General features: G+C 35.3%; 4 protein-coding genes and 1 pseudogene across 4 annotated transcripts; 3 read left to right on the top strand and 2 right to left on the bottom strand.

Moving 5' to 3' along the window:
- Positions 1-13,432: 13,432 nt before the first annotated feature.
- Positions 13,433-14,052, bottom strand: LOC132624611 (protein MAIN-LIKE 1-like). The gene is made up of 2 exons (XM_060339365.1): positions 13,528-14,052; positions 13,433-13,438 (listed from the first exon to the last, which is right to left on the bottom strand). The coding sequence occupies exons 1-2, from the start codon at positions 14,050-14,052 to the stop codon at positions 13,433-13,435; spliced, it is 531 nt and encodes a 176-aa protein (XP_060195348.1).
- A 5,101-nt stretch (positions 14,053-19,153) lies between these two features.
- LOC132624160 (alpha-farnesene synthase-like) lies at positions 19,154-22,889 on the top strand (annotated as a pseudogene).
- Positions 22,890-35,508: 12,619 nt separating this feature from the next.
- LOC132622383 (uncharacterized) lies at positions 35,509-43,713 on the top strand. Its single transcript, XM_060336990.1, has 6 exons — positions 35,509-35,803; positions 36,487-37,648; positions 37,718-37,902; positions 42,360-42,396; positions 42,639-42,703; positions 42,787-43,713. The coding sequence occupies exons 1-6, from the start codon at positions 35,715-35,717 to the stop codon at positions 43,262-43,264; spliced, it is 2,016 nt and encodes a 671-aa protein (XP_060192973.1). The 5' UTR covers positions 35,509-35,714; the 3' UTR covers positions 43,265-43,713.
- Positions 43,714-44,243: 530 nt separating this feature from the next.
- Positions 44,244-45,433, bottom strand: LOC132622384 (uncharacterized). Its single transcript, XM_060336992.1, has 2 exons — positions 44,990-45,433; positions 44,244-44,458 (listed from the first exon to the last, which is right to left on the bottom strand). The coding sequence occupies exons 1-2, from the start codon at positions 45,286-45,288 to the stop codon at positions 44,398-44,400; spliced, it is 360 nt and encodes a 119-aa protein (XP_060192975.1). The 5' UTR covers positions 45,289-45,433; the 3' UTR covers positions 44,244-44,397.
- Positions 45,434-48,272: 2,839 nt separating this feature from the next.
- LOC132623270 (BTB/POZ domain-containing protein At3g22104-like) lies at positions 48,273-50,712 on the top strand. The gene is made up of 3 exons (XM_060338004.1): positions 48,273-48,651; positions 48,902-50,002; positions 50,334-50,712. Exons 1-3 carry the CDS (start codon positions 48,589-48,591, stop codon positions 50,523-50,525), a joined length of 1,356 nt encoding a protein of 451 aa, XP_060193987.1. The 5' UTR covers positions 48,273-48,588; the 3' UTR covers positions 50,526-50,712.
- The last annotated feature ends 10,362 nt before the right edge of the window (positions 50,713-61,074 follow it).

Genomic DNA, 61,074 nt, shown 5'->3' with positions numbered 1-61,074 from the left:
TTCACGGAGATGGAGCCGTTAAGTGCTATAGCATAGTATTTTACTGCGTTATAAAAGCGGTTAAAAAAAAATCTATAACGCAGTAAAATATTGCGTTATAGAAACAGTACCCAAAAAAAAAAAAAATATATATATATATATATATATAACGCAGTAAAATACTGCGTTATATAAACAGTACAAAAAAAATTGGCCAACTTTATTTTTTGCAACACTTAGTATTATTTTCCATACTTTGACCAATGATTAGTCGTGTGTCAAGACTCCGAAACGTCAATATTTTGTATAGAACCTGATATTTTTTTTCTGCGTACAATAATGTAGGCTCAATACATCAAGGATACGTAAACGTTCGGATCGTCATTTTAGGGGTTGAAAAGGTGCCCGAAATAAGTTTTATTTGAAAAAACTTAGTGTTTTTTTCATACTTTGACCAATGATTAGTCGTGTGTCAAGACTCCAAAATATCAATATTTTATATAGAACCTGATATTTTTTCTGTGTACAATAATGTAGGCTCAATACATCAAAGATACGTAGACGTTCGGATAGTCATTTTAGGGGTTGAAAAGGTATCCGAAGTAAGCTTTGTTTGGAAAAAAACTTAGTGTTTTTTCCATACTTTAACCAATGATTAGTCGTGTGTCAAGACTCCGAAACGTCAATATTTTATATAGAACCTCATATTTTTTCTGCGTACAATAATGTAGGCTCAATACATCAAGGATACGTAGACATTCGGATAGTCATTTTAGGGGTTGAAAAGGTACTCGAAGTAAGTTTTGTTTGAAAACTTTAGCGTGTTTTATTTTTTAAGATTTTGATTTAAGCGTGTTATTTTTTAATCAAGACATAACTTTATTTTGAATATAAATATAATTCTAAAAAATATAGGGACAAAAACTAGTTGTAAAGTCGTCGAACTTTAGATGGTCATATCTTTGCGCTCGGACGTCCGTTTTACACGTTTTTTTTTTAACTTGCGTATTTTTTAGAGATCTATGCGGACAAACCGCCATAAGGCTGTTTGGCCGAGCCGATTTTTAAAAAAAATACTTTTTATCCCATTCAATTTCAATTTTCCTCCAAATTGGCCTGAAATTTTCAGTTTTATTTACTTATAAGATGATGATACGCAATAAATTTCAACGTAAAATTTCTGGGGTAATGTAACTGTGAATGTCAATTTCACTTCTGCGGTTTCAATTTTTGAAAATAAAGCTGAATAATTTTCTCGACATATAAAGTTGATTAAAATAACCTTACAGTCAAACACTAAGTTTTTTCAAACAAAATTTACTTCGGGCACCTTTTCAACCTCTAAAATGACGATTCGAACGTCTATGTATCCTTTATGTATTGGGCCAATATTATTGTACGCAGAAAAAAAAATCAAGTTCTATATAAAATATTGACGTGTCGGAGTTTTGACACACGACTAATCATTGGTCAAAGTATGAAAAAAACACTAAATTTTTTCAAACAAAACTTACTTCGGGCACCTTTTCAACCCCTAAAATGACGATCCGAACGTTTACGTATCCTTGATGTATTGAGCCTACATTATTGTACGCAGAAAAAAAATCAGGTTCTATATAAAATATTGACATTTCGGAGTCTTGACACACGACTAATCATTGGTCAAAGTATGAAAAATAACACTAAGGGCCTGTTTGGAAAGCCACCCAGGTAATTGGAATTGGGTGTAATTAAGTGTAATTACACAGTTTGGCCTGTTTGTTTGACCAGGTAATTACACAGTTTGGCCTGTTTGTTTGACCAGGTAATTACACAGTTAGGTAGGAATTGAGTGTAATTGAGAGTGTGTAATTACACTCTCCAATTCTCAAGGGATGGCTGAGAATTGGGTGTAATTACACCCTGTAATTACAGGGTTACTTTTTAGTCTATTTCTTTTTTATTTTATTTTAATTTCTTTTCTTTTTTAATTTATTTTTTATTTCAATTATTTAATTTCTTTTTTTATTTTATTTTAATTTCTTTTCTTTTCTAATTTATTTTTTATTTCTATTATTTAATTTCTTTTTTATTTTTACTTTTTAATTATTTGTATGTTTAAAATATATTTTTCTTTTTATAGAATTAATATTTAATTTCCTTTCTTCTCATTTCCAACCTTTACTTCTTGTGGTTCCATGTAATTGCTCTTTTTTTTTTTTGTTTTTGTTTTATTCATTAACCGTGTTAATATTCTAATTTTTTAAACTAAATGAGTCATTAACAAATTTGGCATATAATAAGTAATGTTATTAAAGTAGAATTTCATTGTGAATTAGGTCATAGACTTATATTTTTCCTTTCTTTTGAATTATAGGAGTATTTACTTATGTTACATTGAAACTTACTTATGTAACGTTGCAATTTGACATAAGAGTATTATGTTAAAAAAAAAACTTTTGAATTTTGAATATAGGTTATATTTTCAATTTTAATAATATTTGTTTTAGTACGATTGGCTTGTTATTTTCACATTGCATGTTATTTATTTTTCACTTACAGTTGATAGAATTATTGTCAAACATTTGAATAGTGTTATGACATTATATTTATAAATATTCTTGTTTTGTCAAACATCCAATCCCATGATGTTCTCACAAAAAAGGTATGCTTTTAAGTTTTATAATCAATTAAAATATTATTAATTTTGAAATTATATATCAATTATTTTTTACAATATTAGTTACAAACATATGATTAGTAATTAAAATATTTTCAATAAACAATGTATTATTAAATAACTAATTTAATATCATTTATAAAGGCACATATTTTTTAAATATTAATTTTAAACTTTTTATAATTAAATTTTATTTTTAAATTAAACTAAATGTGTAATTACACTTGTGTAACCAAACAACACGCTTGTAATTACATTATGATAAATAAACAGGTCATAGTAATTATAATGATGTGTAATTACTAGGCTGTGTAATTACTAGGGTAGTAATTTGTCACGACCCAACTAGAGTCGTGACGAGTACCCGATACTTGTACCGAGCACCCCTTATCTATCATTTTACCTTTACTTCTCAGCAGACCGTAGGAACTGTGCCATGTATATATATATATTTTAAACATTACTGAATATTAACATTAGTAGCATCATCGTAAACATAGACTAGTAAACTTTGCTATCACGTCATACGGCGACGCGAACATACCACAATACAACACATCTACTGTACATATCTGTCTACGAGCCTCTAGACATAGTACACATATACATATAAAGGGCCGAGTACTGCCGAGCCCGAATATATACACAAAATAGTACCAAGGAACTGGGGCTCCGGAACAACTGGAACGCTGTCAGGTACTGCTGGTAGGGCTTCTAGGAACCGAATCCGCCTGTCTGTTGACCTGCGCGGCATGAAACGCAGCGTCCACGAGAAGGGACGTCAGTACGAATAGTGTACCGAGTATGTAAGGCATGAATAGTAACATACGGAAAATATAAAGCAAGGATAACGACATAGAAGAATAATAGCACATGTCCTGAGGTAGAAACATAACCTGTACGTATAGGTGCCCTTGGGCAGATGTCATGTATGCTTAGCTTTCCTTTGAAAATCTTTTCTTGATCATATATATATATATAAATAGAACATGTCATATTGCCGAGGCGTCGGCAGCCGATCCATTTAACCATAAATATACACATCCCGCGTCCGGGACGATATCATGTCAAATAATGGCAACTGATCAGGTGGATATGCGTATATAACGCTCTGCCCTCATTCCCATCTTCCCCGTATACATATGCATACATCATGTACATATATCAGCGTCTATAGCGCCCTGGCTCTTTTATTATATACATATACGTGTATCATGTACATATATCAGCGTCTATAGCGCCCTGGCTCTTTTATCATATACATATACGTGTATCATGTACATATATCAGCGTCTATAGCGCCCTGGCTCTTTTATCATATACATATACGTGTATCATGCATACAACACGCTCGAGAGCCCAAGAAAACCATATCCACGTCGGAGTGACGTAAGGTCGGTAGCCTCCGATTACATTATGGAATAACCATGATCGTTATGTCTCACCTTGAAGAAACTAATGTTGTGAGGCAAGACTATCAATGAAGAAGAGCATTAAGAGAAAACATGGGACAAGATCGTAAAACTCATAAAACATTACTTCATGTACTTTAGAGTCTTTAGAAAATAGAGTCATGACAAAGGAATAGGGTTAGACTCAAGAACTAGTCCATTATTCTCGTATTCATATTGAATCCTTCACTTAAGACTTTTAGACATACAATCATTCTCGCCATACTTGTCATAGGCATATTCTCTTCCTTACTTCATCGTTATCATTATCGTCATAGAAATATTCTCATCAGAATAGCTACATTACTTGTCGTTTGATAAGCGGTATAAGGATCAAAAGTTTCCTTTGGATTCTACTTCAAAATAGGTTAAATGGAACAATAAGGAAAAACAACCGGGAACCATGGGCCCACCTCGGGTCAAATGAGGCGGCGTACCCAAATTTACGTTCATTACCTTTCATGACGTCACTTAGGAGGGTTTTAGGGTAGTCGGGTCCCCTTTATATAAGTTCTAGATGTTTAGGAAGTTTTCTGACATTTCGCGCAACTTTTAGTTCAATTCTACTAAACGAAAAAGGGAAAACTTTAGGTGCTGGTTCCGGAGAATAGAATTGTCCCCGCGGCTCGTATCCGACTTATTACGTCTAAGACATGCCATAGAAAGAAGGGTGAAGCCTTGCATACCTCTTTCCGTTCCTTATGCTATTCCAAATTCACGTTGGAAATCCGTCAAAATCTGCAGATTGGTCACATTTACCAAAACTTTCATTAGGGTATTTAGAGTTGAAATCTTAAGATAACACTTGGCTACCGAAATTTCGGCAGCACTTCCTCTGTAAATATACCATCCTCAACATTCAACTTAGCCAACTTCTAATCAATCACAATCCGGGAATTCAAACCCGGTCAAACTATCAACATAAACTCAACAACCACACTAGCGATTCACATATTCAATTCAAGATGCATTATAACAATTTGATCAATTTACTACTCCCTTCCCACCTTCCAACTTCAATGAGAACAATACAACCTCATAATATATATATTCCAACAACACCATACTAATAGCGTTACATGCCATCCATGCAAGAATCATCATTTTCAATTTACACAATCTTCCAACTACCAACACTTTACCAAGCTTATCAAATCTTTATTTGCAATATAAAATCCGCAACACAACAACTAAAATACTAAATAAAACTTGCTCACTATTCCTTCACAATTCAACCCATATACACGGCTATACACACCATATACACGGCCAAACATCATGCACACACACACGGCTTCAAACCTCAATAAAATCATTCAACTTCCATTATTAACATAGCATTCATTACAACCATAACTATCCACTAGATAAAATAATTGGCACCTAATTTCTACACACACACACACATATATTACACCTCACGGCCTCCACCCCCACTTCCCTATTCTTCACAAATTTCACTCATTTTTGTACACTACAACATGCATAAACATCCATAAAACATAAAGAGAGGATTAAACCTTACCCATTTCCTTGTTTCTTCACTTGACTACAACTTCCAACTTGTAAGTATTTGTGTTGTTCTTGGTCTAATAACCACTCCAACTTGGTGAGGACCCTTTAAGGAATTGTTTGGCTAGGAGAAAATAATTTTTGACAAAAAATTTCCTAGATTTTTGTTGGGGTTAGAGGTGGCCGAATGCCCCTATTTATTTTCTCCTCCTTCTTTGTTCTTGGAGCTTCTTGAAATCTCTAGGGAAATAATGAATAAGATGACTAATTAAGTCATCTTATGGACTTATAAAATTTGTGCTCATATGGGCTTTGGCCCACTTACTATAGATGGCCCAAATGGCCCCTTTTCCTCCAAGCCCATATTTTTTTGTGCATTTCATGAAAAATTATTTTTCCACATTCCAAATTTGCCCTTCGCCTTTCTCCATATTTCCACGAGTCATACCGCGAATTCCCTCTATGCTCTTGACCTTTCTCATTATTTCCACTTCTAAATTTTTCACAAGCAACTCGTATGCTTAACAAAATAAAAGTAAGGCCTTGCTTGTCGTCTTCCCGCGATTGTCTTGAATTATCCGATTGTACCAAATGCGGGATATAACATCCTCCCCCTCTTTAGAACATTCGTCCTCGAATGTTAAACTGGCCTGATAGTGTAGTATAACGTTTCGGGGAGGTCTCCCTGTAGCTATCTTATACGTTGCTTAACATATTCATTTTTGGAGCTTGGGTTGCCTTTATGTCATAGGTCAATTGAGTTGGCTTCGAACGCTGGCCCTGCGTTAATAAGTCCCCCTTTATTGGACCTTGAATCGTCATAATCCATTTTAGGTCTAACACGCTCTCCCCCCCCCCCCTTTATTTAGGGGTCCACGCACGCCTATGCCCTTTTAATAATCGTCGTCTTCCACGGTCTCTTACAATTGTAATTCCTTCTTTGCAGAGTTTGTCGCGTCTATTCCCTTGCCAGATATGTTCCCGTATATCACCATATCAGGGTTTGATAACCCTACCTAGTGCGAATTCCATATCGGTCTTAACCAGTGACATCTGTACTTATGTCCTTCCCTACACCTCTTGGATCCCATCCGACTAGTATTTTCTATATGTCACAACTTCATTTCTGGGACTTAACATTCACAATTTATACATTACATGCTTATGTATACTTATCACCATCTCACTCACAACCCCCTTCAAACGCCAATCAATCCTTCTTTAGTCCTGAAGCTCTGTCGTGCTTCCTCCCATTCCGCTAGTCTAGTCCATCTCGGCCTACTCGACTTCTATAGGGTTTCTAACCACTTTACACACTCCAATTTACTCTAGGCTGCCTAATTTCGCACTCGTCTCTTATTCCCACATTTATGAAATTTTCAGCATATTTCCCAGGGGGTCACCCATCTTGACATTGCTCTTACTCTAGCGCGCTTAACCTCGAAACCTTAATGCATTTCAGTATCTTAGCGTTAGTATTTTCGCCTCCACTCCCTCGCACTACTTATATCACATAATATGGGATGAGTTGGGGTCTTAGCAGTTTTCAAAACGCCCGCGTAACACGTCTTTTCTCTTAATTTCAGTTCTAACCTCCGCAATCCCTAGTATTCGTCTCTTTTTTTTTCTTTTTACCTGCGTATATGGCTACTTTTGTCCTAAATTTCCGAATTCTTAATATGTTCAGCAACAAAAGGGATGGTATAGGATAAAATAGAATCCGGATCAATTAACACACACATATCATAGAAAATGCCGAAAGAGTACCTGTGGCCGCGTCTGCGGAAGGCTCAGGGTCCTGTCGTCCTGTCAATGCATATAGGCGATGCGAAGGACCGGCGGAACTAGGCGCCCCTCCTCTACCTCGGCAGCGGCCCACTGGAGCTTGGGAAGTCTGTCCAGGAGGACGTACGGTCGATGATGAACCAACCGCGGACCCGGCGGGCTGGGCTTGGTCTCCCTCATTCCTTAATGGGCAGTCACGCATCAAATGGCCAACCCGCCCACAAGTATAACAAGCACCTGTACCTGCGTGACACTCTCCAGAGTGTGGCCTACCACATCGAGCACACCGTGGCGGGGGTGGCATCATCCTACTAGAATCAGCTCTATACTGGGATCCTGAAGCTCTAGTACCCTGATCTGGTCCCGAGTAGGCAGAGCGGTCAAATCTCCTATCCGCAAATCGAGGTGGTGCACTGGCCACTGATTGGCCGGAATACCTAGATTGCTCCTGTGCCTGCCCCCCTCTATACTCGCTTCTAGTCCCAGAAGATCTGCCCCTTTTTCTAGAACCCCTATTTGGATAACGCTCCTCTCTCCGTGACTGATACTGTTCCTCCAGATTTTCCAGTCCATTCACAAACCGGTGTACGTGATCTCCCCTATCAGCTATCATGGCTGGGGCATACCTGGCTAATGAGTTAAAACGAAGACTGTATTCACGAACGCTCATATTTCCCTGTCTAAGGTTCAAGAACATATCAGCTCGAGCCCGTCGAACCTCTGGCGGTAAGAAATGTCGCAGAAATGCTTCAGTGAACTCCTGCCAGACCGGAGGAGGTGCATTTTCTCCCCTCGAGGATATCCAACTTCTATACCACAAAACTGCTACGTCCCACAACCTGTATGAGGCCAATTCCACTGATTCTGTTTCTGAAGCATGTATTATCCTCAGTGTCCTCAGCATCTCATCTATGAAACTCTACGGGTCTTCCTCTGGTTTCGACCCATAGAACTCCGGGGGTTTTAGGGTGATAAAGTCACGGGCTCTTGCACTTACCGCCCTGTCTCCCAGGTCTACATCTTGCCGCTGAGCCTGTGCGGCAACTAGCTGGGTCAATAACTGGATGGCCTCGGCCATCTGCTGGCCCGGAGCTGCTGGCGGTGGAACTGGAGGTGCGGGGGCTGGAGCTGGAACTCTTTCCTGCTCTGCTGGTACATGGGGAGCAGGAAAAGTCTGAGGGGGAGCTTCATTATGAGATTCTCATTCTTCTAGTTCCCGTTCAACTCTTCTTCCAGCCACCGTCTCGCCCTTCTGGGCCGCCCTAGCTTTCTTCTTCGGCGGCATTACTGAAACCATAACACAGGATTAGGAAAAGAATATGGTAACCTGATAGCATAGCTCTATCGCACGATCTTGAGTACAAAGAAGGTCATATTTCCTAAATGCCCTGTAGCCTCCTGTTTATAAGTGTGGCGCGCTACACACCCATAAACAAGAGTCTACTGGACCCGGCTCGTAGACAAACCCCTAGGACCGAACTGCTCTGATACCACTTCTGTCACGACCCAACTAGGGCCGTGATGAGTACCCGATACTTGTACCGAGCACCCCTTATCTATCATTTTACCTTTACATCTCAGCAGACCGTAGGAACTGTGCCATGTATATATATATATATATATATATATTTTTTTTTTTTTAAACATTACTGAATATTAACATTAGTAGCATCATCGTAAACATAGACTAGTAAACTTTGTTATCACGTCATACGGCGACGCGAACATACCACAATACAACACATCTACTGTACATATCTGTCTACGAGCCTCTAGACATAGTACACATATACATAGAAAGGGCCGAGTACTGCCGAGCCCGAATATATACACAAAATAGTACCAAGGAACTGGGGCTCCGGAACAACTGGAGCACTGTCAGGTACTGCTGGTAGGGCTTCTAGAAACCGAATCCGCCTGTCTGCTGACCTGCGCGGCATGAAACGCAGCGTCCACGAGAAGGGACGTCAGTACGAATAGTGTACCGAGTATGTAAGGCATGAATAATAACATACGGAAAATATAAAGCAAGGATAACGACATAGAAGAATAATAGCACATGTCCTGAGGTAGAAACATAACCTGTACGTATAGGTGCCCTTGGGCAGATGTCATGTATGCTTAGCTTTCCTTTGAAAATCTTTTCTTGATCATATATATATAAAAGTAGAACATGTCATATTGCCGAGGCGTCGGCAGCCGATCCATTTAACCATAAATATACACATCCCGCGTCCGGGACGATATCATGTCAAATAATGCCAACTGATCAGGTGGATATGCGTATATAACGCTCTGCCCCCATTCTCATCTTCCCCGTATACATATGCATACATCATGTACATATATCAGCGTCTATAGCGCCCTGGCTCTTTTATTATATACATATACGTGTATCATGTACATATATCAGCGTCTATAGCGCCCTGGCTCTTTTATCATATACATATACGTGTATCATGTACATATATCAGCGTCTATAGCGCCCTGGCTTTTTTATCATATACATATACGTGTATCATGCATACAACACGCTCGAGAGCCCAAGAAAACCATATCCACGTCGGAGTGACGTAAGGTCGGTAGCCTCCGATTACATTATGGAATAACCATGATCGTTATGTCTCACCTTGAAGGAACTAATGTTGTGAGGCAAGACTATCAATGAAGAAGAGCATTAAAAGAAAACATGGGACAAGATCGTAAAACTCATAAAACATTACTTCATGTACTTTAGAGTCTTTAGAAAATAGAGTCACGACAAAGGAATAGGGTTAGACTCAAGAACTAGTCCATTATTCTCGTATTCATATTGAATCCTTCACTTAAGACTTTTAGACATACAATCATTCTCGTCATACTTGTCATAGGCATATTCTCTTCCTTACTTCATCGTTATCATTATCGTCATAGAAATATTCTCATTAGAATAGCTACATTACTTGTCGTTTGATAAGCGGTATAAGGATCAAAAGTTTCCTTTGGATTCTACTTCAAAATAGGTTAAATGGAACAATAAGGAAAAAAAACCGGGAACCATGGGCCCACCTCGGGTCAAATGAGGCGGCGTACCCAAATTTACGTTCATTACCTTTCATGACGTCACTTAGGAGGGTTTTAGGGTAGTCGGGTCCCCTTTATACAAGTTCTAGATGTTTAGGAAGTTTTCTGACATTTCGCGCAACTTTTAGTTCAATTCTACTGAACGAAAAAGGGAAAACTTTAGGTGCTGGTTCCGGAGAATAGAATTGTCCCCGCGGCTCGTATCCGACTTATTACGTCTAAGACATGCCATAGAAAGAAGGGTGAAGCCTTACATACCTCTTTCCGATCCTTATGCTATTCCAAATTCACGTTGCAAATCCGTCAAAATCTGCAAATTGGTCACATTTACCAAAACTTTCATTAGGATATTTAGAGTTGAAATCTTAAGGTAACACTTGGCTACCGAAATTTCGGCAGCACTTCCTCTGTAAATATACCATCCTCAACATTCAACTTAGCCAACTTCTAATCAATCACAATCCGGGAATTCAAACCCGGTCAAACTATCAACATAAACTCAACAACCACACTAGCGATTCACATATTCAATTCAAGATACATTATAACAATTTGATCAATTTGCTACTCCCTTCCCACCTTCCAACTTCAATGAGAACAATACAACCTCATAATATATATATTCCAACAACACCATACTAATAGCGTTACATGCCATCCATGCAAGAATCATCATTTTCAATTTACACAATCTTCCAACTACCAACACTTTACCAAGCTTATCAAATCTTTATTTGCAATATAAAATCCGCAACACAACAACTAAAATACTAAATAAAACTTGCTCACTATTCCTTCACAATTCAACCCATATACACGGCTATACACACCATATACACGGCCAAACATCATGCACACACACACGGCTTCAAACCTCAATAAAATCATTCAACTTCCATTATTAACATAGCATTCATTACAACCATAACTATCCACTAGATAAAATAATTGGCACCTAATTTCTACACACACACACACATATATTACACCTCACGGCCTCCACCCCCACTTCCCTATTCTTCACAAATTTCACTCATTTTTGTACACTACAACATGCATAAACATCCATAAAACATAAAGAGAGGATTAAACCTTACCCCTTTCCTTGTTTCTCCACTTGACTACAACTTCCAACTTGTAAGTATTTGTGTTGTTCTTGCTCTAATAACCACTCCAACTTGGTGAGGACCCTTTAAGGAATTGTTTGGCTAGGAGAAAATAAATTTTGGCAAAAATTTTCCTAGATTTTTGTTGGGGTTAGAGGTGGCCGAATGCCCCTATTTATTTTCTCCTCCTTCTTTGTTCTTGGAGCTTCTTGAAATCTCTAGGGAAATAATGAATAAGATGACTAATTAAGTCATCTTATGGACTTATAAATTTTGTGCTCATATGGGCTTTGGCCCACTTACTATAGATGGCCCAAATGGCCCTTTTTCCTCCAAGCCCATATTTTTTTGTGCACTTCATGAAAAATTATTTTTCCACATTCCAAATTTGCCCTTCGCCTTTCTCCATATTTCCACGAGTCATACCGCGAATTCCCTCTATGATCTTGACCTTTCTCAATATTTTCACTTCTAAATTTTTCACAAGCAACTCGTATGTTAACAAAATAAAAGTAAGGCCTTGCTTGTCGTCTTCCCGCGATTGTCTTGAATTATCCGATTGTACCAAATGCGGGGGATATAACATCCTCCCCCCTTTACAACATTCGTCCTCGAATGTTAAACTGGCCTGATAGTGTAGTATAACGTTTCGGGGAGGTCTCCCTGTAGCTATCTTATACGTTGCTTAACATATTCATTTTTGGAGCTTGGGTTGCCTTTATGTCATAGGTCAATTGAGTTGGCTTCGAACGCTGGCCCTGCGTTAATAAGTCCCCCTTTATTGGACCTTGAATCGTCATAATCCATTTTAGGTCTAACACGCTCTCCCCCCCCCCCCCCCCCCCTTTATTTAGGGGTCCACGCACGCCTATGCCCTTTTAATAATCGTCGTCTTCCACGGTCTCTTACAATTGTAATTCCTTCTTTGCAGAGTTTTCGCGTCTATTCCCTTGCCAGATATGTTCCCGTATATCACCATATCAGGGTTTGATAACCCTACCTAGTGCGAATTCCATATCGGTCTTAACCAGTGACATATGTACTTATGTCCTTCCCTACACCTCTTGGATCCCATCCGACTAGTATTTTCTATATGTCACAACTTCATTTCTGGGACTTAACATTCACAATTTATACATTACATGCTTATGTATACTTATCACCATCTCACTCACAACCCCCTTCAAACGCCAATCAATCCTTCTTTAGTCCTGAAGCTCTGTCGTGCTTCCTCCCATTCCGCTAGTCTAGTCCATCTCGGCCTACTCGACTTCTATAGGGTTTCTAACCACTTTACACACTCCAATTTACTCTAGGCTGCCTAATTTCGCACTCGTCTCTTATTCCCACATTTATGAAATTTTCAGCATATTTCCCAGGGGGTCACCCATCTTGACATTGCTCTTACTCTAGCACGCTTAACCTCGAAACCTTAATGCATTTCAGTATCTTAGCGTTAGTATTTTCGCCTCCACTCCCTCGCACTACTTATATCACATAATATGGGATGAGTTGGGGTCTTAGCAGTTTTCAAAACGCCCGCGTAACACGTCTTTTCTCTTAATTTTAGTTCTAACCTTCGCAATCCCTAGTATTCGTCTCTTTTTTTTTTCTTTTTACCTGCGTATATGGCTACTTTTATCCTAAATTTCCGAATTCTTAATATGTTCAGCAACAAAAGGGACGGTATAGGATAAAATAGAATCCGGATCAATTAACACACACATATCATAGAAAATGCCGAAAGAGTACCTGTGGCCACGTCTGCGGAAGGCTCAGGGTCCTGTCGTCCTGTCAATGCATATAGGCGATGCGGAGGACCGGCGGCTAGAAGCGAGTATAGAGGGGGGCAGGCACAGGAGCAATCTAATCCACACTCATATCTGTCATAGTCATCAAAAAAATTATTTATCAGTCGTCGTTTCGAAAAAATATATTTAGTGTTTTAGCTACACACACTTAAATATATTACCTGAAGAAGAGGGCTAAATGCAGCGACCTCAAGCCTCTCGCCCATAGAGGCTCGATCAAATCCTCTGTACATGTAAGCCATGACAGCTGCGCCCCAACTATAACATCCCAGCTGGTCTAGGTCCTCAATAAAAAGTAGATACCTAATGCTCATATCCGCACCCGAAGTGTTCGGGAGCGTGATGCCCCCGAATATGATGAGAAGATATAAGCGAGCAGGTTGGTCAACATCAGCCTGATGCGACGCCTCGTCAATCAGACCCTGCAGATCTATGAGGCGCAAGTTAGCATGGAGGGAGGACCGCAACAACCGACTCCGTCCACCCATATCCCTCTGCAGAGGCTCGAAACCAGTGAGCCTAGCCAACTTCTGGCGATACGGCAGCATCTCCGGAGGCTCCACTCTATACAATGCCTGTCCATCAATCTGTAGACCATAAATCACCTCGACATCCTGCAGGGTGATGGTAGCCTCGCCAGTGCGGAGATGAAATGTATGGGTCTCCGGTCGCCAGCGCTCAATCATGGCCGTCACTAGAGCCCTATTGTGCACAAGCCGACCAACCTCGATGCACCGGTAGATACCGCCCTGACGTAGTATATCTATGACACGGGGATGTGGGGGAATAGCCTCTAGAATATCCCATGCTGACTCCCCCGAATGGGTACGGACCACTCTACTAGAGGATACCGGTGCATCCCATATATACTGGGACCTATGCTTATGCTGTAGATAAAGTACTTCTCTGTTGTCGAAGGGTCCCGGCTCCATGGTGGTGTCCTATATATTTTAGGCATTTTAAATTAATCATTAATACATGAAGTAAGGATTAAAGTGGTATATTTTTTACGCATTTTAAATTAATCATTATTTTTTTAATTAACCTCTAATACGTAGTATTAGTTATGTAATCTTTTATCGAGAAATTATACAAAGGATTGAATCCTAAACTAAGGATTTTCAATTTCTAATTAGCAAATAAATAAATTAACAATTAAAGATATAAAGATTAATAATTAACAAATCAAAAAATTAACAATTAGCTAGTAAACAATTAGCATATAATTAATTAATAAATAAAAAATTAACTAACTAATCAAATAATTAAAAATTAATTAGCATATAATTATTAAATAAAGTGAGAAACTAGTAAATTACTAAATAAACAATTGGCTTAACAAAAACTAAATAAATAATTAGCTAGTCTAACAATTCAAAAAACTAATCTAACAATTACCAAATACTAAATAAACAATTAAAAAATTAACAATAACTAAACAAATAAAAAAAATGAAAAAAGGGGCTGAAAACAACCCTTTTGCGCACAAAAAAAGTGCGTAATTTTTTTTTTTTTCCATATTCACACAATAGTAATGCTTAGGTTAATAAATAAACAATTAACAAATGAACAACAAATGAACAAAAATAAATTAAAAAAGGGCTGTTTTCAGCACTTTTGCACACAAAAAAAGTGCGTAAAATTTTTTTTTTGTCCATATTCACACAATAGTAATGCTTAGGTTAATAATGTAATAGAAAAATCGTAGTGAAATACCTAGATTGAAGCTTTGATTTTGAGTTTTTGAATTGAATTATACGCCGCTTTATTGCGAAAAAAATTTATTCCTAGACTTCAATATACCACTTTTGGGTTGGAAATCAACAAGAAAACGATGTTTTTGATTGCGTGGAACCTCGGAAAGGGACCTTTAGTGGCTGATTTTCGTTTTTTTTTTTTTTAATTAGAGGGGGACCAGTGGGGAAGAAGAAGGGGCGGATATATTCAACTTTTTTAAGCACAGATTTTGTGCGTAAAAGGACTTAAGTGTAAAACTACACTTTGATCCTTTTACGCACATAATCTGTGCGTAAAGCCTATTTAGGTTTTTTTTTTTAATAGGTTATTTTGGTTTCAAAAATTTATTTTTCGGTTATAAAAGTCTTGGACCCCGCCCCTGCCCCCCGGTCAACAAGCAGGCATGTTGTACGTTGAAGAGGGGGCCACTTCTATATACTCCGTAGTAAGTAATAAGTAATACTATTGTATTACCTCGTACTAAGTAATATTATTATACTAGACGGCCTATGCTCGCGCTGTGCACGGGCCCAACACTTTAGATTATAGTGCATCTATGTGTATGTAGTTGTCTTTGAATAGTGATTATATATATAACATTGTATATATATGTTTAAAACACGATTAATATAACATTGTACTTTGTGCTCCGTATCTAAAATTTTATTATATTAATGTTTGCTACGAATACAAAATCGGAAAATTTATTAATATTTTTTAAAAGAGAAGACTTGTTTAAAAGGAAACTATTTTCCTCTCTTTGAGATAAAACAATAGCAATATTTAAGCATCAGTTGATACTTTCAATTTTAATTCGATTAATTTAAAGGTGTAAAATACTTATTATTTTTTTATCAAATTTTGATTTGGATAATTCTAATTCAAATTATTAAATTAATTTTACATGTTTAAAACGAAACAAAGTAGAAATTGATTTTCTATTTAAACGAAGAAATATTATTTTTTAATTTTTGGTAAATATTCTCGGTTTAGCTCATTTTACTTGTCATGTTATCTTTTGCATGGTTTTTTTAAGAAAACGTCGATTAGAATTATAATTTGACTAATTTATCTTATTCATTATTTGATCTCCATTTGATATATTTTTTTACGACATTAATCTCTTTTCACATTTATTAGAGTAAGAATAAAAATAAAAAAGTAATTAAATTCTATCTTATTTTAAAATATAAATATTTTAAGTATATTTATTTTAGTGAACATAACAAATAAATGACATGGCGGAATAGCAAATACAATACTTTAATATCTAGATTAGATCTCAGGCTAATATAAAAAAAAAAAAAAAAACTGTATGGTTTGACTACTTAACTTTTTGAAGAAAAGCAATTTCATCTGTTCCCACTAATGGATTGATACGCACGTGGCAATGAATCCATCATTATTGACTTAATGAGATACTTTGGAAATTACATGAATATTGTTTGATTTTTTAATATGGAGTGCACTTTTTTTTTACATTATTAATTTGCACTATTTTTATGCATATACTATGTTCAAAACACGATTAATATAACATTGTAGTTTGTACTCCGTATCTAAAACTTTAGTATATTAGTGTTTACTACGAATACAAAGTCTGTACTTTTTTTTTTGACATTATTTTTTTTAATATGGGGTTCTATTTTTTTTTTTAATATGGGGTTCACTTTTTTTTTTTGATATTGCTTGATTTTGTTAATATGGGGTCCACTTTTTTTTACAGTGAGTTTGGAGATGGTGGGTTCCACCTTTTTTTTTTATTTTTTTTTATATTGCCTGATGTTGTTTAGTATGAGGTCCACCCTTTATGGGGTGCACTTTTTTTTTTTGGGACATTATTAGTTTGTACTATTTTTATGCATATAATATATATACATATACTATGTTCAAAACACGATTAATATAACATTGTAGTTTGTGCTCCGTATCTAAAATTTTATTATATTAGTGTTTGCTACGAATACAAAGCTAGGATTTTTTTTTAACATTATATTTTTTTTTAATATGGGGTTCACTTTTTTTTTATATATATATTGCTTGATTTTGATAATATAGGGTCCATTTTTTTTTCCCATGAGTTTGGAGATGGTGAGTTCCACTTTTTTTTCTTCCTTTTTTTTTAATTGCTCGGTGTTATTTAGTATGGGGCCCACTCTTTTTTTTAAGGGACAACGGACGACGAAGCATGGGTCTAAACACATGCTTTATATAGTTTTTTTTTTTTTTATATTGCTTGGTGTTGTTTACTATGGGGCCCACCCTTTTGGACATTATTAGTTTGCACTATATATATATATATATATATATATATATATATATATATACTATGTTCAAAATACGATTGATAATAACATTGTAATTTGTGCTCCATATCTAAAACTTTATCATATTAGTGTTTGCTACAATTAAAAAGTCTACACTTTTTTTTTGACATTGTTTATTTTTTTAATATGGGATTCACTTTTTTTTAATATATATATTGCTTGATTTTGTCAATATGGGATACTATGTTCAAAACACGATTAATATAATATTATAGTTTGTGCTTCGTATTTAAAACTTTAATATATTAGTGTTTGCTATGAATACGCACGTGGCAATAAATCCATCATTATTGACTTAGTGTGATACTTTGGAAATTAAATGAATATTGTTTGATTTTTTAATATGGTCTGCACTTTTTTTTAGACATTATTAATTTGCACTATTTTTATGCATATATTATATATATATATATATATATATATATATATATATAGCGCCCACAATTTTTTTTTGCACTTTTTTTTTTGACATTGTTTGTTTTTTATATATATTGCTTGATTTTGTCAATATGGGATACTATGTTCAAAACACGATTAATATAACATTGTAGTTTGTGCTCCGTATTTAAAACTTTATTATAATAGTGTTTGCTACGAATACGCACGTGACAATGAATCCATCATTATTGACTTAATGAGATACTTTAAAAATTACATGAATATTGTTTGATTTTTTAATACGAGGGACACTTTTTTTTTTTACATTATTAATTTACACATTTTTTTTACTATTAGTTATTATTTAATATATATGAAGCCTATAATTTTTTTTAATATTAATTATTGTTTAATATATAATACATAGGTCGATGAGAAAGTGAGTAACAACTCCCTCTTTTTAATAGTAGTAAAGTAATTATCTCGTACTTAGTAAGTGAGTAATATGTGTTACCTCGTACTGTACATGAAAAGGACTCCTCAACCACTCTACTAACGACAAAGCTAGAGCAAATAATTGAATGACATTCGCATATTTTTTTCCTGCTCATTTTAAGTGGTTCTTGTATATGTCCCCTGTACCTTCCAATATGACACTATCTCAAACCATGGCTTGCAGAAACGTTATGACCATTCTTTCCACAATGCAGACACAAAATCTTCAAACTATAGAAAAGCAAAGTCATCCTAGAAGGAGGATCTCTACCTATAAACCAAACATATGGAAATATGATCATTTACTTTCTCTTACAAGTGAATATTCTGTGAGTATTTTCCGAATCCTATCTTTAATCAAAATCTACTTTTAATTATTATCATTTCTTAGGCATGTTGTACGTTGAAGAGGGGGCTGCTCCTAGCCACTTATGTATAGTAAGTAATACTCCATTTGTTTCAATATATGTGAACTCATTTCCTTATTAGTTCGTGTCAAAAAAATGACATCTTTCTATATTCGAAAACAATTTATCTTTATGCAATGATTTATAGCCACACAAAGTATATGTGACTCATTTTACATCACAAGTTTAAAAGTCTTCTCTATTTTCTTAAATTTCGTGTCCAGTTAAATAGATTCACATAAATTCAAACGGATGGAGTAAGTAATACAATTATATTACCTCGTACTTAGTAAGTGTAATATGTGTTACCTCGTACTGTACATGAAAAGGACTCCTCAACCACTCTACTAACGACAAAGCTAGAGCAAATAATTGAATGACATTCGCATATTTTTTTCCTGCTCATTTTTAAGTGGTTCTTATATATATCCTCTGTACCTGCCAATATGACACTATCTCGAATCATGGCTTGCAGAAACGTTATGACCATTCTTTCCACAATGCAGACACAAAATCTTCATACTATAGAAAAGCAAAGTAATCCTAAAAGGAGGATCTCTACCTATAAACCAAACATATGGAAATATGATCATTTACTTTCTCTTACAAGTGAATATTCTGTGAGTATTTTCCGAATCCTATCTTTAATGAAAATCTACTTTTAATTATTATCATTTCTTAAATTTTACGAGTACTAATAATTGCTCGTGCATGCAGAAAAAGAAGTACAAAGTTGAAGCTGAGAAGCTAATAAAGGAAGTGAGTTGCACGTTTTCAAACACCATTAGTCCGCTGACCCCGCTGGAACTTGTTGACAGAATTGACAAATTTGGCCTCAGTAGTTACTTCGAGGTTGGAACGAAGGAAGCTTTGGAAAAGATAATTAAGCGCATGAACAGTGGTGCTAATTATTCAAGCTCAAAGGATGAGGATCTCTATGCTACTGCATTGTGCTTCAGGCTCCTCAGGGAACATGGCTACCATGCTTCACAAGGTTATCAACTAATTACGTGTCTATTCATCGTCTAGGATCCGTATAGTTTGTACCCTAATTGTAACGTTATTTATAAGAAAAAAAGTGACTTTAGTAAAAATGGTAAGTTGGAATTATCAAATTTAGTTTTGTGGCTTTGGTAGAAAAATCAATGGGAGAGTTAGGATTTTTACTAAGGAAAGTCAAAATATAAAGAAATTAATTAACACATGAAGAATCAACTAAGGAAATTCAACATATAGCATATGTATACATAAAGAAAATACCTATCTATAAAGTGTACCTTTTCAGCGAATTGACACCCATCAGACAAAGGTGACTCCGCTATTGAGGAAAATAGCACTACAAAAAAATTGATAATTTACGGAGGTTGAAATTACAATTTGCGGAGGTTATATACCTCCACTATTCGCTATTGAGGAAAATAGCACTACTATAGCAAGGAGAATGATTTTAAAGCGACAAATTATTTTTCGTTAAAGCTAGCTTAGTGGTTTGTACAGAGAAAAAAAGACAATATTGGATGGCCAATTGGGAAGTTAACTTTTAATATGTTACAACGGAAAATGACATTTCTCCTATTTTCCTCTTTTTATTCTCTTATATATACTTCCGTTGTTGTACTACAGATATGTTAAAGGGCTTGTTCGCTGCCAAAGGGAAACTCATGACAAAGAAATTCTCAGATATCAAAACATTACTGGAGCTTTTGGAAGGGTCATATCTGAGCATGGATGATGAAAACTTACTAAACGACATAAGAATTTTCTCAACCAAAAACTTCAAGAATTTATCTACATCAAATGTTGACAGATTTAGTACTAATGAGGAACATTTGAGCAATAGCTTGAAGTACTATCCGTTGGCATTGAGAGTTAGATGGTACGATGTTAGAAGACACCTTAATGCTCAAGAAGAACTAGAGTGTTACACGAATCCAATGTTGTTGAAGTTGGCAAAACTTAACTTCAATATTATTCAAGCCACACACCAAAAAGATCTCAAACATGTGATAAGGTATTTAAAAGCTGTCAAATGATAACTACTTAAATTCATTCTTATCTTTTTATTTTTCAAAACTATTTGCGCTCACCTTAACTATTTCATTGAATCTGCCTTACCTAGCTTTCTTGTCGTTTCCAATCTGATTTTTTTTTACTGTGAATTACACAGATGGTGGAGGAATCTTTGCATAGTTGAAGATTTGTACTTTACAAGGGACAGGATAGTAGAAAGCTTCTTTTACGCTGTTGGAGTTACCTCAGAGCCTCAACATGGAAGCGTGAGAAAATGGCTCACCAAAGTGATTCAATTAATTTTAATTATAGATGATGTTTATGATATTTATGGTTCATTACCCGACGTGGAGCAATTCACTCGTGCCATAGAAAAGTAGATCCTCACAAGCTACTTACAACATTTAATACATGTCAATTTAAAATTAATTAAGTTGTTAATATTTAAATGCATAATAATCATAAAATGAGACTTTTCACATTTAGGTGGGATCCAAATGAAGTACAATGTCTACCAGAGTGTATTCAGATTTGTTTCAGAATATTGCATGATACAATGGAAGAGATATCTGTTGAAATTCAACAAAAAAAAGGGTGGCCCTTCAGCATTACCTTATCTGAAACAAGTGGTTAGTACTAAATTAGTCTTTCATATATACTAGCACAACAAATGTTCTAATGCTTTATAGGCGGGCCAAACTGAAGTGCCTAAATTAAAAGCCAAAACTGGTGTTAAGAAATCAATATTTGCTAAACTACAATATGAAAGGCTGTAGGATAACAGTGCATCCATTTTTTGATTCACAAAAATGTCCCTAATACAATCTTAAGTCCACATGAATTAGAAGGACCTTTTGGTCTTTTTGCCAAAAAATGAAATTCAATCCTTCTTCCTCATCCTTCTCTATCTGCTAAACTAACAAGATTTTTTCCTATTTCATCTCTTGCTTGCATAAAGCGTCCAATTTCGTCCCCTATCTCTCTTCGAAAATTGTGTTTTATTTTCTCGACAGTCATCATATGTGATTCTTTAGTGCATTTAATTTGTACATGGGTTTCCATGAATTAGTGGGCCTTATGCGGTACAAAATACCCAATAATGTAGCCTAAGCTAATTTAAGAAACGTGGTTCCAAAATACTATATAGGAGTATCAACCTAAGTTGCTAGGTTACTGCCTTAAAACTAGTATTCTCTGTCAATTTTATAATTATTTATCGCCTATTTATGTTATATAGGATGAAAAGAGCACCACATCAATCCCTAAAAGAGCCAATTTGTCGTCACATAAAAAACTAAGCTATACTTGGAAAAGTCAAATTTTTCCGGTACCTATGATTTTTCATGCATGTTTGACCAAAGTCTTCTGATGTTTCAATAATTCAGTGGGTCAACTTCTGTAAAGCCTTGCTGGTGGAAGCAACCTGGTATCACAAAGGCCATATACCAACACTTGAAGAGTATCTTGACAATGGGTGGATCTCCTCCTCCGGTCCATTACTTTCCTGTCATGTGATTTTTGGTCTGACGAATGAAATAACAAATGAAACCCTTGATTTATGCAAAAATTGCAAAGAAATTATTTATCATACCTCGGTTATAATTCGACTTTGCAATGACAAAGGTACCTCAACGGTAAAATCTCAAACTCCTACCTCATTTTTTTTTCATTCTATTCAAATAAAAGCGCCACCCCCCCCCCCCCCCCCCAACCACTTGATCTGTGCTAGTTCTTTTAACAATATTTGTATCATGTAGGCGGAGCTAGAGAGAGGTGATGTCGCTTCATCAATTTTATGTTACATGCAAGAAGAAACTGTCTCAGAGGAGGTAGCCCGAGAGCATATCGAAAGCATAATTTTGGATTCTTGGAAGAAGATCAATTACCATTTTAATACCCTTTCTACATCACATCGGAAACTTGTTAAGCATGTAATAAATGAAGCACGAATGGCGCATGTCATGTACCAATTTGGGGATGGATTTGGGGTTCAAGATGGCGAAACTCGAGATCACATCTTGTTCAACTTGGTTGAACCTCTTACATAATCGCGTGACAATCTCTCCATGCCTTCTAGAATTTGTTGTAATTATGCATGAACAAGAAAGCTATGAAGCTTCATGTATTGAGCTCTCGCTATAAAGTTTGGGATGGGCCGAATATTGGGTCTATTGTGCGCAATCAACATTGAATCTAGAATTTAAAGTTGCATAAATTTAACTAATAAGGTTCATAGCACTTTACACATATTCCGTCCATTCCAAAAAAAAAAAATTTTAATTAAGCCACCTCAGTGGTGGGGGGTTAGGCAGACCCCTACCAGTTCATTTCATCTGCAATACGAGTACAAGAGGGGGAAGATAGTCCTTTCCTCTGTGAGGGATAATGAGAATAAATAATTCATCCTTGAACAAAATGTGCCCTATGCTATTGTTACAGCTTTTTGGACTGCCTATATAGAAGTATACATCATAAGCTAAGTGCCTAGCATGTACCCATAAGGTAAGGAAGTAGAAATAAACCCAGCCACTCATGTCAAGAAATTGAAGTGCCCTTTTTTTTATTCTGATCCTGAAATTAGGAATGCCTTCTCTATCATTCTTCAAAGCAGCTTTCACTTGTCTAGGCAAAGAAAAAGTCTCTGTGAAGAAGGTTTCATGTTTCTCCATAACTCCAATGTTTGCTATTAAGTCAGCAACTTCATTTGCTTCTCTGAAGCAGTGTTGAATCTGAAAATTGCCATTCTCCATGATTTTTCTAATCTGCATAACAATGTCATGAACTTGCCACATGGTATTGTTTTTCCCATTTATCATGTTCACTATCATCAGAGAGTCCGATTCTATGATAACCACATGATAGTTATTACTAACACACCACTGAAGCCCTTTAAGAATAGCCCGACCCTCTGCCATGTTATTGCTACACTTGCCATAGTAAGAGTAAAAGGCCATTTTCATATTACCTTGATGATCTCTAAGAATTCCTCCTCCTGCTGCCTCTCCTGGATTCCCTTTTGAGCATCCATCAGTATTCAACTTATGAATGTTATCAGGTGGTTTTTGCCATTTGATGATCTTGGTAGTTATCATAGGCTTAGCACTATCAATCTTGCTACATAGATCTTGCCAGCTTAATTTTGAGAGTTAAACGAACTTTTTTTACCGTTATTTGCTTATGCGCCTTTTCAAAAGTTTAAATTATTAATTATTGTGACCGAAACTACTTATGTAGTTCCAAATCTACAGAATTTATTTTAAAATTTTAAAGATTCTATGTCTGAATTCATAGTCAAAATTAAAATATTTAACTCTCAAAAATCTGAACAATGCACATAAATAGGGACAGAGGGATCGTATAGCACTTTTAAAAATAAAAATCAAATATTTGCTAAAATTTTAGTGGATCTTCACTCATAAATCTATGTTCCATGTCGAAAATAACAGATTGGGAGGAACTCGTCACATACTATTATGTTGCAGCCACTTCTATATGAATTCTTACCGTACATTTCTACAAGAAGTTGCTTTTATAACTTGAACCTATGAAATCATGATCATATAACGGCGATTCTTATGGTTGCTCTAGTTCTAACACTCCCCTTCAACTGAAAAGATATCCAAACCAGAACAGAAACAAACTGTAGTCGATAGATGATGTAGGAACGCGCTTGCGCGGACTATTCCTTTGTCTATGAAACAATTCTCCTTTCGTCCTATTTATAAACAAGAAGAAATAAAAAAGTTACCAGAAGAGTAATATTTCTAAAAGTACTAATTAAAAGTGGCATGAGCAAGACCAAGTGAATAAATCAATTTGAGATTTGTTGACTTATTTTCACTGGTGATCTTGAAATTAATTCATCAAGTTGATGATAAAATCCATGAGCGTTCCAGTGGACATTATGCGCTTGTTACACAACAACCCCTTAGAGAAAGAGTTCCAGTAAGATTTCATTCTTGAACAAAAATCCATTTTTTGATTTATTTCATCTATTCCATGACTGGAACAGGGGAGGATACATGTTACACTACGATTTTGAATCAGAAGAGAGATTTTAAGAAATGACAGATCTATTCACTCTATCAATAACCGAGCGTACAGACAAGAAATTGTATTTATCCATCATTCACCAAAATAAGTATTTAAGATGGAGGATAAGTTAGTCTCCAACACCAAATTTCCGACATATACAACATAATGACATCTAAAAAAGACATGATTGACAGTTCATTGTTTTGGCTGCTGAGAACCTACATTACAGATTCTTAGATTTCTTTTTTGGTTTTGAGCACATATACTATGAATTCTTATAGATGCATTCAACTTTTGAAATCTGACATGTGACATTATAAGCAGTAAAAGAAAACCTTCTCGAAGTAGTATAGTCAAAATTAAATTTTTAACTATATGCAACTTTATATAAGAATTATTGTTATAAATACACTGTATTGTGGATGTCCATTCAAATACACATTTTCCTGGATAAGATTATAATCAAGCAGACAACTTGCAAGTAGCTTACACAGCAGCTTGCAAGTAGCTTCTCATGGTTAAGCTTACAATCAAGCAGGCAGCTTCTAAGTAGCTTACACAACAACTTGCAAGTAGCTTCTCATGGATAAGCTTACAATCAAGCAGACAACTTGCAAGTAGCTTACACAGCAGCTTCTTTGAAGTAGCTTATAGAGCAGCTTCAGTTCTTTTATAAATAGGAAGTCAATTCAGTTTAGTTATACATCAATTGAAAGGGCAATAAAATCTCTCTCCCTCCCTCAGCTTCTTTGGCATTTCATAACACGTTATCAGCACAAGACTCTGTCATTTTGAGCACTTACTTTGAGATTGATTTCTATTTCGTGAATAGAGTAGAAAGGAGAATCACTCCAAAGACATTAAAAGTCATCAGCACTTCTTGGGCTTACAGTTGAGATGATAAGCAACCGTAAGTATTGATAACGTCGTAGCTTTATGCGAGTGTTTCAGGTAAGCTTATTGCCATATTTGTTTATATCTCGTATGAATTCTTCAAATTTGATTACTTGACTTTAATTATGAGCAAATCAATATATGTGGCTATTAATGAAAAGGATGGCCTCACAAAGAGTATATATGGCTATCACAAGTTGTTGGATTTATCGGGTCCATGGGAAACTAATTGGTTTTGGATCATTTATACCTCAAATTTGTTCCTAAAGAACAATAATGTTAAGAGGGATTATAATGTTAATTTCATATCCCTTAATGGCTAAATGAGAATTTGCAAGAAATATATGATCACCAGACGTGAAAATATTTTCTATGTGTTGTTGTGGCAACAATTGAAGATTTGTTAGACAAAAATTCTCTACATCATATGTCATATGTATACCTCGAATTGCTCCTGAACTAGAAATATCTTAAAAGAGGTTTTAAGATATCACAATTTGATATGCTTAAGGCACATTCAAATGATTGTGTTCTATTCCTGAAGAATGAGAACTTTTGATAAAAGCTAAAAATATAGATTTATTCCTTGAAGTGAATGTGATAATATTTTGTAAAGCTTATCAATACAGACGTGCACTTGGTTGTGAAGATATCATGACTGACCTCCGGAAGAGTTATTTGAGAAGAAATATTATGAATATTTTATGCTTTACTCCTGAAGTAGTAAGGCTTTGAAATTTACTCCTGAAGTAGTAAAACTCTGCAACTTACTCACGAAATAGTAAGACTCTGGATTCTACTCCTGAAGCAGTAGAACTCTTGAAATCTACTCTTGAAGTAGTAGATATATGAAATTGAAGTCTCTTGAAGAGGTTATATATGATAGCGCCGTTTATCCTAGATCGTAATTACTACGTTCGGAAAATAAATTGTAGTAAATTAAAGTTTACTAGCGAGAAAAATGGTTATCATATTGAGACTACAAATGATTGGAAGATTGAATATCTTCAAGTTACTACGAGTAAGAAATACGTATGTGATACGTTACCCGATCATGATGGGATCACATATCACAATAAACCAAAAGTTTATGACATAAAATCTCATGCAATAGCAAACCAGAAGTTTACTAAAATAAATAGCACCCGTCATGGTAAACTTAAAGTTTAGGCGTACAGATAATTTTATCAGTTGATAAGACCATTTTGGTTGTCCTGATTTAAATCTGACGTGGTAATTGAGTATTTGAAATACATTAAAGAACTAGGATATTCTTCAAGAATTCGTTTGTGTTGCTTCTTCTCATGACAAGTTGATTACACCAGGTAATGTTGAGATTGAATCCCCTAATCATGAAAAATATAAAAGGTGAATGTGGGCCCCTTCACTTGCAATGTGATGTCTTAAATAGATGCATCTATGAGGCGGTAACATATACATTTATTGTCAACTGGCAGTTTGACATTTACGAAGTTGCTTGCTGAAAATAATTGAGTTGGAAGCACAATTTTTAGAATATGTAATCAAGACAAGTCATCTTGATAATACTTGTTTATATCTAAGCTGGTTTGGCATTGGATGCCTCCGTAATATAGCTAAACCATTGCTTATGTGAACAAAGCTTCAGGTGTGGGTATGAGATATGATATATTGCATAAAACGACACTTATATGTGCCAGACCAGTAAATTATAATAAATTCTTCCCATACAAATGGTTCAGGGTCAGGAACCAAATATTTCCATCTAATAGCTTTTGTTGTGCGGTATATGCTTAATGGATCTACCACGATGCACACCATTGGATCCTCCAAATAAGGTGGGGATATATGTTAGTTTTTTTCTAACATAAGAGGGTGAGATATAAGCAGGTAAGAAATATGTTGTGAATTATCATCCGTATGATCATCAGATAATTCAAGTCAAATGCTGGAAGCATTTGCTGACCCAACTATTTCTTATTTCACTGCAAAATACTCCTATTGAATGTCCCTGAAGGACAAGTCTATAGCATGCATGAAGCATGGTAGACGAATCGGTTCCAAATGCAATAACCCTTGAAAAGGGTGAGGTGCAAATGATTTAAGATCATAATAAAGAGGCAATGTGCTCTTGAAGAGCCTACGACATAACACTTCATGAAACCATATGGGAGGTTCATGTACCTGAAAATAATGAAGTGATTAGATCTTAGTAAGTTATGTTGAATTGCGACCCAATACAAAATAATATCTCGCCGACGATATCTTTGATACAATATGGCGCGCAATATTGTATAAGATTGTGAGGATCTGAGTTCTACTTCTCTTAAAGCATGCTGATGTAGAAATAATTACCAAGTGATATCATACATCTTGGTAAGCTTAAATTTTATTGGACCTGGAGTCCAGACATTACAAGTTCTTGGGGAACTTGTTCATAATCTTTATGGATTAAATTAGGTAAGGTGAATGTAATTTAATCACCTTAGTGAATATTCATTGACGAAGGGAACAAAGATGATCTTGTTTACCCTTGTCTCTTTATGATAATCAGAACCTTTCATATTATTATGCAAGTTGATGACTTGAATATTATTGGAGCTCTTGAAGAGTTTCCAAAAGCAGTAGATTATCTACTAAAAGAAGTTGAAATGAGAAATTAGATTGCTTCTAAAGTTCCATACATTTGTGCAATTGCTGCGTTTATCTATCTTGTTGTAACTATAAGCATGATAGAATCTCTCTCTTATATAGAAATGTTGAAATAGGATCAATTGCATATTGCAAATGAAAGGCTTGACATGAATGTGTTTATCCTAACAAAAACTGTTAATATTTTTTGGGTATACATGGCATTCATTTAATCGACGTAAGAGTTCGATCTAGATATATTATCTATTCCCATGGGAGATTTTTGTCATGCTATGTTGTTCTACATGACATTCAAATTATACAAAGATAAGAGTTAAAGCAAGCAAGGAATGTACTTGGCGTTATTCTAGCAATATTATATGGTGATGATGTAACTCTATCTAAGGAATGAAGATGCAAATGATCAACTAATTCGTCAAATGATCATTTGACAGATCTGATCACGAATGCTTTGCCAACCTCAAGATATGATAAATTGGTATACAAGATCGAAGTACCTCTTTTTCAAAAAATTATGTGATGCTTTAATCAGAGGGGGTAAAATACGCACTGTACTCTTTTTTACTTAACCAAGGTTTTGTCTCATTTGGGTTTTCCTGGTAAAGTTTTTATTGAGGCAGCTTATAATGCGTATTACTAGATATGTATTCTTTTTCCTTAACTTGGATTTTTCTCATTTGGTTTTTCCAAGTAAGATTTTAACAAGGCACATTATCCATTGATGAACATTCAAGGGGGAGTGTTATAAATACACTGTATTTTGGATGTCCATTCAAATACACAGTTTCTTGAATAAGATTATAATCAAGCAGACAACTTGCAAGTAGCTTACACAACAGCTTGCAAGTAGTTTCTCACGGATAAGCTTACAATCAAGCAATCAGCTTACAAGTAGCTTACACAAACCTTGCAAGTAGTTTTGCAAGTAGCTTCTCATGGATAAGCTTACAATCAAGCAGACAGCTTGCAAGTAGCTTATACAGTAGCTTACACAATAGCTTCTTTGAAGTAGCTTACAGAGCAGCTACAGTTCCTCTATAAATAGGATGTCAATTCAGTTCATTTGTACATCAATTGAAAGAGCAATAAAATTTATCTCTCTCCCCCAGCTTCTTTGGCTATATCTTTTTGTTGTCGTGTACTTTTTAAAATTATTTCATAAAAATTATGATTTAACGTTATTTTAAATAGATTGCATATAATCTCACAAGCTTGAGAGCGGGGGGGGGGGGGGGGGGGGATTTTCTTGCAACTTCGATTCCAAAGTAAACCTAGTGATTACCATTAGAATATTATTGAAGTTGCTAAGCGATTAGTTTGTCACAACTTGACTTTGCATGAAATAATTAATCAAGTATAGTAAGCAAATGGAAATCAAAAATAAAAATAAGTTAAATGTTGTCAGCAGACAGTCAGTTGTTTCAAGGAATGACAGAAGAAATTCTGGCACAACCCAGACTTTTACCGACCTCCGCCCTTCTTACTCAATATCTCGTCAAAATAAACATTCATATTGAATTTTGAAATTTTCTGACCTGTTGTTTCGGATAAAGCAGTCAACTGAAAGATTCAGACCAAGTAAAATTTGTTGATTCCATGGAGATGCATTCATTCCCCAATCAGAAACCCAAAGAAGACTGATGATTAAACAGAGTTGACGTAGATGAAGGAACTCTATGCGGGTCGGTCAAAATCCAATTTCTTCACTCTTGATATTGTTTTGGGTCTCAAGATGTTTAAGAAACACACCTAATAGTGAGAGAGGAGAAGTGTTTGAAAGTACACGTGTTTCGTAAATACAATATGCACGCCTCTGGAAAGTATTAGTTCAGGGCTATTTTAAAATTTGAACACCCTTCCATACAACTAATACTGCCTTATGTACAACTCATTAGAGCTGTGTTGGTACGGAGCCTTGTTGGCTTCTAAATATTGTAAATATGATAATTAGACATAAACTTGTTAAGAAAATAATTCAAAATGTAAACGGATTATCATCTTTATTTAAGAAATACGTGAAAACATTTCTTGACTTTGGTTGGACGACACTAGAGGGAAAATTAGAGAAGGATAAACTTAGTCCCGCAAAACCTTTTACAAGCCAATATGACTAATAATGAATTAAGATGGTGAATGGGACATTATATTTTGGCGATTCAACGTTTTTCTTCAAGTGGCACAGATGATACATACATCCCTTTTGAGAAAATGTTTCCTGAAGTTGCTTATTACTAATTAAAATAAGAAGTCTAATCTCAAGAGCAACTCCAGTTAACTTTGAGTAGTTCTTGAGTATCATTTTGACTTCAAAAGTCTAATAATATTACTAATACTCATTAATTAAGAGTATTAATTAATGAGCAAGGCAATATATGTATATATATATATATATATAAGGGTGACGTGCTTTAAAATAACAAGTAGCTTGTCAAAGCAAGCTTGATATAATAACTTTGAAATATTAAGTAATAATTTGATATAACCAATTAAATAAACAATGGATAGTATAACTTAAATCTAAAAGGAATTGGCACACAAATCTTGGACCAAACTTCTCCTGACTCCATTTTGGGCACCGTTGCATCTGCCCCAATTCTATTGAATGGGCCTTGGCCCAGATATTGGCAAAATACAGATCCTTTGCTTATTGGGAAAATGACATAGGGTACCTAATTAAGACTCTTTATTACAAAATATATAGATAGTTTTTTCTTATTTACAAAACATAACAATATTTTATTAAACATGATGGATTTTCATATATTTTTGGTTTTTTTATTTTTTTTCAGATTTGTTTTTTAAATTATTATTATTTTTAAATATTTTAAACTTTTTTTTTTAAATCAAAGGCTTAAAAAATTATCTCAAATTTTTTGTGTAAGTAAAATGTATGAAATGTGTATGTGTGAGAGAAACTTTTCATATAGTTTTCATATACAAAATTGTGAGCGAAAACTTTAAGCCTTGAATATTGTATGAAAGTTGTTACAATGTTGTTGTAGTTGTATTAATTTTCCAGAAACCTAATATGAACTTTATATACAAAAAATGTGAATGAAATTCTAAGCATTCTAAGTCTTGAGCGAGATATACACATTTCATACCATTCTCATACATAAAATTTTGAGCGTAATGTTTAAGCCTTGATCGAGATATACACATTTCATCCACTTTAAGCCTTGAGCAACATATACACATTTCATATACAAAAATTTGAGCGATTATTTTAAGTCTTGAATGTTGTATCAAAGTTGTATACAATGTTGTTGTAGTTGTATTAATTTTACAAAATTCTAACATGAACTTTATACACGAAAATGTGAGTGAAATCCTAAGCCTTGAGCGAGATACAAATTTCATACCGTTTTCATGCACACAATTTTGAGCGGATTTTTTAAGCCTTGAACGAGATATACACATTTCATACCGTTTTCATACACTAAATTTTGAGTGAAATTTTTAAGCCTTGAGCGAGATATATACATTTCATACATAAATTTTTTAGCGAAAAAAATAATTTTTTATATATATATATATATATATATATATATTATATTTAAAAAAAAACAATGTTCTTAAAAACTATCGTCACGTTTCGTAAATATTTCTCCTATATATATATACGTACTCTACCCTTGCTTATTCTTCCTTTTCTGGGCTGATATATGCAAATGTACCTTTTAGGCCATCATTTAGTTTTGTCTTTATTTTTAAAAGTAGTGCAAATATAATTCTTGAAATTGACAAAGCATTAGACAATTTTCTAACATTTACTAAATTTTGGATCGTTGTCTAATTTTTTTCATAATATTTTCAGTTTACTCAAAAGAGATTTTCGATCGTGATTTAAAAGGTTCGTAAGTTGCAAGAAAAATAAAAAGAGATCATTTATTAAATAGTTGCCGCGAAAAAGGAAAAAGTGGCGAAATTTCTATCTTTTCTTTACGTATCCACATACAGACAAAAAAATTGATTGCGCCAGCCATTTTTTAGTTTGATGTTCAAAGTTTAGCTCTTACTTAAAATTTAATAGAAAATTAATCTTTTTAATGCGCAAATAAATTTGGACAAAAATACCCCTATGGAAACATTTTGAATATTTTAAAATATTAATTTAAGTTATATACTATTGTCACGCCCCAAATCTGGAGAGGTGTAACAGGTACCCGGTGCCACACTCGGCCTGAGTAAACCACTCTGCACCTATGACTCTGGAGGGATAACCCTCAGCTTAGGCCGATGAGGCCTACCGACAAACAGACAATACCAACAAGGCCGACAAGGCCGCATTCTGAAACATCTATGAAGACTAACTATCATATCTGAGAGGGCGCAGACACCCAAAACATATATATATATATATATATATACATAACTGCGCAGGCCGACGAGGCAGTCATGAGCGCCTACAATCAGCAGTATCAAAATAAACATATACAAAGGGTCGACATACTGATATACTGAACTGACAACACAAGTTTACAAGCCTCTACAGAAGTGTAACTGTAACATGGTCGTGACGGGGCCCCGACCTACCCATGTTGTATCTACACAAAACTCTAAACCTGGTAATTCCGAATAACATGGAGCTTACTACACTGGAAAGTACTCGGCATATCCTACCGGTGCGATCCTCCCGGAAACCTGTCTGAACCTGCGAGCATGAACACAGCGTCCCTAGGCAAAGGGACGTCAGTACGAAATAATGTATCGAGTATGTAAGGCGACGGAAATTGATACTGAGATGAAATGTAAAGTAACTGGACAAAAACTGAAGAGTCAATAAAGAATCTGATTGTACTTACTTGCATCTGACACCTAATAACTATTTAATATGATAACAAGTTACTTAGCCTCGTACAAGTCGTCTAGACATGCAAGATTAGCCCCGAAGGCACTCATCGTAGCCTCGAAGGCAGCCTGTATGTATAATCATAGCTCTGAAGGCAAGTGCACATCTATATAGCCCCGAAGGCAGTCTGTTTGTATGACCAGTAACCCCGAAGGCAAACATCATAGCCCCAAAGGCAACTATCATAGCCCGAAGGTAACCATCATAGCCCTGAAGGCAACTATCATAGCCCGAAGGCAACCATCATAGCCCTGAAGGCAACTATCATAGCCCGAAGTTAAACATTATAGCTCCGAAGGCAACCACAACTCTATACACTCTAAGTCATGCTTTTTATCAGTTTACTTACTTAGCTAAACATGGCTGTCTACCAGTCATTCCTGACGAGGGAGAACTACTAGAATAGGGCCATGGTAACCTAAGTATAACCTTTACGAATAACACATCTTTGTGCGAATAGTCGAAGGTGGCTCGATAAAGGAAATCATGCCAAAAATGACAAAAAAGGGATAGCCTTCACATACCTCTTGCCATCAAAATGAACGAAACAACGAACTCGGCTCGAATAATACTTCAACCTATAACATCAACAATACGCTCATCAACTTAGATGACACTAGTATATGATGTCTATCGAATGATAATTCGTCTCTAAAATGAACCGAACAACTTTCCTGCTATTTCTTAATAACCATAACTCATTCAATAGGATCAACAACAACAATTACAACCTCTTTCAATCCTTCTTGAACTCAAATCATCAACACCTAAGAATATGCACCAAGATAGCCCAATATACGCTTCGTATACAATGCCTTATACACCTCCTTCTTCCAAATTCATGAGGCATATCAACAACAACACAACAACAACATCAATAACTATCCATATAAAAGAAACTATCTTAATATCACAACAATAACATGCTCCCAAAACAGCTCACAATTCCAACATAAGTCTTAGCACAATTTGAATCTTCCTTCCACAATTTCCACCTTCAACAAGTTGTCAAAGACTAAATGAACTTAAGATCATATAAATGAGATGAAACCTTACCTCAAGGATTCAAGAAATCTTCAAGACAGAGGTAACTTCACCATGAATTATCTCCCAAAACTTCCACAAGAAGAGAAACTAGAACTCCACAAGCAATCCGGAAAATCTCACTTATAATTCTTGATTTCACCTTGGGGTCAGCTTAGATAAGTTGGAGAGGGTTTTTAGGTATGTGAGCGGTCTGGAGAAGTGCGGAAATGAACCAAAATAGAAAGGGGTCGAAATATATATAAAAGGAAGTCTCCATCGCCTCTGTTATACGGTACATTATACGGTCCGTATAATTGCCCTTAAAGTCCACTTTTCATTGAAACGTATTGTTGTCGATTTGTTAAGTCTCTAAACCTTCCAATACTTACTAAACATAGTTTTAATCTCTCGTATACCTAAGATGGACATGTCTAAGCTCATATGACCTCGAATATAGGCCCACTCTCCAAGTCTACGACCACTAACTTATGGCGAAACTCGACGTACAGTACTTTGTGCTTGACCAAATTTCAAAAGTGCATTTAGATAAAAGAATATTTTTTAGCTTCTGAAAACATCTTTTGTTACTACTTAAAATTACTTATTTTTTCCGTAAAAGTTAGTCAAACACCTCAATTTTCTATGATAAGTGCTCTTTTTTTAAAAAAAAAATTGCCAAACAGGCTATAAAACGTTTTAAGTGACTTATAAAAAACAGAGTTATATGTGAACTTGGAATAGAGTTTTGAGTTTTTTCGTGTTTATAAAATTGAGAATTATATAGAATTTTTTATATTGAAAAGGGCCAAAATTACCCCTGAACTTTGAAAAATAGTTCATCCATACCCTTCGTTATACTTTAGGGCCAATTATACCCTTACAGTTATACTATGGGGTCAATTATACCCTTATGGCTAACTGTTGCCACGTGACATCATCCCAGCCCTTCAAAATTATTTTACCCTCAAATAATTTTTTACCCACTAAAATAACTCAACCCGACCCAAATTTTTTTTTCTAGCAAAAATAATACAGATACTTTTTCCAGCAAAAAAATAAATAAATAATTTCATATTATTTTTGCTAGAAAAAAAAATTCGGGTCGGGTTGAGTTATTTTAGTGGGTAAAAAATTATTTGAGGGTAAAATAATTTTGAAGGGCTGGGATAATGCCACGTGGCAGCAGTTAGCCATAAGGGTATAATTGACCCCATAGTATAACTGTAAGGGTATAATTGACCCTAAAGTATAACGAAGGGTATGAATAAACTATTTTTTAAAGTTCAGGGGTAATTTTGGCCCTTTTTCGTTTTTTATATATTACAGATGAGAGTAGAAGAGGACAAGTGTTGGAGAGAAAACACAAAAGGGGAAAAGGAAGTAAAACTTAAACAGCGCAAGATTAAAACAACACATGTCGGTCTGGGTAGACTAGATTTGGTGCCGTGACCCGAATCCAGATTCATCCTCTGCCTTCTCTTTCTCTGCTCAGTGAAGAAAAAATAACTGATCTTTCTTGGCAGAGAAAGGAGAGATTTCATATAGATTTAAGGGTGATGGCAAAGAAGAAAGCAACCATGACTCTCAAAGACTTCCATGGTGGTTCTATCCCTTCAGATCTTCACCTTCCTTCTGCTCCTGGCGTGTTAGTTTCCATTTTTACCCTTCTTGTTTCTTCTTTATGCAAATCATGGGTTTCTATCTTTGTGCGAATTCAGTTAAATGACCCATTTCGAGTTATGATCTTTCTTATGATATATTTATTCTTTCTGCTAAAATTGATCTATTTTCCTGTTCAAATGAAATTTGGCTTTTAGTTGATTGGTGGGGTGCAAGAATCTGTGATCTGGCGTTTAAGTGTATATAATTTTCATACTGTTTGTGATTTCCATTAAACTCATATTGGCTTTTTAGATCTGGGTATAGGAGATCCCTATTGATTTTAGGAATCTTGAAGTTTTGTAAAGTTAAAATCTTGAAATACCTATTACTCGATTATTTTAAATGTTTGCACAAGTTGCAATAACAAATCACTTGCTATTAGGAACGTTGTTCCCTTCATATATGTTAACTTAGCGACTTGCTCACCTTTTGGAACATTGAAAACAGAGTAAAATCATCAAATGTGGATGTCTCTATTTCAAACTACTTGGACTGATCTGCTATTGCATTCCTACTCTATTTGGAGTCATTTCATTCCAAAACCATTGTGTAACCGTATGAAAAAATAAAAGTACTTGAATGCAGCTACTTAAATTTCTGTGACTCACTCTTGTCGGTAAAACATTCTTAATGTTGATATTTGAATGTTTTTCTTCTGGTTGGTAGAACGGTTAGGCCATTAGATCGTGGTGGTTTTGATCGTCAAGCATCATGGGGAAATCCCATGGGAAGGCCAGAGCATCGTTTACGTCCGGGATCAGCTGGTGCGACCAGAAACTTTGATGAGAAGACACCTTTCTTAAGTCATAATGCACCAATAGGCCGTAATTTTGATGAGGATGAAAGGAAGCCATTGGATGGATCATCTGGACCTCGTCGAACTGTTAGTGATGAGAGCATCCGCGCATTGCCAAGTCGTGTGGAACCTAAGGCCGAATATCCCGTTACTGGGATGGTAGGTAGCGGGCAAGTATCAGCTCCTCCGTCACAAAATTTTAGAGGCGCAGCAAGTGTTACGCATGGGGCTTGGTTTAATGAGAGTGCTAAAAGTTCTGCTGGTGGTAGTGCCAGGAGCACGAGTTCTCTGGATGTGTCTGCAAGTGGCGCTCAAGTGGTTACTGGGTCATACCCAAATGCGTGGGGCCTAAGGAAGGAGGTGGCAAGTGCAAAGGAATCAGTTTCTGCTCCATGGTCGGCTCCCGATGCTGAGACAAAGTTGGCCCATGCCAGTGCCCTTGAGAAGGTCACATCTGGCAGGTGGCATTCAAAGCAGCAGATTCAATCTCAAATGGATGCTGAGGTCGTTAAACATCAAGACCCAGAGAAAGAATTCTATTACCATGGAAGTACTACAGTCAACAATAATGTCTACAACATGACAGATGTTTCGGGAGGACCCGAATATAGTGATCAGGTGCTAGCGGTTCATGCTGAAAGAAATCATTCTCTCACAGATGGGGTTCGTGGGTTTAACAAGGAGTTACCAGCACAGGAGAGGGCCAGGTCCCCTTTATCTAGGGAGGCAAATGAGAGAAAAACTTCTGCTTCTGTCACTGGGTTTCTGCCTCATAATATTGTTAGCTCTGGTGGATATGATAATAAGGAGTTACCAGCACGGGAGAGGGCCAGGTCCCCTTTATTTATGGAGGCAAATGAGAGAAAAACTTCTTCTAATGTCACTGGGTTTCTGCCCCATAATGTTGTTAGCTCTGGTGGATATGAGATGCAGTCACCTGCATCTCCTGAACCATCGGAACGGCCAAAGTTAAAGTTGCTACCAAGATCCAAACCATTGGAGAATCTGGAGCAGTCCATAGATTATAAGCAGGTTTGTGACAGTGCTCTCTATGGAGGGTTTGTCTATGTACTTGAATCTCAGTTTGTTCTCTTACTGTAGGTCAACCAGCATCCTAGTAATCCTGTTCGTATTGAGAAATCGGCCGATGCATATTCCAGTGTAGATGTCAAGACTGGATTTGTTGAACCTGAAAGAAGCAATCAAGCAATTGATCGCCCAAAATTGAACTTGAAGCCTCGGTCACAGCTTCTTGAACAATCGGAGGGAAACGTTGAAAATAAAAGGTATACCTAATATTTCTGCTCCCCTCCTGCATCTGTTTATTGCTTCAATTCCATGGTCTGGGTCTATCTTTGTTAACTTGCAAGTATTATGCCATATCAAAAATAAAAATAAAAATTGGAAGTAGTATGAAAAGATAAAATGTGCTTATTAGGGCCTTTTAGTGGATATGGTTAGTAATGTTAGAATATAGTTGGATTTCAGTAATGAAGTCGTAAAGATACTGTCAAGTATTTTCTCCCTGCTGCAATACCAACTTATCAAGAGATTCTGTATTCTGAGGATTTATCAGAAATTGATTAGTTTTGTGCCTATTGCAACCCTGTTCTATTTGGGCTTAGTACTGGGCTACTGGCAATGTGTGCAGGTTCTCACAGGAAGAGCTAAAAGATCCATATAGATGATTCCAATTAGTTGTGATTATCCTTTAGTTCTCTAGGATTTTTTAGTCTTATTAGAAATATGTATGCTAGTAGAAAATACAAAAGAACTTCTATTGTTAGAGAATCCAAATCTTTACATATGATTTATATGATTCTAAATGTGAAGCGATATGGTTAGTGCGAATTCCGACAGCGATTCAAACTAGCTTGGTATTGGGGCATAGTAGTAGTTGTATTACCAAGTGATTTCCCTGTGCAAACCATCTGTGATTTCAGTTTCCTGTTCCTGCTGCATCTCTTCCTCGATAAGTGCATTATAAGGTTTGTCTTAACAACGGTATAAATGAACTATGCTGACTGTTCTAATGCCTTAGGGAGTTGTTGATTTTGGTGATCTTGAGGAAGAATAGTAAGAGTTAGTGGACTAGGTTTGGGGAAATGATGAGAGCTGAGTCACAAGAAATTAATGCCTTTTGATCATTAAAGTTCTTATTATGGTACGATGGGAAGCTCTTCTTCTTCTTAAAACTTTCATAACTTAGTATGACTTTCTTATTTAGATAGCAAACTGGCCGCTGTTTTCCTTTTCTTTTTCTTTTTCCTGTTGGGGAGTAGTAGGGGACTGATAGTTGATTCATGGATCTACGCAATATCAGCTCTAATAACAAAATAATGATGATGTTCGGGGTATCATACCTTGGCAAATTAGAAGTTTTACCTGTGTTTTCTCTCTGTGAGATCCAACAACTAATATTTGGTACACTGCTCTTTTTTTTTTTTTTTTTGTTGGGGATGAAGCAATTAAATAGTATTAGAAAGGCATCAAGAAGATGCAAAGTTACAGGAAAGATAAGTAGCTGCTTCAAAACAAAATAAATATGAAGCTAGCTGAACAAAAATCTGTAAACAGTGAAAAAAGTTAATCTCCAAAACCCTACTGTGCTAGAGTTAGGGAACTAACAAAATCCAAAAAGTTATCCACACTGTTTACAGGGGAATGAAAGTGCCAACTGAAAAGAGTGGTTAGACATCTAGCCTTAAGTGTGCTAGTGGAAGTTGAGATTCCATCAAAGCATCTGCAATTCCTTTCTTTCCAAATACTCCAAAAAAAATAACTGCTGGGATACTTTCCAGCCTATCCAGCTAGCAAATGCATCCTTAATGGAAAGGGGCATAACCCATTGAAGACCAAACAGACTGTGAAAGAGATTGCTGTGGGGCAGTGCAAAAAGAGATGGTTGACAGTTTCATTGTCCTGCTTGAAGAAGAAACATCTGTTGGTGAGGATGAGTCCTTTCTTTTTGAGGTTATCTTGAGTTAGACAAGCCTTATGTAAGTCTGTCCAGTAAAACAGGAAACCATTAGAGGTTGTCTGGTTCTCCAGATATGTTTCCTTCACAGTATAAATCCCTTCCTTGGTGTTGCCCCAAAGTAGTCGGTCTGGGATTTGTTCATCAAGGTTGCATTCCTCCAGTGTAAGTGGTAATGAGAGGAGTTCATTGATTTCCCAGTCCTGCAAGTTCTTCTGAATATTGGGGTCCCAGTGTTGTCTGCTCTGTATAGGGCAATTGTAGCATCCTTGTTAGTAGCTATCTGGTATAGCATAGGGAAGGACTCCTTCAGTGTAGTGTCACCAAGCCATTTGTCGTGCCAAAATCTTATCTTAAGTCCATTTCCAGCTTTAAAAGAAACTTTCTGGAAAAACTCGTCCCGGAGACTGCTGATGTGTTTCCAGACACCTACTGCATGTGGATCCCTGCTCCTCATTGCTCCAATGATCAAGAATGCCATGCTTAGCTTTGATTACATCTCTCCAGGATCCTGCCTCATTCTGCCCAAACCTCCATAGCCACTTCAAAAGCAGAGTTTTGTTGTGTAGCTTTAGGTTCCTGATTCCCAATCCCCCTTGAAGCTTGGGTTGAGTGACTTTCTGCCATTCCACCAGAGGGAACTTATGAGTTTGACTGTTTCCTTTCCAAAGGAACCTTCTACTTAGACTATCTAGTTGTTTCAGAGCTGAGATTGGCATGGGAAAAAGAGACATACAGTAGGTAGGATGCTATCCAGAACACTGTTGATAAGAGTTACTCTTCCTCCCATCGATAGATATTGAAGCTGCCATGTAGCTAATCTCTCTTCCATCTTTTCAATTACTCCATTCCAAATCTCAGGTGATTTTGAATTTTTGCACCTAGTGGTAGACCCAAGTAAGTGGTAGGAAAGGAGCCCATGTTGCAACTGTGGATGTCAGCTAGTTCCTCCAGGTTGGGAACCTCATTGGCAGGATATATTGTGCTCTTGATCATGTTGATATGAAGCCCAGAAATTGACTCAAAGACCATAAGAGTAGTATTGAGGTTGTAGACTTGCTGACAATCTGCTCCACAAAAAATCAGAGTATCATCTGCATATAGCAAATGAGATACAGTTACTGAGGTTTGGTGGCTGGGGAATAAAAAAGGAGTGTTCAAATTTAGTTCAGCCTACAGGATGATGAATCAATCAATTCAACAGATTACCAACTGGCCAACTGGCCCTGGAAAGTGGAAACACATTTGGAGATCCAAAATCCCACATAAAATTAGCTGCTCTGTGTGGCTTTTAGCTAAAGAAGCAGTTCTTACACAGGATAATTTGATGAAAAGGGGGATAATTTTATGCTCTAGATGTTTCCTACTTTCCTCTGTGGGGAAACAGCAGAGACAGTTAACCATCTGTTTCTACACTGTAAGTTTACACAACAGCTTTGGAGAATATTTTTAAATCTCAAAGGCATAGCCTGGACCATGCCTAGCAAGGTTTCAGAGGCTCTAAAGAGTTGGGGAAGAGGCAGGATTGCAGGCAAAGAACAGAAATAGATGGAGAATTGTCTCTGCCAGCATATGGTGGGGAATATGGAAGGAGAGGAACTCCAGATGTTTTGAGAGTATAGAGAATGGAGTGCAGAAGGTCAAGTTGAATTGTATTTTATTGCTTTGTTTTTGGTGTAATCAGGCTTACTCAGATGATACTATTTCCATTATTGATGTATTAGATTCAATATAGGATTAGAATAGTAGAGTCTTGGAGTACTTTTGTAGATATGGTTTCGGTACAACCTATGTACTGTTTTGTTCATATGGAATACAATACAGTTACCAGTTTCAAAAAAAAAAGATACAGTTACTGAGGTGGCAGGATCCCTGCCCACCTGGAACCCTTGGATCCATTGAAGTTCTTTTGCCTTTGCCAGCATTTGAGAGAGGCCCTCCATGGCTAGAATAAAGAGGAAAGGAGAGAGTGGATCTCCCTGCCTTAGCCCCATTTGAGAGGAGAAAACCCCACTGGACTTCTGTTTATTAGGACTGTGAACTTCACTGTTGAGATGCAGAGAAAAAAACCCATCTATCCACCTATCACCAAAACCCATATTTGGTACACTGCTCTATCGTCTTTGTAATCTCCATCTTTTCAGAGCAGATTTTACTGATACACAAACTAAGTCAGCTTTATGATGCACAATGGATTACTCATGTTTGATCAAGTAAAATGCTAGGATACTTCTTTATTTCTTTGGCTAGAAAAGCATTAATCTTCTTGAATAAATCTTGATTGTTGGATCATTTTGTGATCAAGTTACCAGTTAAAAAATTGATGCACATGGTAGATGAATGCAGACCACTCATGCATCAATCAGTAGCGTACACATCTCTTTCTTTTCTCATGTCATATTGAAGTAGATAGAAATTCAGAGGATGATGATCTTTCTATGCTTTATCATGACTTGAAGTAATGTACTCAGACATTTGGGTTCTTTAAGCTTCCCAAACTTGAAGGAAAATTTGCAGCTTGTGTCTCCGAGTTGTGGTTTATAATTGTTATCATCTGCTTTTTGCTGTGAATCAGCGGTTAGTCTTTCTTGATGATTATCTAGCTTAATAAAGCGTACCTGTCTGTGTCCCTTTGCCTCTACTTTATCTTCCACTCTTCTTTCCTTACCTTGGCAGTATCTACTGGCCTTCCTTTACGATGTGATTGAGGACATCTGTTCTAGGTAAAGCTGACAATTGTTTTGTGCTTATGATTTGTTGGCACAGGAAACCATTATTTGGTGGTGCTCGTCCACGTGAAATGGTAAGTTATTAATCTTGTGTATGCAAAAGAAAAGTAATATTTTCCAAAGATTAATGTTTCTTCTTCTGCTGTTGTTGAAAAGAAACATAATCTGTTCATTCTGCACCCTTTGGACTTGCTTGATGAATCACCTTAAAGATAATTAAGATTGTACTGCCCTCTTTCAGTTTCTTGTTCCCTAATGTTTGAGGTCTTCTCTTTTCTGTTAACCCTACTGTTCAATTATGGGTGGTCGCCACCAGGTTCTGCAGAATCGCGGGATTGATGATGTTACGGGTAATCATGATCTTCATCAACCTCATCCAAGGTAGTAAATGAATTGATTCTGCAATCTCTTTCTATCACTCAGAAGTTTCCTCGTTTGACAAACTAAGTGGTCATTGTCTGAAGGAGCAAACAACATGCTGGCAAAGCAGATACAGTTGTGCATGCGACCAGGCATAATGAGAAAGCCGAGAGTATCCCCATTGACCATAGGATGGCGAAGAACACAGATAGGCGAGATCACAGGATAGATGTCGAGAAAGGAGATGGGCAGTGGAGGAATTGGAGAAGCGACAGTTGGAGGAACAACAAGGAGACCGAAAGGCACCATCAGCCGCAGCAACACGCACAGGAGAGGCCGCCCTCGCCAGAAACATGGCGCAAGCCTGTTGAACCACCAAGACCTGCTTCTGCTGATGCTTCTGGTGTGCGATATGGAAAAGCAGCCTCTGCAGTCGAGCTGGCTACAGCCTTCTCAAAATCAGTCTCTGATCCAGCAACAACTGATCGTTTTTCTGGCCAGAAAAGCCTTCCTAATCGGGGTCAAATCCCTTTTTCTCGATTGACACGCCCTCCGCAGAGGCCTCAGATTAACGGGTACTAAGCACCAGGAAATGATCTATACATTAGCAAATGAAAATGTCTTATCATTGCTAATTTCTTAGTCGGCTGCAACAAAGATTGTTTGCAGCAGGAACACCAAGATGGAGGTAGCAATTGTTCTTCGTGCTATAGGCTAGCAACAAGATCTTATGCTCTTGCTCCTGAAAATCTAGAACCTGATTCTTCTCCCTTGAAACCTAACACCTTCAACCTTGAGAAATCCGGTCCTTTTTTCGTTTTTCTCTTTTTATCTTTGTAGTTTGATAATAATCATCGGGGATGTTGTTTGTTCCCATTATAGATGATTTGTTGCTCAGAATGAATTTCTGATTGAAGCCTAATGGCATAAGCTAATGATGTATACTTTGGAGGTGTTTGACATTTCATGGCTTATCCTATTGATGGTCTAGTTTAGAAACAGAATTGCTCTATTTATTGAGCTTCTGCCAATGTGTCTTGCAGTATCACAATCACTGAATCACATTCTCACATAGCCCCTTTGATGAATCTGATTTAAGACTGAGATTAGCGACCGTGTAATTTTGCCTTGAGGTCTTGTGGTTTACAAATGCACACAACTGCACATGAAGATGCAGTATGTGTTTGTTTTCCTTTTCAGTGATAAAAGAGCAGCGCACAACATAGTGGATCCATTATTAACCGAATTTTAATTTGTGCGTCAAGCTGTCCCTCGGGATTTCTGGAGTGTCAAAAGAAAATATTAGTATGTAGTAATTGTTTTCCTGGCAATGTTTTACATTACCCCTAGGTCCTGGTAAATGACCGACGCCTTGGACCTCATGCCTTCTCTTCGTGATTCTATCACTAGGCATGCATTAGGGAGCATTTGATTGGCATCAACTCATGATTTTGTTGCTTTCTGGTAAGTTTACTCATCAATGGCTGATCTTGCATTATGTAATGGCTCCTCTGGTTTTAATCAGATAATTACAGTATTATAATAATAATAATAATAATAATAATAATAATAATTGCTCTCTGGCTGCTTCTATAAACTGAAGGGCAATGCAATATATTACATTCATTGAAGACATGCTGTATCGTGACTAATGTGGTTCCCCACAAGCACGCGAACTTTTCAAAAGATATGAAAAGAGTAACTAGAAAAGGCAATCAAAACAAGAAGGTTGCCGCCGATAGTGCCATAATACTTGTCTGAAACTGAGCTTGTACCCTACGAGCCAAAATTACATGTCAAATATTAATCACTGATTTGGATACCCGAAAAATAAGAACCACAGCTGCATTTTGGTTACCCATGTTTCCCAAATACGAGTTTCTGATCAGAGGCAGAGGCGAATTTAAGTTTGCAGAGTTGGTGAGTTCTGAATAACAAATATATATATATATATATATATATATATATATATATATATGATCTTACAATATGTATATATTTTATTTCATTTTTCTAATAGTTTACGTTAAAAACAACAAGGTTAGCTGAACTCATGGTAACATGCCCTAGACCACCTATGATTTCAAGCAGGGATGGAGCTAGGAGGCGCAAGGGGTCCTCCGAACATTACATAGGTCTAATATTATGTTTTTAGGTATGTATAGTGGATGTTGAATCCCTTGATCATTTGGTGTTTTTTTTTTTTTTTTTTATATATATTTTGAATTTCTTTAGTGAAAACTCTAGCTCCGCCGCTTATAATTTCAAGCAGTGGTTATTTCATGTTAACGAAAAGTAGCTGCTTACCTCAGATCATTGTAATAAACACAAGGTTGAGAATTGGTTTTTGGTCTATAAGTTTTCATCTTCTTGGTGCTGGCCGCTTTGATCCGTTCTTGTGCTTTGATGGTTTCATTTTCCGATATGGTGTATAGCGATGGCTGCCACAATCCCTTTGATGATGAGTTTCTACGAGCTAATTTTCGACCCCTGGTAATGTTTTCCTCTAGGCATGTCACTTGAACAAGAGAACATGCCTCGATTTTGGGACTATTATCACTAACAGAACCACTATAACAGGACAGAAAATCAGCTAAGAACTTCATAGTTCTTACAATTTTGTAGTCCCTAGCTATGTTGGGCTTTTCTAGTGTTATTGAATGTTTATAACAAGTTAGCAGAGAACTATTTAGGTCAATTTGGTTATGGCTGCAAGTGAGGTGTGATGATAGTGAAAGGCTACTTTTTTAATAATATGGATGACAAATAATTGGTGATAAAATAAAGATATCGTGGATTGCATTTAATGACGAGATTATCAAAATCGAAATGCATGTCAAATGCGTGAAGCTATACTTTCTTTAGTCCCAATTATCAGCTTTTTTCCTTATTTATATATGACAATAGTATTCAGATCAACTTGCGCGTATCTCGATTATTTCATTAGATTCCTATTAATCTCCTACTATCATAGTTTCCGGATAACCGTGTCAACCATGGCTTAGATAAATTTAAAAAAGTTACCTAATTGAAATAGTTTTTCCCGCTTGAGTGACTGTCAAACCTCACCTTGGGTGCTAACTTATTTTTTCGAGTCTCTGACCAAATGCCAAAAATATGAGGTCACTGAGAATCATTCAATTGAAAATTTTGGTTGTAAAAACTGTATATACTAATTTAGATCATCCTTTTTCTAATAGATTTTTCTAATTGAGCTCAAAAGGTTATGGAAAATAATGGAATCTTTTATTTTCTCTGATGTCAAGATTCAAAAAGAGCTGAATTAATTTTCGTTTAATCAAAGCTTTTCTGGAGTTCTTATTAAATTATTATTTGATTGGCATCGTGGACGTGCCGGCTTTAGCATTTAATACTTGAAAACGGGATATGTTATTGCAAGTTGCAACGAGATTCAGATTTTGTAAAATCTATTATTGATGAAAAGTTTCTACCTTTTGTTGTATTTTACTGCTTTTAAAAAAGTGTGCATGCTTTTCACCCCTTAAAATTTGCCTTTATCATCCGTGTTCTCGATTGACTCTTTTTCTTTTTCTTTTTTCCTGGGTGTCGTTTGTATAGTCACTTAAGATATATGCTTATTTTGCAGTTCTTAAATTCTTTTATACCATTCGGTATAATTCGCTGACTCGAGTAATTCGAATTCGCGTCACATAAGACTCATTAAAGGGAAAAGCATTCCTTACCAGAAATTTCTTCATTTCCAAAAATACAAATTGTTATTTTGGGACATTTATCATGGACCAATTATAGATAGTTCATAATAGGCAATCTGCATAAACATTTGAATAGCGTTACGGTTGAATGATATGTCAAATGTAAAAATAGAAGCAAAAGAGCAGACAGAAGTTTCACTAAATTAAATTTAAAAAGAACTGTGTAATATGATGTTTTTATTGGGTAAAACGTGCAATATGATCTTTCTCATTATTCGAAATAGAGTTTTTTCCCACCAATATTCAGTAAACATTTGTGCTATAAAATATGATTTTTCCACCTCATTAGCATTGAACCAGCTCAATGGGATAATACATGGTGGGAAACAGGTTCCCGTTGAAACGCTGGGAAATTTCATTATTTTTTCGCGTGAGAGCACCACTATTTAATTTTTTTCCACCGACATTCAGTGGGAAAATGCCATTAAACATTTTTTAGTGGGAAAATAGAGATTTTTTAGTAGTGTATGTACAGAAAAACCGATTTGGGTTCCATTGTCCCCTTAAAATATCAACAGAACTCTATTTGCGCACCACATTATTCGATAAAGGGCAAAGGTGCAAATATACCCCTTAACTTTGCGATTTAGAGCAGATATACCCTTCGTTACAAAAGTGGTGTATATATACCCCTGCCATTAATAAAATAGTGCAAATATACCCCTGCTGTTACAAAATGGTGCAAATATACCCTTTTCGCTGACGAGATTTAAAAAAAAAATCATTTAGGTTATTTTTTAATTTAAAAAAATGACACGTGACTTTAAAAAAAAAGTCTACCCATTTTTGTAAACGAACCAAACCCGACCCATAAAAAAAATTACTATGTGGCTTTAGAAAAGTATGTCTACTCAAAAAAAAAAGGTGGGTAGACTTTTTTTTAAAGTTACGTGACATTTTTTTAATTAAAAAATAACTTAAATGATTTTTAAATTTTTGTAAAAAAACCCGTCAGCAAAAAGGGTATATTTGCACTATTTTGTAACCGTAGAGGTATATTTGCACCACAATTTTGTAATGACAGGGGTATATATACACCACTTTTTTAACCAGGGGTATATTTGCTCAAAATCGCAAAGTTGAGTGGTACATTCGTGCCCTTTGGTAAATATTATAATTTGACTTGAAGCTAATGGTCTTCCGTTAAGTAATTTTCTGCAATACCTCATCTCTCTATATTAACAATTGTCACTAATAATTTTTTTTTTAAAGAAAATATTAACTTTATTTCTCTCCCCTTCTGCTGAAAAGTGAACTGTCCAGTTGTTTAATATTTGCAGCTCACTGGAAATTTATGTGAACTAAAAAGCTCCAAATTAAAGGTTCACACTAGCTACCTGTATGAACAACACCAAGACAATCACTAATATTTGGAATTTGCAGTACTTTCCCTGCAAGTGAAACAAGTTCTTAGTCAAACAAATTATGTTATAGTAAAAAGGAAATTAACTCAAAGTCAGCTTATCCCACTATCCAAAATTGACGGGAAAAAGTAGAAAAATCATCAACTGCTACGTATAAGGACTTTAAATTGCGGAGGATCTGGATGATAACAATTCTTCAGAACTAACAGAATGACAATAATTGGTATAAGAAAGTCAACATATTTAATTTTGTAGTGAATTTGGACGTCTGGTTTTTAAATTTTGACATATTAGTAAAAGAATTTCACAAGAGGTGCTATACATAAATAATGGAGTAGTAACTTATTAGCGTTAATTTTTTTTTTTTTAAAGATATTCAGAAAAATCACGGTCAAAGAAAATATTTTGGCTCTCTAAATAGTAGTAATAATATAATCATTCTATACGGAAGTATAGATAGTACAAATATTAAAGGAAAATAAGTAAAGAATTCTCATTTTTGTCTTTAATTTTCAGGATTTTCTTGTATTGCAGTTTTATTGAAGCCCTGACTATTTTTTTGGATGCTTCTAATTCCTAAATTTTCTATGCTTCCATTGACATACCAAATTTCACAAATGTCGAGAAACCTTCCCAATAAACTACATGGTTTTAAAACTCGAAGTGTTGGACCTTCTTTTATCTTCCATCTCTCAGCATTTTGTTTGTTCCTTCTTAATATCATTCTAGAGCTTTGACATCCCATAGTTAATGGTTTATTTGGACATTCATTTCCCTGTCTTTTAGCTCTTGGAACCATCCTTTGACTATGGAAAATTTCTGTCTTCTTGAGGTAGATGTCAATGGCCAAGAAATATTCTTAGTTGACAAGGTACATACATTTTACTATGATGTCCTCTTTCCTAATGTCAATTCTTGATCATTGTCATTGAGTTTTATTAAATCCAAGTTCTTGTATGAGTATAATATTTTGCCATTTCCATTGAGAAAAAAGATTCTTAGGGACTAAATATAATTTTTTGCCATTTCCATTGAGAAAAAAGATTCTTAGGGACTAACATGCAGCCTTTTGAAAATCTTGACTGACCATCTTTATATCTATGTTTTTTTGTCTTCTGCAGACTATTCTTACATCTTTCTCAGGGAGATTAAGAAAATTATTCAGTAAGTTGACAGGGAAGACAATAAGGCTGAAATTAATTTTCGACAAGTTTCCAGGAGGTGCTGAGTGTTTTGAACTCGTTGTTAAGTTTTGCTATAATGGTGGTAGGATAAAGATAACTCCTTTTAACATGTTTCAACTGCATTGTGCTGCCAATTATCTGGAAATGAATCAAGAAATGCAGGGAAAACCAAATTTAGTCGAGCAAACGATTTCTTTTTTTCAAAAGACTCATTACATGACATGGTCTGAGCTAATAATTGGCTTGGAAAATTGCCAAGAATTGATCTTTTTCAAGCCATCTTCATCTTTACTTCAAGAGTTCTTGGATTGTGTGGTAGGAAGGCTTGAATTTCATTACATTTCTAGCCCATTTGCATCTTCTTCCGACAGTTCGTCCATGCAGTTTTCGGGGGATATTAGTACAGAAAGCAGGGGAATTTACACTTCTCAAGCAACCTGGTGGTTTGCAGATCTTGGATTCTTGAACCTTAATATGTTCAAAAAGATTATTGAGACAATGATTCGTAATAAATTGGATCATTCTGTGATTTCTTCTTTCTTGTTTTACTACAAAAGAGTGAAGTGTTCCAGTGCTTCATTAGTTCAGAAATGCAGAATCATTGAGACAGTAACCGAATTCCTTTCTTCTCTTGATGGGAGTTTCATGTCTATCAGAGGTCTATTTGACATTCTTCAGCTGTCCTTGACTTTGAAAGTGAACAAATGTTCAATAGGGAAATTAGAACAATTAATTGGTTCCCAGATAGATAGAGCTAAACTGGATGATTTGCTTATTCCTTCACCAGCTGGTGAAAAAGTTGCTTACAATGTCAATCTAATTCTGAGGTTGCTGGACATATTCCTCTCCAATAGCCGCGAAAAAATATTAATGTATCAACTGAAGAAAGTTGCTGAGTTAATTGATCTATATATCATGGAAGTGGCCCCTGATCCTTGTCTTAAACCTTCCAAGTTTTTGGCATTGGTTATGGCAATGCCTGATATTGCTAGAGAATCAAATGACAAAATTTATCTTGCCATGGATATGTACCTCAAGGTATGACATCTTTCACTATTTTTTTCACTTTTACATTAGATGTATGTTCTGAAACTCAATTCTAATTTTGTTGTCTTTTGTTGTATAAACCGTTAGTCCTTTCACACTCAGCCTCGAAAATTGTAGAATAATGGACTAATTAAGGTTTCGTTTTAGGATTTAACTTATATACCAGGCGCTATAATTTAACATGTTACAATAGGTTACTAATCAATTCTTATTGGAGTATGTATAGATACTTGCTATTACGTAGTACCTTTTAATTGAGTGATTTGTTTGATACTTTTTACGCTATTAGTGTACAGAATTTAAACTCTTGAGTTTGTAACAGGTACATAATGGTTTATCTGAAGAAGAAAAGATAAAGATGTATTCTGTGCTGAACTATGATAAGCTGAGGGAAGAAACTCTGAAGGACCTAGCTCAAAATGAAAGCTTTCCAACTTGTGCATTATTCAAAGCACAAGTCACTTTGCAGAACAGGCCCAGATATTCAGTCACAAGGACATCAAATTTTTTCTAAATATTCTATGATCATTTGAATCAATGTAGTCTTAGAATCACAAGCAGTGGCGATGTATATATTAGTCTTTAAAGAGCTAATGTAATCAGCTAGGAAAGTCAATTTTCTTAGCATACGATCTTTTTCATCTTTCAGCAAGCAGCTTGTCATTTTCACTTTATCTTCCAGGTGAAAAGAACAAAATCAACCAAAGTTTTTTAACAATTTAAGACTGTGAGGACTATTTTTGGAATACAGTGGAAATTCTTATGCACTTGTTATGAATGCTAGTTAATTAGGATATGTAAATTAGAAGAGGCGGATCCAAATATCTTGTGAAAATGGGTGTGGCTATATACATTACATACTTAATAGTAATATTTTTAAATAGTTACGACATATAGAGTTTGAGCTGAAGGTAATGGGTGCACTCATACTCAATATTACTCATTACCAATAACATGTGTATTTATACAAGGACCTTTAAACTTGAACGTTTTTAAGAAAATTTTAGATATGCTTGGAGCAGTGGAGGAGCCTTCCTTGTCTAAGGGATATTCGTTGAAAAATTATACTCTGCATATAGGTAAAATTTCTCTCACACACATAAAATATGTTGAATCCCCTTGATTTATTTATATGTTAACTTCTTTATATTTTGGTTCTCCTTATTGAAAACTCAGTTCCACCACTAACTTGATATTGGTCTTGCTTACAATGGTGCAGGAGAATCAAGCCCCCCTTCCTCGGCCAGTTTTCACTTTGTTTACTAAATATCTCCTTACTAATATTCGAACATTTCGAGAGAGAAAAAACAGAAGAATATTGAAAAGTGTCTTTGTCAAGTTTTCATGAAGCTTTTCTTTGACAGTTAGACCCCTACTGATATAGAGGAGTGATTACTAACAGCTGAAGAAACAAATGGAAGAAAAACAGTAATCTAAGTATAATATTTTTGTCTTTTTGTCATTGTCTTTGTCTAATCTTGGAGCCAGAGAAGTTGATTAATATATTTAATGGATGTTTCTAAAGAATATTTACACAGAGTAGTGAGCCAAGACTTTTCTAATACAGAATCTCCCAGCGACTAATGCGGCTTGTTGCAAGCACATTTTTGGGGCTCGCTAACACAATGCTGCCATATATTGTTGTTTGTATATGTGTTACAGTTTCTAGGTGTATGGAAAATTCCAATTTTTAATTCTGGGCATAAATTTCTTTTGAGAAAACGTGTGTTGTACTTGAATTTAGATGAAGTTTCTTCATCATTAACAATTGAAAAGTTTGCCATAAGAACTCATCATCATCTCCCCATTGTATACATAACAATATCAAGATGAAAAATTGGAGAAAAGTTGTAACTTGTAAGCTATGGCCACAGATTTATTTAATTACGAATAAAGCTAAACTTTTCTATTAGAAAAAGAGTTACTCCTTGCATTCCAACTCATGTAAAAAAATTTGAATCAACACATAATTTAAGAAACAATTTTTGTTTTTTTTGAAACTTATATGATCTCAAATATAATATGTCATAGCATTTATGCGGCTAAATTTTTTTTGAAAAGTGTTGCCTTAAACATGTCATAATATTTCTGTAGCTATAATTAATTCTCATTAATCTGTAATGATACCATTTCATGCATAACACTTTTTTTTTTAAAATCAAATCTAAAAACGTATGCCAAAAACTAATCATGATTAGGCAACAAAAAATCTAAAACTTAGAAGTGTCGCATTGTTGGAACTAAGAGCTTCGTGTAATCAAGAAGCTGCAGCAGAGGCAAACAAAACAAGTTGCCATGCAGGTTGAAGAAGCAAATACAAACATGAAATAGAAGATAGTAATGATTGGTACCCAAAAAGGTTTCGATCTTAGAGAGAGATTTTTTATTTTTTTTTAAAAAGTTCCATTTTCAATAGGACATGTCTTGTTGGAGAAGGGAGGCTATTAAATGAAAAGCGAACTTCAAATATCAAACCCTAGGAGGACCAACATCCTTGAACTCAACCAAGAATGCATCTTGATTTTGGCTTAGGAAGTTTCCAACGACAAACATCTTTGATTATTGTGATTGCCTTTTTAGGCTTCCCATCCATCGGACCCGGTGTGCATTTATGAGTCAACAAAGTGAAAACCCTTTTGATTTATATAGTACTGTACGATTGGCGCCAATGGCAAATCTTATTTAATTAGATGAAGCTAATTGTTTTTACTAGACTAGATATGATAGTAAAGCAAAAACAAATGGAGTAAAGCAATTTACTATAGGCCTAGGGAACTAACAATGGAGACAATATTTATCCAATTAAAACCAGACCATGATTTAATGCAATAAATCAAACATCTTATAAGAAATATAATAATTTAGTGAATATTATAGACCATATTATAATCTTTGCATCATATATAATCTCAGAGGCAGAGCCAGAATTAAAACTTTATGGGTTCTAAACTCTAGAAAAGCGACTTCAGGTGTTAGTAACTGGATTCTAAATTTAATTTCTATACATTTTTAATGAATTTCTTAATACAAATACAGAGTTGCAACTAAAACTATTGAGTTCGGCCGAACCCGTACGTCGGCTCCTAGCTCTGATCCGCCGCTGATAATCCTTGCAAAAATTTGTCTAACCAAATTCCTCCACTATTATTAACTAGGAGTATATAACAATTGTACATTATAATCCATGCATAACTGGTACTTGAGTCATCTCACCTGTGGGACTATACTGGGTATGTTGTTGTTACTGATACTTGAGTCAAAAGTTCATTTTATATAGAAGTAAATAAGTTTAGTAGAGATTATTAAAATTAACAACCGAAAGGAAGTATGCCGTTTCCATGCTCAATTTTGTCGCATTACATCCTCGATCGGGAACAAACCGCATCCTGTATTATAGATAATGGAAAGTGGAAAAGAAGAGAAAAGGACACAAATAGCCATCTGGGTGAAACTATTGACACCCGGTGGCCCAAGAATTTTAAAAGTAATTTTTCAGCCTTTTCAAAGTAATTTCATATTCTAGTCATTTTTTAACTAATTCCACCATATGTATATAAACTGTATCATTGTTATATATGTATCATTATATATGCATAGAAAATGTATCATACGTATAGAAACTATATCATTGTTGTATAGAATATGTAACACAACTGTATATGTATAGAAAAAATGTATCATACGTATAGAAAGTGTATCATTATCGTATAGAATATGTATCCGTAAAGTATATGTATAGAAAATATATCATTGGTGTATAATTTTTGTTTAATGAATATATAATTAATGTATATTTACTAATTATACACATATTATGCATGTTTTGGGACATTTTTTTAAGGTTCAATATGAATTTTTTTCTTCGATCTTTAGTAGCGACTTTAATCGCCACAAATAGTATTGTTCTTTTTGTAGCGAACTTTTACTGACGACTATTCGCTATTTTGTGGCAACTAAAGTCTGATTCTTTTTTTATAATGAATGGGCTGCTGGGCTAGCGCTTGCCATTAATTTGAGCCGAACGACCAACTCGGGTCATTTGCTTAAAATGGGACATTTTTGGGTCTTTTTTTTCCTCTAGTGGTCACACCATGTACTTTAGGAAAGGGAAACCCCCAAAAGGTTTGGGTTTTGCAAATGACTGGGCCAAGGCCCTTACAATGAAATTGGGTCAGATGAAACATTTTTTTGCGCGGATTGCCCTTCTTTGGGGGTGGTCTTTAAATTTTGCCCCTCATATTTGTGGTTTTTAAATTATGCCCCTCATATTGCTGGTCTTTAATTTTTGCCCTTCGCATTCCAACTCTGAGCGTGCAGAAATCATGGTTCTGAGTTCGAACCCCCGCTCAAGCATAAATTAAAAAAAAAAATTGCAAGGCAAGGTTTGGGTCGCGTGTATGTCGAACCCGTCTTGTTAAGGAATTACCAAATTTATGCCGGACCCGGCATACTCATGCCTTATGGGCAGACTTGGCGTAAGTATGTCGGGTCCGGCATAACTTTGGTAATTCCTTAACAAGTTTATGCCGGTGGGGGCATACTTTTAATGGGCAAACTTTTATGCCGGACCCGGCATAAACTTGTGAAGGAATTACCAAAGTTATGCCGGACCTGGCATACTTATGCCAAGTCTGCCCATAAGGCATAAGTATGCCGGATCCGGCATAACTTTGGTAATTCCTTCACAAGTGTATGCCGGTAGGGACATAGCGAAATTTAAACTTTGCCTTGCGATTTTTTTTAAAAATTTTGACTGTGTGGGGGTTCGAACCTGGAACCCATGAGTTTTAACTGAAGGGCAAAATTTAAAGATTTCAAATATGAGGGACAAAATTTAAAAACCACCCCAAAAGAAGGGCAATTTGCAACAGTGTCCAAAATAGAGTAATCCGAAGAAGTTTGGTCCAAGTTTTTTGTGCCAGTTCCTTTTAGGATTTAAGATATGAGTTTTATTTTTAGGGAAAATGACCTAATAATATTATTTAAAATTCTATATTACAAAATATAAGGATACTTTTCCTTATTTACAAAATATAATGGATCTTCATCTTTCATACTTTTTTTTAATTAATTTTATTTTAAAATTTATTCTTTTCTAATTTTGAAAAAATATTTTATATATTTTAATTTTTTTTCGCTGAAAGCTTAAAAAATTCACTCAAATTTTGGTGTTATAAAAAATGTATGAAATGTGTACATGTGAGCGAAACTTTTAATACAATTTTTATACAAAAATTTGTGAGCGAAATTTTTAATACAGTGTTCATACACAAAATTGTGAGCGAAATTTTAAGCCTTGAATATTGTATGAAAGTTGAATATAATGTTGTTGTAGTTGTATTAACACAAAGAATGTGAGCGAAACTATAAGCCTTGAGCGAGATATACATAATTCATACCATTTTCATACACAAAATTTTTAACCAACTTTTTAAGCCTTGAATGTGATATACATATTTCATACACTAAATTTTGAGCGAGCTTTTTAAGCCTTGAGCTAGATATGCACATTTCGTACATTTTTCATACAACTTTCATACACAGTTTTGAGTGATTTTTTTAAGTCTTGAGCGAAAAAAGAAAATATATTTTAGAAAAAAAAATTAAAAAAAGTAACTTCAGCAAAAATTTCGCATATGTTTTGTAAGAAATCTATTGGTATGTATTGTAAACTGAAAATTATCATCCTATTTTGTAAATATACTCTATTCTTATGTATATATAGGTCATTCTCCTAGGGGTGGGCATGGTACGGTATTTGAAACTTCAGTATGGTAATTTCGGTTTCTAAAAATACTATACCATAACCATACCCAATTAATTCGGTATGATTCAATATTTTTAAGTTTAGTTTCGATATTTTGCGGTGCGGTAAATAGGTACCATAATTTGTTCGACTTCGACTTACGTATACTCATATCATACAGAATTATGACTTCGGCTATTCAAAAAACTCTCAATTATATTGTACAAGAAATTCTCAATTATAACACCTTACACATGTAAAAATATTTAAAAGAAAGTACTAGCAATCTCCTTCGTAAATCAATTACAAAAAGACATTTAAATCAAGATAGAGTAGTCAAAGTTCCAATGTTTAAACAATTAATTTTCTAGTAATACTAGTTTATATATTTGTTAGTATTATAATACTAAGATATATGAATTGTATATGTAACTATATACTTCGGTATGGTATTCGGTATTTCAATATTTTCTTTATGAATACCAAATACTAATTTTTTTTAAAATGCATACCAAATACCATAATACCGAAACCGCGATATAAAAAATTTCGATTTCGATATGATAATCGATATACTATACCGTGCCTGCCCCTACATTCTCCCTTATTTTTAACACACACACCACCATCTGATAATTATGTGCAACCGTATTGTCATAGGCTGCTTCTTATGAGAAGCACTCATAAAAATCAAGATAACGTAATATCATACAGTCCTGGAAAATAAAGTTTCTATTAATAAATTGATTATTATGTGTAAGCAATAATACGCTATTTTTCCTAAATAGTCATAGTTTAAATTAAAGTTATTACTATCTCTATAGTAAAGATTGTTGTTTTTCTAAGTAAAGGTTTAAGGCATTGCACATCTTCATTATGCATATTGCATAATAGTGTCTCCGACTCTCTCCACCTTATAAATTCTCTTATTCTTAATATTAAATGAGCGAGGATTATTGAAGAAATTATCATTTTAATATTAAAATAATATTATATTAAACTACATTATTTCTTATAACGGTTAAGAAGATTAGAAATGACCATACTATCTTGGAATTGCCAGTCTCACGATCTCTAGGAAGTGGACATAATTTCTATTCATCCATGCAAGTAAAAATGAGGTTAGTGTTGTGGGGAAAAAATTGCGAGAAAGGAAAAAAGTTTAATTTCCCAACTTATTTACTAAAAAAGAGAGTATTATTTGTTGAAGAAATGTGTTCTAAGTGGTGGAGCTTTGAACTGAACATTTAATCCAAGGTTTGTTTGAGTTATACGACTTAGTTAGGTTATTATACATTGGAGGGGACAAGTCAAAATTGTTATTATCACTAGACTAATGAAAATTCCGCTGTAGTAAATTTGAACCTTTTTAAAAAGATCAAGATATCCTCGCACCTGTCACACCCCATTTTAACCGGGTTGATTTAGAAGTATGACATATTGGGGATTCCTAAATTATTGTTTTAAGGAGTCGCCACCTAATTAATTTAACGATGAATTAGGACATCTAAATGTTAACTAAGGTAAAGTTGAAACTAAACCTCTGTTAATAGTCTGCTTAACCAGTGTGATTCTAGGTAAGGGCTCTATATTATCCTAAAGGGAAGGGATTAGGCATCCTTTAGGATCCGTTAACTTACGGTTATCCGACCAAACTTAGGTTAATTAATTCAGATTAAATATAATGCTTAAATCTTAAGAAAAAATAGGTTGTAAATGTTGTTGAGGTTCTAAAGGAAAGCATAATGATGCTATTTAAACTAACTTGAAAAAATACATAGTAGTCCACTTAAAAAATAAAACTTATAAATGTTGTTAAGCTTGAGATGATAATTTTATTATAAAAATGAGGCTTGCAAAATATAATAATTTGTACATAAATAGAACCCTTTAAGAAAATACCTAACCAATTTAAACTTGAGTAAAATTACATCATACGAGTGCAATGGCGTAGAAAATCATAGACTTAAAATAGGATGCAAAAGATGATAAATTTTCCCTTTTTTTAAACTTTATTTAATTATGCTTGGTTAAAATATATATGATTGATTCAAACTTGAAGAGTTATTTATGAAAATAATACTTGAATTTATATTTGAGTATTAACAATGCTTTTGAAATGTCTATGATAGTAAAATATGATTTCTTTTACTTAAAATATATGATCATGCCATTTTGCAAATCAATTATATAAAATAAAATAAATATTAGATGTTTTAACATGAAAAGAAAACAATAAAACTTATGGAATTAATTTTAATCTTCTTTAAACTAACTACCCATTACTAAAAAAACTAAGCCTACTAATTAATTTAAGAATCATCTAAGTTCAGGAAAATGAAAAAATAAAAAGAGTATTAGTTGCACAAATACAAATCAAATGTATAAAATGAGATAAGGAAGCAAGAAATATTAAATGGGCTGTTGATTGCTGCTGTTGGGCTTTTAGCCCAATAGTTCCTTTATATAGCCTGTTGCGGCTGTTGTTGTCAATTGGGCTTCGGCCTAGAAGTTTATTTCTTTAGAATGAGCTGCAGACAGGGATGGGTTGATGAAGAGATCTCGTTGGGCTTTTAGCCCCAACATCAAATGCGGAGGAAGAACGAGTCTCTCGGACTCGTATATGTGAGGTTCATGCAAAAAAAATGAAAGAAAAGAGAGAAAAGAATTAAGACATAACCCATAAATACGACTAAACATGTATAATGCAAATTCAAGGTGGACAAGTGGATTATGCATATTTGCAATGGATAACCATACGGGGAGGGACACGATATGCAGTACCCTGCTAACAGACGTGTGCATTTGAAGCATAAATGTAAACCAAACAGACAGCAGGCATAGAATTTGGTCATGTGAACAGGCCTTTGGCATCTTCCCTTTTTAACACATTAGCTGGACATAGTAATTTCAACATCTTTATAAATCCCAGCAAAACATCATACAAAGGCATGCACCCATCTAATCCTAGAATCTTCTTAAGTGAGCCTAATCAGGTTTACATTTAACAAGGAATGATCACATAGTATTGGTACAGGTTCACGAATGCTGAAGTTAAATCTGAATCCTTTTAATCCCTTTAAAGCACATTATGAGACTTGTGATGCACAACAAACCAAATGACATAGAACACATATCAGAGACAGAATTCACTAAGTGAGCATATAGGTGGTCTGGTTCCTATATTAAGCCAAGTAAATGTCATTTCTAACTTCAATGGATACCATTTCAGGTCCAGCAGACATAAGAGTTCCATTTTTTTCACCAGTAACACATTCTGAGAATAATATTTGATTCCGGGAACACCACAGGAAAATCATTCTTGTAAATCAAATACATAGGTCACAAATGACTCTGGACTTAATTTAAACGGGGTACAGGTATGTCTCAGGCAGTCAAGATTAATTCCCATGCTAGTTAAAACCAGACAAAGAGTTGAGTACACTAATTATAGTGTTAAAACAGGAAAACTTATACACTGTCTAATGTATATTTAACCATATTGATCAAGTCCAACACACATCAATCCAGATTTGACGCAAACAGTCAATAGGATTACCAATCATAGCACATTTTAATCATATTAGCCTGATTAGCAGATTTCTAGGCCATACATGGACATACACTCATCTGACGTCATAACATTGAGCCAACAGACCCAAGTTCCAGAAAATAGACGAGGATTAATATCATTCTTCTAACAATAGGCAAAAGTAAACCAAATAGGCATGATAATGGTCTTTATTAGGCCTTAATCAGATGAGATCCCAACTAAACAAGTGGTGTTGAAACACTTTGGACATGTTTAGCTTAGGACAAATAACATGATTCGAACAAGCTCGGATACTTAACCTTAACATACTTAGTCCTTTTACAGTGTCATCATCTCATTTAATCTGGCTATGAGACTTCATTAATGAATGAACTAACAGGATAGTGAATAGGATTATATCATATGCTTAGGAAAATGATGAGCAGGAATCGGACTGATATGCACCTTACAGTAGGCTTTAAACTAATGACACCTGAATTATTCTAAACAATGATTAAATCAATGAAACTCTACTAAATCCGTATATGAACATGTTTAACTAGAAACAAACTGAGCTAAACTAACAAATAAGACAAGCTTAACTAACATCAACTAAGCTAGCTTATTACCATGCTTAACTCGACAGACTAAATTAACATGTAAAACATGCTTAACCAAACAGATCAGGCTAAACCAACACACGAGATATGTTTAAAAAACTAATTTAGAACTAGTCACACAAAATATGTTTAACTAAATTAAACCAAACTAAAGCCATGTCTAATCAAACACAGAAATCAATCGAAATGCTAAAAAAGGGTCACCTTTTCCGGGTGCAGCAAATCCGAGGTGTGAGTCTTCGATTTCCGCTCGAACACTAAAAAAAGGGGTTCCTCGACGCAAGCTCGAATCCAAACAGATTCCAAAGGGGGCAAAAATAAACGAAAAAAGATCGATTTCGATCTCGACTCGATATCAAGCCACTGATGTCATTGCTGAATACTCTATATTTTAAGAAAATTTAGGCTATTAAACTTGTATTTCTCTAGATGGTATCCTCGCGATTCAAAAGGATATCAGTGTTTTTTGGGGTTTTTTTTCTTTCAAAAATCTCCTCCCCTTTCTTTTATAGTCATTTCAAGGAAAAACCTGCGAGGGAAGGGCGTGGGGAACAGGATATAGTGGAGCAGGGTATGGGCATGGATGGAGGGAGAAAGGTGTGGTGCGGTGTGGGGTGTGTCAGAGGTGCGTGGGGAGCAGGAGGAGGTGGGGTGTCAGAAAGGGCAGGGTATGGCGGAGATGAAGAAGACGACGATGAGAGAAAGAGGGAGAGAGAGAGATGAGATGCGGCGGGGACGAAAAGAAAATGAAGGGGAAACCCTAAGGGTTCCCCTTATTTTGAATGGAAAATGGGCCGGACCCGGTCCATTTGTGGACCGAGTCGATTTTAGACCGGGTATTTTAAGAATGGGCTAATGAATTAAGACAATGACTGGTCTAAAATTTTGAGACAAAATACGGTCTAGTCCAAAAATATTTAGGAGTTAGTCGGACTTTGATTTGGGGTTCGGTAAGTCAAAATACGGACCGAGTGCAAGAAATAGTTTGGCTTCTAAATTTGAATAAGAGACCCATTTTAATTAATGAATATACCGAGGGTGACAAAATATTACTTAATACCAAAAAAAATGTGTGATTATTAGACTCGGGTAATAAAATCATATGGTGTTATAATAGCCGTGCAATAATATTTCGAAAATCCGCAGTAAGATAAATACTATTATT

This window comes from Lycium barbarum, chromosome 12 (assembly GCF_019175385.1).
Source record: "Lycium barbarum isolate Lr01 chromosome 12, ASM1917538v2, whole genome shotgun sequence".
Taxonomy (NCBI): Eukaryota; Viridiplantae; Streptophyta; class Magnoliopsida; order Solanales; family Solanaceae; genus Lycium; species Lycium barbarum.
This window is presented reverse-complemented; position numbering and strand designations above follow the sequence as displayed.

Bases quoted from the DNA above. Each gene is read 5' to 3' on its own strand.
- LOC132623270 (XM_060338004.1), top strand. From the start codon at position 48,589: ATGGAAAATTTCTGTCTTCTTGAGGTAGATGTCAATGGCCAAGAAATA. The intron at 48,652-48,901 runs GTACATACATTT...TGTCTTCTGCAG, and splicing joins AAATATTCTTAGTTGACAAG to ACTATTCTTACATCTTTCTC. The intron at 50,003-50,333 runs GTATGACATCTT...AGTTTGTAACAG, and splicing joins CCATGGATATGTACCTCAAG to GTACATAATGGTTTATCTGA.
- LOC132622383 (XM_060336990.1), top strand. From the start codon at position 35,715: ATGGCAAAGAAGAAAGCAACCATGACTCTCAAAGACTTCCATGGTGGT. The intron at 37,903-42,359 runs GTATACCTAATA...TTGTTGGCACAG, and splicing joins GGAAACGTTGAAAATAAAAG to GAAACCATTATTTGGTGGTG. The intron at 42,397-42,638 runs GTAAGTTATTAA...GGTCGCCACCAG, and splicing joins GTGCTCGTCCACGTGAAATG to GTTCTGCAGAATCGCGGGAT.
- LOC132622384 (XM_060336992.1), bottom strand. From the start codon at position 45,288: ATGAAGTTCTTAGCTGATTTTCTGTCCTGTTATAGTGGTTCTGTTAGT. The intron at 44,459-44,989 runs GTAAGCAGCTAC...TTTGGCTCGTAG, and splicing joins GTTTATTACAATGATCTGAG to GGTACAAGCTCAGTTTCAGA.
- LOC132624611 (XM_060339365.1), bottom strand. From the start codon at position 14,052: ATGATTGAGCGCTGGCGACCGGAGACCCATACATTTCATCTCCGCACT.